This window comes from Haemaphysalis longicornis, unplaced genomic scaffold (assembly GCF_048455015.1).
Source record: "Haemaphysalis longicornis isolate Haplotype H1 unplaced genomic scaffold, Haemaphysalis longicornis Haplotype H1 scaffold_1, whole genome shotgun sequence".
Taxonomy (NCBI): Eukaryota; Metazoa; Arthropoda; class Arachnida; order Ixodida; family Ixodidae; genus Haemaphysalis; species Haemaphysalis longicornis.
In genome coordinates, this window is record NW_027526203.1 from 143,739,629 (window position 1) to 143,811,717 (window position 72,089).

Genomic DNA, 72,089 nt, shown 5'->3' on the forward strand with positions numbered 1-72,089 from the left:
CACGTTCTTGGGGAAAACACGCTACGGCACGTGAGGAAAATAAGCCCACCAGCTTCTGGGTCACTGACACTCGCAAAGGGGAACGCCGATTCTGGGGGAATCATGGCGGAAAGTGAAGACGACTGTGTTTACATTTTAGCACTGAATCAAAATTGGTCAGGCATATGCTTGCTTTGACATCTAATGATTTCAGTGTTTCGCCCCCCCCCCCTCCTACACTTCCCCACCTTACTCGCACAACACTACCCTCCCTCTCTCATCATCTCTGTCCCCTCTACTTCTAGCTTCCCTCTATCCGATCCTCTCTATTCTCCACCACCCCTTCTTGTCATGTCTTTCTCCACCTCAAACCTTCCCCTTGTGCGAACTTTCACATCCTCTCTACCCCCTATTCTATTTCCATTCCTTTTCCCCCTCCTCACCTCCCCTTCTGCTTCCCCTCTTTTCCCTCATATCTACCCTCTTTTTACATCCCCTCCTTTCTTGAAATCTCGCCATCACTCATTTGCCTTCCTCTTCCTCCTCCATTCTTCCACCGCCCATCACATATTCTGTTAACTCATCCCGTTTGTCCAACACCATTTCACCATTCCCCTACCCTACCCAACCTCTTCTGCTGCATCTTCTCCCTCCTCTCTTCGTCCACTCCACCCTCTCCCCTTTCACCCTCCACCACACTCCTCTTCCTCCCTCGCCTCTCTTCTCAAATTCTGTCCGAATCAAATGACACAGCTGGGATGGCTGTAGGACACATGGCAAAAGGAGGGCAGTGAGAAGATCAAAAGGGGTCAGTAATGCCCTACCGTGGAGGCATTATGCACAAAGATCCACAATGAGATTGGAGTTTCTTTTACGCGGCCCTTAAAGGAGCCATGAAGACAGAATACAAGTTTGTTTTATTCGAAAGATCTCGCGTTTTATAGCACCCCCAGTGCTTGCCCGACTGCAAATGATGCGCTATTCACTGAGAAATTGATCAATTTAGGTTAAAATTTTGATTCTCGCGCCAAATCGTAGGTTTCGTAGTCACAAATGACGTCAGGACCGCGTGTATTCAAGCGAACTTCCACAGCGTCATTCGGGTTTGCGGCCTTGCTGTCCGTCAGCCCTCCCAGATGGCGCTGCTATAGTCATAACACGCGAGATATCGGCTACCCGGACACATGTGGCCAATAGAAGAGCGACAGATAAAGAATTTAATATCGAATTTTTGGACTGGAAAAAGGCAGAACACAGTGTTCCCAAAAGTACGGCAACAGGACCGGATGGTATCCCAATAGAGATTATCAACCATTTGGGACCAGCGGGAAAGACGCACTTGTATAGAGCCATCGAGCGCGCTATAAAATCCGAGAGGATTCCCACGCAATGGCGCGAAAGCAGAATGAGTTTGATTTATAAAGGCAAGGGAGAGAAGGACAAGGCGAGCTCTTACAGGCCGATTACAGTCACGTCAGTGCTCTATAGATTAGCTATACAAGCCATCAAAGTCGAGTTGTTGAAGTGGGTAGAAAGTAACGGTATTTTAGGGGAACTGCAAAATGGATTTAGGGCGGGTCGACGCTTAGAAGACAATATTTTCATAATAACCCAGACCATCGAAATTTCGGCAGCACAGGGCAGACCAACATGGCTACTGTTTCTGGACATAAAGGGAGCCTATGACAACGTAGATAGGGGATTGCTGTGGCATATACTGGAAGAAGAGGGGATTGGGTCAGATTTTGTGGGGCTGCTAAGGGCAATATATGAGGATAACAAGGCGCATATTACATGGGAAGGGCGTACAGGCACAGAGCCCGTATACATTAGAAGAGGTTTAAAGCAGGGGTGCCCCCTTTCGCCATTGCTGTTCACACTGTACATTAGAGGAATGGAAAGACGATTAGAGGAGAGTGGATTAGGCTTTGACTTGTCGTACCGAAGCAATGGAGAGTTGGTGGAGCAACGGATTCCGGGATTGATGTACGCGGACGATATAGTGTTGCTAGCAGATAATGCGGAAGACCTTCAAAAACTGGCCGACATTTGTGGTGATGAGGCAACGTACCTAGACCTACATTTTAACCCACAGAAATCTGCAGTCATGGTGTTCAACGAGGAAGATCATACAGCACCAATAAGAATTCAACAGGAGGCCATACCATTAGTAAATAAGTACAAATACTTGGGGATCTGGCTTAATGACGGAAAAAGCTACCTGAATGCCCATGAAGAACACCTCAAACTGAAAGGGAGACGAAATGCAGCAGTAATGAAACATAGAGCACTTTGGGGTTACAATAAGTACGAGGTAGTGCGAGGCATCTGGAAAGGGGTAATGGTGCCGGCGCTCACGTTCTCTAATGCCGTATTATGCCTAAAGTCCGATATCCTGTCGGGACTGGAGGTTAACCAAAAGGCAGTCGGCAGATTAGCACTGGGAGCTCACAGTAAGACTACAAATGAGGCGGTACAAGGCGATATGGGTTGGGCTTCATTTGAGGCGAGGGAAGCGCAAAGTAAGATACGTTTTGAGGAGCGGCTGAGACATTTAGATGAGAAGAACTGGGCAGCCAGAGTGCACAGGTACGTGTACCTTAAAAATGTGGACACCCAATGGCGGAAAAGGACGCGAAAGCTGGCGACTAAATATACCTTGACCGCGGCAAATAAACAAGGGGGGGGGGCAGTTAAAAAGCAAGTGAAGGAAACAGAGACGCTCATGTGGAAAGAGAGGATGGAAAAGAAGGGATCGCTGGGAATCTACAAAGCAAGCAAAAAAGAGATCCGGAAAGAGAACTTTTATGACAACAATAAAGGTAGTGCGTTGCTCTTTGAGGCGCGGGCTGGCTGCTTGAGAACTCGAACTTACATGAGCAAATATTCGTCCCAGGATGAGACATGTGTTGTATGTGGCAGGGATAAAGAAACAATCGACCACATAGTAATAGGATGCCAAAAGATTCAGCCGGATAGCATTGGGGGAAAAGTCCTACTTCCTGAGGCACTGGGCTTCGCAATAGATGGAAACATTAACTGGTCAGCAGTGGGTATTACTAAGCAGCGGCTAGAGTATTGGTGGAAAAAAAGCAGGGAAGTCGATAAAATAACATCGCAGCCAGGGGTAGCGGCAGGGCAGAAGTAAAAAGAAATCCGAGTTGAGGGACTAAATTTCAATTCAAACTACTAAGATAGGCTAGATGGCGCACGCCATCACCCCAATTCAAAGGGGAGGCCTTTAATCATCATCATCATCATCATCACGAACCGTTGTCCGCCGTTGCTTTGTTTTTGAGCGCATTTGCACCTGGCTTGTTTTTGTTACTGTAAAAAGTGATCGTCTCATGAAACCTGGGGTATCCTCGACAAACAGGGTCACGTAAGACAACGCCGCTTACGCCAATCGGCCAGTGCCCTGTAAAACAACTTTAAAGCGGCGGAGTGCTGTGCAGCTCAAACAAGCATAGTGCGCCCAGTACCAACAGCAGTGCGCATCGGTACTTCTATGCTTACGTGCGTTTTCGCAACTTTCATTGTTTACCGCACCATTCTTACTGCTGTAAAATGAATATGCATTACACTTAAGCGCAAATAGTTCGTTCGGAAAGCATGTAAGCCGTGCCTAATTTGCGTTTACTTTTTCCGTCCTCGGCCAATCGCACAGCTGAGCTCATGTGACATCATAGGTTCTGTTGCGGGAAATGAGCTAGTGGGTCGCATGGCCATTCCGTTGTTTCCTAGTTATGTAGCTTATTTGAGCGAAGTGTGCGTTAACGGTGGTGTCAGTAGGTTTCTATCGAGGCAATCTTTCAAATGAACTGAACTTGTGTTTTCTCTTCGTGGCTTCTTTAAGACAGATCCAGTCCTCGTGACTAACAAAACCCAGCCCCTGTGAGTCTTCCCTGGTTCCACACCACAGGTTCAATGCTGGGTGTCAGCGTCCGCATGTGTACCAGAAATGGATTGGCGTGGCTTGCCTCCACCTGGCAATGGTGTCGTCTGCTAAAGTGTATCCAAAGTGTGCTTGATTACTTAACACTTGAGCTGTGCAGGGGGGGTGACCAGGAGGCACGAGATCTGGCTTAACCAGCACCATCGTTGATAGGTCTTGATGAGGTCCCTGCTTGTGGCAACAGCGTTCAACTTTGGGATCAAGCAAGAACTTTTCTGTAACCTAGCCATCAAGAGGGGGCAGAAATTTCGGCAGGCTTCCCTCGACAACTCAGAAGTACACTCGTTACGGAGGTGTTCTGCGAGCTTCAAACAGTGATGATGGGGCAGTAGACAGCTGCAGTGTGGCACAGAGCTTTTGATGTGACGAGCCGCTCAGCTGTCTGCTTGGTCCGATGGAGACCCCTAATGGCTACTGTGTTATTAGTGAATGCGTGGTATCTGTGGCTGGCCAGCTGGACACCCTGCTCAATGGCGCACAGCTCAAGCTCTGGAGTGGTGGGAAGAGTGATCACCTGAAAGGTCCTGGCACAGTGACCACCTTCTACGTGAGTAGCTGCCTCCCGGGATCGCATCCATAAATCGGGTCACCACAACACATTAACAAGAATGTGAACAACTGTGGGGTCTTCGCCATCTGGAGCACTTGCAATGGTCCGAAAACGGGTTCGACGCTGAGGCGATGGTTCTGGTGCGAACCTCGACCAGGTGCTGGCTGCTGCTCAATCTTTTGTTTGAGTTGTTTGAGAATGTTTGAGTTGCAAGGGGGTTGCCTTCTTGCTCCTGCTTTTCACTGTTACCCAACACAATGTAAACGATGCAGGGAGAAAGGAGCACCAGTGAAACGAAGCCAGACGGTCTGCCAAAGCAAAGCAGTGCTCATCATTTATTGACCCAGCGTGCTTTGGCAACTGTTGGTGCGTGGATGTTCTATTTACAAGGAGCGGCCCAGTTCTGAAGGGTGACCCCAGCCAGCCCGGTATCTCACTTGTCGATGAGGGTGTCCCGGACCAGCTTCTTCTTGGCGTCTTGGTCCCCTAGGGCGGCCTGGAAAACAGACAGTGAGTGGCCGAAAAAGGAGCGCAAAGGGGACACCGCCTCCACGCAGACATTGCCATTCTTAAGGGAAACTTCCCTGCCCTTCAGATTCCACACACCTGCCAGTCAATGGATTGCAGTGGGTATTGTGGCCAAGGTGGTCCTGGCAGTAACACAAGAACTCCTCCCAAAGCTCACTCCCACTGGAGGGGAGGTGCAGATCGGAATTGCTCCCCCCCCCCTCTCCTCCCCCAAATTTTCAAGGTCCATCCCAATGCCAAAAATGGGCAGGACTTTCGTGTTTCAACAGGGCAGCTCTACGTGCAACATGAAGGTCCCAGCTGACAAATACTTTGTTCAGAGAGCTACAGTCTATTGTTACCCTCTCACACATATCTGTAATTCTGACACTGGGAGCAAGGTAGCCACAAAGATTGAAAGAAGGAACAAGAGACACCAACTATCCATACGTGGGGAAAGGGGTGTGAATTGATCTGAGGATTTAATCGAAGCTACCTAGCGTGCCAAATAGCATGTACTACACCCTGCCGAGATACAAAGTCAGCAGTCTGCTACACTGACACGCTGTTCTGCTTGTTCCACATAGGTGCTAAGGCTCTCAAGGCAGTTAGATGGTCTCTATAAACCTTTTTTTATTGCTTTAAAACTTTCAAAATAGATGTTATAAGTGAATGCAGCAAAAAAAAAAGCCACGAAGGGAGAAATGTCGTGGGAAAGTATTCACAGGTATGACCGATTCACTACCTTCAGTAGATCTTGCTGCTTCGAAAAAAATGTTGCTTTCACTGAGGCTTAAAATTTTGAGGATAGACTGCTTCAGTTGACACAACAACAACTTTCCCACTCAAGGTGCACCACGGAGCAGGCCACAGGACGCACCATCCCAAGAACTTCATCAAGTAGCTGCACACACGCATGCATCTCCAGAGCAAACACCCAAGCCAGCAAATAGGCCAGCTACTGGAAGGCACTGTGTATGCAAAGTGCCGGCATCCTCGATGGCATGGTGTATGGCGCAGATTTTTGGGGCACCTCCTGCTTGACTGAAGCAGCCGGCAGGTCGTTTCAGGGCCACAATAAACAACAACAACAACAAAAAGAAGAATCAGCCATGTCATGTCGCATGCACTCCCTTCTTCCCCATAACTTGGCCATGGAAAAGAAAAAAAAGAATTCCCTGGGGCCCTTAAGTCCGCTTACACGGCTTGAGTGAGAAAGCATGGAGGCTCTCCTTGGCAATACATATCCAAGACTTGTGAATGCGTGATGCGACGTCAGTTGGGTGACAATTCTTGTGAAGCAGCAGCCCCAGCTCTTGGTGTTCCACTCTCTTTTCCGCATTCTTTCTCCCCTCTGCCTCAGCCTTGCAGGAGCGCTTGTGCTGACAACCGTGCTCTAGCCCATGCAGAAACTGGCGGCCCAACCGACGCAGAAGCTCCTCTTATCACGAGTACCCTTGGCACGTCAAGCCCACACAGCTCCCGCCATAGCTTTTTTTTCTTTTCTGGTTAGGGGCAAGTGGAACTTCATGGCCATCCACTGCTCACAAAGTCAGTTTTTCTCTCCATGAGGCACAATTTTTTCGCATTAGTAAGGCACCCTTTCGTCCACGCATCACTGTTGGCCGTACGAGTCGAGCGATGCCACAACCGCCATTTCACTTGACACACCTCTGCAGATAGCGAGCTGTCGTGCCGCGAGTTGTTTCTTCCAGAACACTGTGCCACTAAGGAACCGCCTTCAGAAATACAAGCAAACAGGGTGGCATTAAGAACGGCTTGCATTTTGATCCTGCTTCACCAGTGGCATCGGGACAACCTTTTTTATTGTGGCATGCGTTCTTCCAAACACCGGGAGACAACAAGCGCTCTCCCAAAAGAGGTATGCAAAAGTCAAAACTGCAAATGCTTCGTGAATAGTGTTTACCATTCAATTCAATTCGCAGTGCATTTTTAGTATTCAAGTTTTTGAAAATTTGAAATTTACGAATAATACACAATAAAATCTGGCCCTGCCGCACGACATGCCCCTTTGGGTTGGCTCTTTTGTGCGACCTGAAGCTGTGCAAAAAGGCACAGCGCATGTAAGCCTTACACGAAACAATTTAGCTCAAGTGGAACGCTACTTGTGTACCGGAAAAAAAAATTCCTGTCAATATACAGTGTGGACCGCTTATAACGTATGTTGTGGGAGCTGCTGAAATCCGTACCATAAGCGATACTGCACTAAACAAAATGTGCGTGAATCCAACCACATTGAAACCTATCTTTCAGACATTCTTTTGTTTATCATAACTCAAACAAATGCCACTTAAAACAGAGGCACAGCCTTTATATTATCTTTGTTCCACACCAGATGCTGGTGCACGTTCTTATAAACCGGCGAGCCAGACTTTAACTTACTTTGTGTATGTGTTGCAAGGCAGCACGGCACGGCTGTGTTTCTTAGCGTATAGAAGAAAGGATGCCGCAAGAAGGGAAAAAGCTGTTTTATGTTGACGAGAAGTGATAAGAATTAACGCAAGTCGGGACTTTTTTTTTCTATCTGCACCTTGCGTTCACGATGCAGCAGGCGGTTGCTTATCAGCACAACATACAGGTAATGAAAATGTAGGGCATCGCAGCTTGCTACCTCCAGAGGTACAAACGGGGAAAGGGCAGTTGCTTATCTGCACAATGTTCTAATAGAAACAACTAACTGCGCTCGTGCGGAGCTAGCTATTGTCAGCCGTGCGCCAAGAGTAAGGACAGTTTATCAGACGAGCGCAAATGAAACACTCGAACGAAATGTTGCATTTTTTTCTCTCTCTCTCATTCTCTCTTCTTCGAGTCGAAGTTAGAGGAGAGCAGGGAGCACGTGCCATGTCTGATGGCTCAATCCATCTTTTTCTTCTTCTTTGCGACCATAAAAACCACACAACCCATGGTATTGTGCTTCGGGCAACCACATTTTAAGCCGTATGCTTATGCGTTGTGTTTCTATAGGAGGCAAACAAGTGGTCAGAAAAACCCACGTTATATCCGATCCTGCACTATAAGCAGTCACGTTATACAGTGGAGACTCGTTACAACAGATCTGCTTACAACAGATATTTGGATACAACATACTGATTTGCAATGCTTGGTTGGTCTTCCTATCTGTGCCATTGATTAAACTCCCTTTACTGCACATTCTGTTACAACATACATTCGGATATAACAGACCAGTTTGAAAGGTTAGCAAGTCCACCTTTGCATCTCTACAGCAGACTTTTCAAGTGCAGGCAACCATTCATGTGTTACGTATGTTTTCAGTTTTTGTGTTGCTACCTCACAGTTGTGATCAAATGAAAGGAATTTGAAACAATTAAAAATAATTGTGAATTAGTAGAAGTGAAGCTTCTTGCATCCACTTGCAGTATGCATAGGTGTGATGTCCTGGGAATCAAGTAATAGGATTTAGAATTTACGTGCTATAGTGCAACAGATAAGATCAGTATATGAAAGTTACCTTCATTAAAACAAAAAAACGTTTGCCCTCATACATTATAGATGGCTAAATCTCCAAGCTTAGCAATGAGATCTTTACTTGCATTTCATTTATATTCATGTGAAGACAATAGAAATGCAAGTGTAGGTTGAAGACGTGAAAGAGAGAAATAATAGTATGAGTGAATCAAAAGTTTGACGGGGTGCCATACAACAGGAGCCCAGCAAATGTAAGAGTCATGCACGCCATTTTGTGACGTGCTTCATAGTGTCACAAGAGGATGAAACTGCTGAAAAACCCAATTCGTCCTGAAGGTTTGTTGGCCTAAAATACCAACCTGTTTAATTTGTAACTGAATCACGAGAAATGACCAGCTTAGTTTTTTTATTTGTTTTTAACAGTTGAAAAGTCAGACTTTATCCATGATTCTGTAAAAGTCTGTAGTAACAGTATTTGGATTGTTCATACTTCTTTTATAGCAGACTGAAATCATGATCACTATCATGGTCTGTTGTAACGAGGTTGTACTGTAAATGGTATACACTGCATGGCCTCAGTGGGGAATCGGGAGTTACTATATGTTGGCAATGCTTACAGTAGCCCACGGGTCACACCTACTGCCTTTTTCAATTACTGTGTGGACTGCAGCCAATCAAATATACTTTCCATATCCCATGATAGCAACCATTTCAGAAGTTTTTTTCTTTTTTTCTTTTTAAATGAGTCAAATCCACATAAACAGAATCTGAGAAAAAAGTGAAAGTTCGTTTTAGGGCCTACATGCAACGCTGTCAAAGCTATTATATGATATTTTACATGTCAGCTAGAGAAAGTTTACGGCCACAAGTAATTAAAATTATGCGGCAGATTTGACCAATATTAAGGTAACTTTGGATATGGCTCGTATTGAATTGAAACCCTCATTTTGATGTGGCATTCTTATGAAAACTTTATCGGAATTGCCTTCCAAGAATGGTACAATGGAGTTTTAGCAGAAAAGCCATGAAACGTGTGCGACAGAGCTTCAAGAACACTATAACAGTACATAAGGAGCAGGTGAGTCTTCTTGGCAGCATAAGCAGTTCTTCTTGGGCATGCCGCCTCAAGACACCCACGAAGTAAGCAAGCTCATCATTGCCTTGCCTGAAATTTCTAAAACTATTCACAAGAAAACTGTCACATTTTCTTCTTCTTAACCTTAATGAAGTAGCTTGTAACCACAAAGGGGAATTGGCGAGGGCTTTTAAGCGGCGGCTATTTAGTTAGGTATGAAATGGTAAATATAGGTGTAAATATCCGGAATACATTCTGTGTACACCTTTGCCGGGCATTAGTTAACTTATTTCATTGCAACCTCTTTTCTAGGGGAAAGTTCCCGAGTATTTCTTGTCACTACCATTTTATCTGACTTAGTTTCAGTTTGTAGATCTGACTCATTTAAAAAAAATCTCATAATTTGTTCAACTGCTCAAGTCTGACAAAGGGCAACCAGTGCCAAAAAATTAACCATTGGATAAAAGTAGTGTGCAGTGCAACTGGTCCAATTGAAACTGAATGCGTGAATGTGAGATGATTTAACTGCATGGTAACCAGTGTACAGGACCAGATTGTGTTATGTGTGATATGAAATGAGATGTAAAAATTTGATCTCCGCCAAACACTTAAAAACGCGCCTAAGAGAAAACAATGGGCTCGTCAGCTAAGAAGTGAGATGGGCACAGAGGAGCATCGTATCTGCACAGTTATGGGAGGTGTTCATGTTCACTTGTGCCTGGTGTGTTATATTTAAAGATTGATTGATTGTAGGGTTTAACGCGCCGACGCAATGCAGGCGATGAGGCGCACCATATATAGTGGAAGGCTCCAGACTAAATTTGACCAACTGGGGATCTTTCACGTACGTGCTGAAATCTTGGGCGTTTCTGCTTTTCGCCTCCATCAGAAAAGCGGCCGCCGCGGCCGGGAATTGAACCCGCGACCTCGTGCTCAGCAGCCCAACGCCTTAGCCACTGAGCCACTCGTACATTTAAAGGCCAACTGCACTCAAATCTCACCTCGGCCAGATTTACTTTGAATGCTCAGTACGTACCACCAAACCAACTGGGACGTGATTGGTAGCCCCGTTCCATAAGTTGTCAAGGTTTGAAATAGCTCCGTCGCATACAATGCTGCACCTGCCGGAGCATCGCACCAACAGCCATGCAGCGGAAATGGCATGCCAGCGAACGTTTTCAATGTGTTCGTTGTCCTCGCAATGGTCCAGCGGGAAGAACGGCATTGCGTACCCCTCTACGTGTTGGACGTTGTGCCGACCTACCTGGAGTTCGAGTTCAGGAGACTGTTTCGCCTGTCGTGGCGTACAGTGGCAGCCCTGGTCACGGAATTTCAACACTCCGACTTCTACCCCAAAGGCCTGCGAGGACGCCCCTAAATGCCTGCCCAGAAGACAGTTCTGATTGCCCTGTCGTACATCGGTACACAGTGTACCATGTACATTATCGCGAATTGGACATGAAACATTCTGGCCCGACTGAGCAGTATTGGAGCTAAACAAGCGGGCGTTCCACACTCGTTCGTCGAGGAAGCAGAGGACTGCCGGACATGATCGGCGCGATTTATGGGTGCCACATTTCTAGACCCTCGGAGTCCGAAGGGAGTAACTACAATTGCAAGAAGTTTTACTCCATCGTACTCCAGGGGATCTACAATGCGGACATGGTGTTCATCGACGTGTTCGCCGGCTTTCCTGGCAGCGCCGACTACGCAGAGTGCTGCGGGAGAGGTTTTTTCATTTCCGAAGGAATAAAAAAACTTTCATTCATGACGCGCGGACAACCAATGTACTTGCTTAAAACCCCTTATATAGGGTAACAGGTTTTACTTGCTGCACTCGCTTAAAACCCCTTACCCCCTTACCCCTTAAAACCCCTTATAAACACAGACATGCCTTCATCTAGAATTGCGATGCCGTCCTCGCCCACGAGCTGAAATAGGCCCTCCATGTCTGCCAGAAGACGCACCGCAAATGACCGTTTAGGGGCGAATCATATCAACGTTACTAGAATACGTTGAATCATATGACATCGCACTTCTCGTTAAAAAAAAGGGTTTTGCAATAAGAAAAATCAACTGAAATGTGCGCAAAAGTGATTTTTCAGACCACATAAATAAACTCCAAACAATCAAACCAAAAATAAAGAAAAATATTCGCAGTTTCAATTTGAAACTGGCCTTGCCGCTCTCCTTTTGTCATCTGCTAGCAGTGTCGTCTACTATCAGCCAGATCGGTGCCCGCTCGCCACCAGACCACGAACGCCCGGGCGGCAATGGCAGCTTGCGTGGAGCCAGAAGTGGCCGACCCAGAAGAAGACGTTCTGGTGCCGCCAGAAGTGACGTTTCGGACTGCCTGAGAAAAACGAATGACCGGCTCTCCCCTCTGGCAGCCCGCGGGAAGCCCCAGGCAGCCAGAAGTGGAAAATCGAACAGGCCCAGTGGGGCCCTTCAATTTACAGTCTCAGACTACCCGCGGGCTTCCCGAGAAGCAGTCCGACGTTCGATTTTCCCATCTATCCCTATGGCTTCGGGGAATCCTCAGACTACCCGCGGACTATCCGCGGTGAGTCCGAGAAGAACCCCAATGCACACGGCGCACGCGGTTGCGTCGCCTTCCTCCCCCCCCCTCCTCTCCTCTGTTCGTATCGCCGACGTCGCTGCATATATGTGTGTGCGCCGGTTTTGGCAGTCTTCAACCTTATCTTTTATCGTACTGCCCGTGTGATTCGAACAACGCGAGTGCGAAAGGCGGGGAGCGAAAGCGAAAGACTATCGCGCTTGAACAGAAGATGGCTATGATAAAAGCCGTCGCATCGGGCGCGAAGGAAGGAAAGGTGCACTCCGTGGTAAGGTGGCAAGAGACTTTGACGTGTGGACGAGTCCCCTGTCCACCGTGAGCAACCGAGAGTCCATCGTTAGCGCTGTTGCACATGGCGTGAAAGGAAGCACTAAGGACGGCGTCGGAAGCACTAGATGCGGTGGACGTGCTGCGCCGCTACTTCGGGGCGCACGAGGGCGGCGAAGATGGCGTGAACATAGCGGTCACAGCTGAGGGAGCCATCGCTCGCATGAGGAAGGTGCATCAACGTCCAATTACGGACTTCTTCGTAGCCAAGTCTGTTTGAAATACGAGTTTTGAGCTGCAATAAAGTAGGTTCGTGACTTTTCCTTTTTACCTCCGGAATGTGTTTTACTGACTACCGCCGTGCAGCGAGATGCTATTTCGCCCGCTTTTTGTTTTTGGGTAACTACAATGCATAATATTTGCAGTAAATGTCGGCTACGGCTATAACGAAATATTGGCTATAACTAGCAAATCGCGGCGCCCCTTCAATAACGAGGTTTAACTGTAGTTTGCGTTTGGTGAGGTAGAGTTTGTAACGTGCAACACAGCCATGTGCTGGCACGGACAAGTACCGCCATCCCACGGAGCCCGACGTAACCAGTCACGGCGCACTCACATCGTTGCCTGCATGCGCGCCTCGCCAGCGAATGCAAGCAATACCTTCCAGGATGTTATGATTGACCACGAGGCCCTGGACACTCACGTTTCAGAGAGCTGGAATTTCTTGGGGCCCTAGACAAAGCAAGTACTGCAGCCCATTAGACCCGAGGGAAGCCAGTGCCTGTCCGTGGGTCCAAATAGGTCCGGCTGGCTTACAGTCAGCCCCCAGCTAACAAACCCTCAGTTGTACAGCCCTGCATGGTGAACCCAATCGTGGTCCCTGGCTCCATGTCCGGATACCAGGACTGCAGGACCGCTGTCAACCAAACCGAAGCCATGAACCAGAAACCGAGAAGCTCCAGGATTTTTGACCAGTGCTCAGTCACAGCACTTGAAAAAGGCTACCCCCGGAACACAACAAAACTGCAGCACTGATTAAGTGATCAACCTTCTACTTGGAAAGGAATGCTGCATCATTGGTGTCGCGGTTCTCTGCGCTGGGACGTGCCCCGTTCCATCATCTGCTCTTTTCACTGCTGTGGCTGTCATCACAAAAAGAAGCCCCGTCTAACCTGCATTGTTCTTTCGACCAACACCAGCAAAGATGGTCTGTGTGCCTCGTCTTCCTGCTGCATTCCTCTAGTCAAAAACACAACATGACTTTTTGATAGGAATCCTGAGATCATTCAGTTTGATGTTAGGGTACAGGCAGATCCTGCGCCTTTGTGCAAATAAAATGCCAGTATTTTGGAGGGGATTAAGTTTAAAACAACAAGCTGGACTAGACTTTCATTCACAAATCGACAGGTTACACGATTTAAAAGACATTTCAGTGCTGACATTTCAATCCTGTTGAGGTACAAAGAATAAGAAATTCACCATATGGCAATGCCTTGCCAAGTGCATTCATCCAAACAATAAATACTGTGCACCTTAAAACTCCACCTTGAGAAACACCATTTTCCTGCAAATGCACCTTCGACAGTGCCGAAAAAGCACGAAATGTACGCTTGGGCAGATAGCTTCGGAGTGTGTGCACTACATTTCCGGACCAACCAAAAGATTTCAGTTTGCTCGAGTGCCATAGCAACAAGCAGTGTCATAAGCCTCTCCAGATAAAGAAAATACTTGGCTTAGCTTAGTTACTTGGCTAGGGGAAAGTGATGGTAGGCAGTGAAAAAAGAAAGAAGAAAGTGTACGGCGGGTAACACTCTCTAGCAAAGCTAGCCGGGGTCCTCTGTTGTCCTGTACGTTAGCCCACAGTGTGCACAAGTGCAGGTTACCTGCCCAGTGTTGTAAACAAAGAACGCTATGAAACGCCTTCCCTCACATTTGTGATGTGCTACACATTGTTGTCGTTTCTCAACTTCACAGTAATCTGAGTAAGTGCAACCCAACTGCAAGGTACTTCTTTTTTTATGAAGTCATTACAGGCTGAATGATGCGAAGGCTACCTTCTTTTTGTTTCTCACTGCCAGGTGCAACTTCGTGGTGGTGGCTATATGTAGCGGCTGATCACACGCACGAAAGTAACGTATTCCTCCCTCCCTGCTTCTGCTCCCGAGGGAAGGGAAAGTTTCTTTTCTAGTTTCCTTCCCACCATGCATTGTGCTGCAGGTGTGAAAGCAAAACACCGAAGGAAACAGAAGCGCAGGGCGTGGACACCCTTGCTTGCTTTCCCTCTTCCTCTCACGAGCTACTCCTCCCTTACACCGCCGGAGTTGGAGGGGATAAGAGCACTTTTGCAGCAAGAGGGTGAGGCGATACGTGATTTCCCCAATACACACCCAGCCCCCCCGTGGCCTGCCTGGAGTGCGACAGCCAGAGCTCTGGGGCTGTTCCATTTTGAGAGCTGCACTGAACAGTGTGTGCCCTGTTGCTGCCAGTTGGAGCGCACTGCAGAAGTAAGGGTTACTGCACCTCGTAGCGCAGCTTCTTCTGAGGGGAACCCTCTGCAGCCCCGTACTCCTGTGGTGAAGAAAACTCCCCCTTTAACTTAGGGATAACGCACATATACAGTGCTGCAGGTGGCACTGGCACCTGTGTCTTCAAGATAGCCCAGTTTGCGGCGGTGATGGCCAGAGCTCGCCACGTGTGCGTTTATTTGGACACTCTCACACTCTTCCATTCGCACTGCTGTTTACACTCGGTAGCTGGCAATGAGTGTAAAGAATAAACTAGCCCCTTCTTTCACACCCTGGCCTGTTTGTTTTCATTCATGCAGGGGTGACTGCAATGTACACACTGATATACTTGCTTTTCTATCTGCTGCAACGATTACTTGAGTTAAAATAACACCACGGATATATATTTACCAATACTCAAGCATGGAGTGTCCGTAATTTTGTGGTACTTGCCCTTTCGGTACAAAATATATTTGTTTGCAGGACATGAAAAATTTCCCTGAGCTCAAAACATTTTGTCTTGATACTGCATCGTTTCTCGAATTTTCTTCTTATGAGCAGGTAGTTGCCACAGGTTTTCCAGTGTTTTATTATTCATTGCTGATAAGCCAACGAAAGCAATACAACGTATTCATGCCATCTTTCTAGCGTCAGGTTTTTTTTTATCTTAAAGTACATATTTTCTCACCTGAGCCCTAAGAAGGCGAATTATTCTAGGTACATGTGTGAAAAACACCGATTTTCAAGAAGAAAAAAATTGTGGGGCTTTAGCAACGTGCTGCAGCTACACATGGACTATGAGGCATGCCGTAGCGGAGGGCTCCGGATTAATTCAGACCACCTGGGGGCCTTTAATGTTTTCCCCTCCATCTGAAAAGCAGCCGCCGCGGCCACGAATCAGACCCCCGTCCTTGGTCTCAGCAGGACAACGCCTTAGCCACTGAGCCACCACGGGGGGTCACTGTGCGACCATCATAGGTTTGTTACTGAGATGTGGGGGAGGGTGCCAGTCATCTATATTGACATCCACAATATCACAGTGGCACAGGAGTGCAACGGTTGCATTTCCCAGAAGACTGGGAACTGCACAAAAGACACTCTTTTTCACGTGGTTCCACGGGCCACTGTGCACGATCTCTTATTCGGTTCCCCTACACGTGCCACTGACTACAAAGTCACAGCCCTCTTAGCGACTACTACAGCAAGCGGTCGGATTCAGAAACATGGGATAGTCAGCTGTTGGTCAGGCATCAGAGAGGGGTTGTGGACAACGCCACGAGTGTTGATGTATTCCCTAAAAATTCTGGTACATCAGACTAAAATTAGTTCCTAAAAACATGTACATATATACCTGAGAGGTTTTACGTGCTGCAGCTACACATGGACTATGAGGCATGCCGTAGCGGAGGGCTCCGGATTAATTCAGACCACCCGCGGACCTATAAAGCATGCCGAAATCTTAACACACGCGCGTTTTCATAGTTCAAGTTGTGGGGACCCTTCTTTCCCTACGCCTCGCCTGCACATGTTTTCGCGAGCTGGGGGCCGCCATTTTGGGTAGCCGGCGCGTCACGTAGGTCGTGTCCTCTTCATGACCCCGCGCGGCGCGCCGAACCGGCTCGCCGCGAACGTGTGCGCGAGGGCGCGAAGGAAGGAGGACCAGTTTGTCACCTTCCTTTGCGCCACCCTCTCCCCGACCTGGGGAAGACCTCCTCTCCCCTCCGAGCTGACCTGCGGGACGAACGAGCGCTCTGCCGGGGAGTGGACTGGGCGATTTTGGTCGGAGTCGGTTGGCTCGGCAGTGCCTACGCCGAATGCCCCGATGACGGTGAACCCAGTTGGCTCCACGGACTCGGCCGAGAGATTCTGCCATGATCGGTCGCCACGGGATGCCTCCCCTGCTCCCGCGGCTTGAGCGAGCGACAGGAGCCACTGTCTCCCCGCGAGCGATAGTCGTGTTGTCTGGTATATGCTCTGTGTCTACCAGGCAATAAAGCCTCACTTTGGAACTTTGGATTGCCGGAGCCTGTCTACCGCATGGGAGTAACCGAACCCGTGCGTGAGTCTTCGGATTCCGCAGGGCTAGTGTACGGCGCGTAGCGTTCTCTAGCGAATCTAGCCGGGGACCTCTGCTATCCCATACGTTAGCCCACAAAGTCTAACAGAAAATAGCCGCTGCAGCACAAAACCTTAGCCACTGAGCCACCACAGTGGATGAAAACGAGTTTTGGGCTCGACCACTGTGGATGTCAACCTGTTTTAACACTGAAAAAGTGATGTAACCATCCAATGGCATGGCAAATGTATGCAGTGACTAAAATACACTCGCTTGCAGTATATCGCCCGAATGCCCTTTCCGTCTTTTGCAATGCTGTGATGCATATCGCACACTGCTGCCTTTTTCTTTGTTGAAGGCAACAGTTACCCCCTCGATCCTCGACAGCAGTTAGTGCCTGTTAATGCCAAATCACCGCAATGCTCAATGTGTGAGCTTCACTGACCTTTGCAACACAGATTTCTGCCACAGGCAAGGGAGCATGCGCAAACATCACCGTAAAAGCCCACACTTTGTAAAATTAAAACTATTTTACAACCTTCCCCTCAAATCAACTATTTGTTCTGCCACTGCAACAGCAGTTATGCCCACTGCTGGTTCAGCTAGAAGTTGTGTTCCTAATTAAAATTTGATGAGAGGAAAGAAAACATACGTCTAAATTGCCGAAAATCTTTCCTGCCTCGCAAATATTTGCTCCCTTTATGAGGTTGTAGGTTCGTTTGCCATTAATTGTTGGTGTTTTTTTTTTGTTTTTCCTTCTTTTCTCAATAGATATATGCAGACTGGCTGATTCATGATTTTTTTTTCAGTAAATCATCAAAGCACAGCACAAGAAAAGTAAGCTAGTAGATAAATAAATAAATAAACATGAATAATAATGATGGTGACAATGCATCAGAACCAGGAAGTGTCTGCAAATGGAAGAGGAACAGCATATTCATGAAAAGGGGCTCAGACCACATTCAACCCAGAGAAAAAAATCCAGCCTCACTGGTGTTATAAGGATGCTGCTTCATCCCATATGTACTTTGGTGCTAGCGCAGTCAATATGTACGTCTGAATGTGTATCACTCCCACAACAGGTAAGCGTGCCCACCTTACCACCTGACAACTGAACCTTCCCCCTTGAATGCAAACAGCACAGTGGCACCTAGCCCCATCTGATAAACCGCTCATTGCACACGTCTCCACTTGGGCGCCAGAGGCTACAACGACATTCGGCCACGGACAAGTCAGCAGAGACGCATAGTGCCCCTGTACAAATGCAGGGTGGGGAGAGAGACGATGTTGAACACTCTCCTTGCCCCTGACAAGCTGCGCACAAGGATGGGTGGCGTTTACTGAGCAGACGTATTGAATAGACTGGCCTGTTGCACTCCACAGTCACCCTCTAGATGCATTGCTCTCAGTCCTTGTTTAAGGGCTCCAAGTGCTTGGATAGGTGGAAAGAGTGGTGGAGAGAGTCGGAGATGAACACTGCTCACTTGGAATCAAAACGTGTTCTTGTCACCGAGTGAAGAAACATGTTTTGCCCTGTGTGCACTATCAGATATGTGCTGCTGCTTCTGGGAGTGCCACGTTTGCCTTCCCAGCGCCATATAGCGAAGCCGGTTTGTTCTCACATTGTACTGCCCCTTTTAATCCTAGAAGACACCACTGCTATTGCACACGCAATTTTGGTGGTGACCCCAAACTCTGGCCTGAAACACACTCTTCACAGGCTACCACGAGAACAGGAAAGAATTTCGCCGGGAATGAAGTTAACGCTAGGCACCATTTTCCAGCCCCATCCCAATGCAATAAAACTAGAACCAACAATCGAAAGCTGTCTTGTCCAAAATAGAAACACTGCAGTGGGGCACTGCAAGAGTCACTACTTCCAACACTAAAAAATTAACATTCACCGTTTGCACTGTTAGTGTTGTCCATATCAAAGAGTGCCTCGCAAGGTGGCGAGAGGGTGAAGGAAAAGAAAGAAAAAGGAACCATGCATGTAAACTGCCACTGTCTCTGCGAGGCGCAGCACATGGGCATTCAGTTCCTCCTCTCCCCCCATTTAAGACTCACCGCTTCAATTTCTTCCTCCTTTCGTCAATGGCTGAGACTGTGACCGAGCTGAACTTGCCCATGTTCTTGGTGTGCTTGGTAACCATATCTGCAAGACAAGTGCCACAAGAGTTCTCTTACACTACATCCAAATGACAAGGAAAGCCACACATACCAGCTCCTACGCATGTGGAAAATGCATTGCTGCAACGCCTCAAGACACAACCCATCACCACTGACTGGAGATCAGCCACCTTTGGCAACTATGAAGTACACAAAAAGAAAGACACCCCTGCGTGATGCCCTCCTAAATGTCTGGCTGTTTACCTATATATCACGTGAAAATGCTTATGCACACAAGGTTACCGCAATGTTAAAGGAGTAGTGACACGAAATTTTAGAGCTGAGATAACTATGTAAAATGCTTCCTTTTTATCAGGAGATATCTCCCAGAAAGTTTCAACAGTAACCGTTCACTGTGACATATTTTAAATCCATTTTAATCTTCGCCCGCACGAGAAAGCCCAGAGCGGGCCAGCATGACATCATCTGCTACTTGCCCCAAACTGCCGACGTCGGGACTCCCGTGATGTAGCTGACGCGCCGGCTGCGGTTGGTGCGCGTGCTACCTCTTGTCATGGCGGCCGCTCGGCATTCGTTTTGTCGAAACCGAGACCGACTCGAATAAACGACGCCGTAAATGATTGTTTACGCTGCAATCGACCACCTAATGTGCCATTCTATGGTTAGTGGGCTGGGCACCCATAGCAGCGAAAAAAATGCAACACAAAAGTTTCGTGTCAGTGTTAAAGGAGCCATGAAGAGAAAACACAAGTTTGGTTCATTCAAAAGATTGTCTCGTTAGAATCATACTGACACCACTTTTAACGTAAACTTCGCTCAAATAGGCTACATAATTAGGAAAAACGGGAATGGTCATGCGACCCACCAGCTCATTTCCCGCAACAGAACCTGTGATGTCACATGGGCTAAGCTCTGCGATTGGCGGAGGCTGGCAGAAGCAGACGCAAATTAGGTAGAGCTTACAAACTAGACGAACGAGCGATTTGCGCTTAAATTTAGGGCACATTCTTTACAAAGCAATAGGAATGATGGGACAAACAGTAGAAGTTACGAAAGCACATGTAAACATAGAAGTACTGATGCGTTCTGCTGTTCGTACTGCGCACAGCATGCTTTGGTTTAGCTGCACAGCACTATGGGCTATGGGGCTTGGGGTTGTCTCAGAATCTCTATGGTCTCAGACTCCATGGTCTCAGACGACACTGGCCGATTGACGCAAGCAACGGTGTCTTACGTGACCCCATTTGTCGAGCGAGCACTGTTTCATGGAACGAATATTTTCTCCCAGAACAAAAACAAGCCAGGTTTAAATGCGGGCAAAAACAAACCAAACGCTTGCCACGGTATGGTGGCGCCATCTAGGTTACGGAACGTAAAGAAACGCGGGAACAAACCAACACCGCTACAGGGTGGAGACAACCTTTGAACGGTCCCGTGCCGCCGCAATTGGGCCAACGGGCTCAACGCGTTATTCTTTTCGTTTCCCACGAGACCTAGCAACGCGAAACAGACAATATGATTCAAACTTCTTCAGTAAACCGCGTTGCGGCGATAATTTTAGCGCGGTTTTGACACAATGACTTGCTTCGGCGGCGAGCGAGCAACCGAACATGGCGGCGCCAGCGTTACGTGTCTCTACCCTGTACGGCGAATGCGTGAATGAAGGTATTCTAGGCTGCAGACATGGAGGAAAGAAAAGTTTAGGAGGGAGCGTCACGTGACAATCGTTTAGCCTAGTCATAAAAAATAAAAAGGAAAGACTGATGGGAGGTGTTCTATTCACGTGACAGGCAAGCGGTAGTTCTTTGCGCCTCATGTGGCCCTTCGCCGACGCTGCGTGCGTGCGTCTATCCGTTTGGTTGCCGGGCCGTCCGCGTATTCGAGTTTCGGCGACGAGTCGTTGCGCGCAGCTCTGCCTGCAACCCGAAACGCGCAGCGGCCTGATCGTGCGGGCAAAGTGGTCGGACGGGAGAGGCAGAAAACATCTTTGTTTACTGAGCTTTCGGACCCGTCGAAGTTCACGCCGCAGTCGGAGAGTTGTGTGCCGCCGCCGCGTGCAGAAGTGGAAATGATCTTTTCAACTTTGCCGCTCAGGCAAAGTTGAAAAGATCAACCATTTCAACCGTTTCTTTAACGATTTATTGGCAAGGCGCAGTCAGTCCACAATTTAGCAAGGTCCCTCCCAGGCGTAATCTAGCATTCGTTTTTTTTTTTTCATATACGTATCGCACCGATCAAGCGGTCCTCAGCGGACAAACAGCCGGAGTACTGCTTGCGACGCGAGGTGGTCACACCCAACATAAGGGTTCTGAGCCCTTTGTTTTCCAGTGCACTGAAGTAGATAAATACGTACCATCACGCCGGAGCACCGGAAAGGCGAACGTATGCAAAAGCGCGCGCGAAACCAAAGCTAGTCTCACCACCTCCCCGCCAACACGACACTCGTTACGCGCGATAACTCAGCAGAATGCCAAACGCAATCGTCACAGCACACCTGGCAAACACCGCGCAGCTGTAGGCCGCTCCATGCTTGTGAATGTTTACGGCGGCGCGTTCGAGCGATCCAACGTCAGAAGTGAAATTCGGCTTGCAGCTCGTGAGGGTGCTTCGTAAGAAGGCGATCGAAGTCTCGCCTTGCTTTGAACAGCGACAGCGGCAGTACTTCCACGATACGAAGCTTGGAGCGCAACGCTGGCGAACAATCGCGTACGGCGCCTTCGGCGACGGCGCTCGCCTCCATCTCCACCGGCGGCCAGCCGGAGCCACTAAATGCTACCGCGGGCCTGAGAGTGGTGCTTTTTCCATAATGCATTGCGCGGGAGGAGCCCGAGGAGAGGAGAATGCGGCGTCAGAGGAGGTTGGCTTGCCAAGGCTGTGCCGCCTGACGTCATGCTCCCTCCTAACATTTTCTTCCTCCATGGCTGCAGAGCGGTCGGTTCCCGTGATGTCACTTGGGACCACGAAAACGCACGATTGAGCGGGAAAATCAAAATTTTAACCTAAATTGTTTAATTTCTCAGTGAATAAAGCATCGTTTGTATCCGGACAAGCGCTGGGGGCACTATAAAACACGAAATCTTTCGAATAAAACCAACTTGCATTTTCTCTTCATGGCTCCTGTAAAGCAGGGCAGCCGACACCCTCGCAATACCTGTGCAAAGTTACCTGCATAACAGCAAAGTGGAATTTCCTGCTAGGGTAGTTGGTGGGTGGTTCCCATGCTTTGAAGTGCAACGGAAAACATTGGAAGCAAACACAAGGTAGATAGCCCAGGTGCTAACTCCCAACTAATTTTACTGCCCTTGACACAAGCTGAACATTCCCGATGATCCGGTGGAAATTTGATCACTGGGAATAGTCAGCTCACGTCAAGAGCAATAAAATTATAGTTGAAAGTTAGCACCTGTGCTGTCTACCTTGTGTTCGCTGCCCGTGTTTTCTGTTGCACTTCAAAGCATGGGAACAACAGCAAAGCTTGTGCCTCGTTGCACACGAGTTAGATGGGGTGCACAATGCGTGAAAGCGTTATACGGGAGGAGCACAATTCCTGTGATCCGATTTACAAACACTCACAGTCGGCAGTGTCACTGGCTGCCCAAGGGGAAAAGGGAAGGGCAGTACAATGATGAACATTGCGGTTAAGAGTAGTGTGAACGTCGGATGCATGTGTGCGAGGTTGCAGTCATTGTGTGGAAGCAGGCATCAAGCGAGAGTGCGACTACGCGTCACTTCAACCCGGGCTGCCAGTGTCGCCACTGAATGCGGCTCGCAGTACTCATTGAAGCGCTGCTACAACAACACTGCGGACCCAGTAAGCACTGGGACATTAAGCACAGCGACCATGCAGCAAACAAAGAACTGTTCGACACATCAGCCACATGCTTCACCAAGACAGCAGGCATGCCGCTCCTCCTGTTTCATTTTATAACGACATATATAGGCAACAGGAGGGGACCGATGAATCGGAATATTAAAGGGGTACTGACACAAAATTTTGAAGGCGAGATAACTTCGGAGATAGATTGGTGTGAACACATATACATCATCTGCAAAACATCAGCGGCGATTACAGCCTAGAACATATTTAAAACCAATTTTAAAATGTGCGAAACGCAAACGAGCAGCCAGCAGAGAACCATGCACAATCGACATCCCGTGTGTAAAGAAGCAACATCCAAACACGTCACGAGTTTGTGCCGGCGTTTTTCGCCCGCTCGCCCAGCTCGCCGCTCCAATCGGAGGGCCGGAGGGCGGAGCTTCTGCTCTCGAGAACAAACGACCCAATCGTTGGCGGCGGAGGCGCCGTGATTTCGTCGGCTCATCGCGCAGCTGGCCGCGACCAAAGTTCTACAGCGATTCCAGGCACTCTGTTTCTATTACTTGTTATTTACATTGGATGCGAAAACGCGCCGGAGACACGAAAAGTCCACTGAGCGAGCCGCACGGTCGCTGTGCAGGCGGCGGCCACGGCCGCGAAGTGGCTCAGGCCGGCGCAGGTAGCTCGAGTGATAGCTTGTTGCCGCTGCCAAGTCCCAACCATGGCAGCTTATATGAGAAAGGAGTTAGTGATGCGATGGCGGGTTGCATTAAAAATTGTCATCTGCACCACTTACGAGAGCGGCAATCGAATATCCGCCGCAGTGCTAATTGCCGAACACATCTGTAGGCGGATTTGTAGGCAGACCGGCTGGCTGCTCCCAGCGTGCGTCTTGCCACCCACTGTCTCAAGCGTTGCGCGTCATTCTTTAGCCGCGGTAGCATTTGCACGTACTCGCAGCGCCTGCGTCACGTCCATGGTCGCTTTTTAATGAAGCGGCTCACGAGATCAGTACGTGGCGACATTCGCAGAAACTGCCGGCGATGCGGATTCGACAGCATTTCGACAGTGCTACGGCAGCTCTGCTCTGTGATATCCCTCCGACGGTCATGTGGTCAGCTTTGTTCACACAAAATCCATCGTTTCGCGGCACCCGCTGAAACCGAAACTGCGACTGGTAGCTTTGAAAACGCCTCTAATTAAACAACCGTCGCACGCTGAAGCAAATGAGGTTTCTAGAGGTTATAAGTGGGTCACTAGCTACTTATCGCAACAAAAAAAAAACAAGATGCAAAATTTTTGTGGCAGTGCCCCTTTAACGTACACGTATTAGCCAATTTGGTCCGCAAGTTCACCTTACCTAATCCGAAGAACTGTGCTGCACATTTCTTCTGTTTTGGCAACCACAAGGTCAAACTTTTCTATAAAAATGTGCCACCTCTGTCGACCCAGAGGGTCTAAAATACCAATGCTTTTACTCCCATCATGGGGTGAAAAAGGTGCCCCAGAAGAGAACTCCTCACTTCAAGCACCCCCTCAACTCTCCCAGCCCAGCTACCTTATTCCTTCACCTACGTGGAGGGCAAACCTGCTGATGCCAAGGTCAAGCAGAAAACAGGGGCACTGGGCGGGCCTTTTTCCCCCCGCCCAATGGTTCTTACAAACCCTTGCCCCATGTGCACCACCCACGCTTTCCCCTGCACAGCACATGAGCAACACTGAGCCTTCAGGGGGGCAAACAATGATAAAACTAATAGGCAGACAGGCAGCAGGTGGCATTTACAGTCGCCTAAGTGACCCACGTGTCTGGGGAAGGCAGAAAGCGTCAATGCGGCACTTTGCCAGCAGATCATTCTTAATTTTTTTCAAACTTTTCCCACAATACCAATGCTGAAAGCATAAAAAAGCGTGCGAGTCAATTATCTTTCTGCTGTGGGGCAAAAGCATGGCAGCTGCTCCCCAACTTACCCCTGGCCCCTCCAACCAGATAGCTTCATGCCTGCTATGTGCACGTGCACATATGAATTGTGTTCAGCAAAATGCGAGACCTCGCTGGCAGTAACTCAACTTTTGCTGCAAAGTACGAGTACCCAGTTTCTTTTTTGTGCAGCATGCATGTTTACAATGGCTTCCCTGCACAACACCGCTGCTGTGCAGAAAAGTCAAAAAGGTACACAAACTTTGCACAAGACGAGTGTGCCACCAACGCTCGAGTGCCAGAAACAGGTAATTTTGTTGAGCACATGCTAGGGGTGCACGAGGTCAAATTTTCAGGTTTTGAATTCAAACAGCATAGCCATTACCAAATTATTCAATTTAACTTCCCAATTCCTAGTGTTTGTATTTATGACTGATTCAACACAATGGACATCAGAAACACTGGCAATATTGCGACACGTTCAACTAGGCCTTTGGCTGACATCCCAATACAAAAGCCCACACAGCGCTCACCTTAAACAAGCTAATCTTTTTACTTCCACCGCTAATGGACATATTCTTGGGACATGCTGAAAGCACGCACAGTTTTTCTGCACCTGTCAGTCCTGGTACACGATGGCAAGCTTTCATTTCTGCAGGTTTCGCAAGCATGCAAAAAATACAGAGGAAATTGGACAAGTGGAGGCGATGCCACCCAAGCAGGAAGAACTGAGCCACAACATTTGTTTCCCACCTTAACATTACAATCTTACGAGAAAGCATACACAGAAATAAAGTGCACTACAATCTTGGGTATCACCCCTTCAATTCTGTCACCGTGGCTGTCGACACTTTGCAGCCTTCAATACACTAAAACCTCGATATAACAAACATCAACACAACGTAATCCTCCAATTTAATTGTAAAGAAAGGGATGGGCGAAGAGAAGACAGACCGCAGGCCGCCGTTCCGAGATTCTACTTCTTCTTTCTCCCTTTATTCATCTTCATCTTCTTCTACAATAGTGAAGCTACAAGGTATGAGAAAGTTTCATTCCTCATGGAGATCACGTATGTTTCATCTCGATATAACGAAGTGGTGGTGTATTTTCATTACAACAAAGTCTCTGGACTTCAACTGCCCTGGAAGGACAACACAACGTCACTGTGACAGTAATGACCAAAAGGAAATAACTTCCAGTGCAAGCATTCCGGGTATCCTGCATGGATGGGCCCCCTGAGGTGTATGGCACTTCCTCAGCCGACAGCAAGAGATCAGAAGCTGTGGGCCCCTCACCCTTTTTTTTGGAGGGTGACACTGCATCCACTCTTCCCCCCCATGCGTCTTAGTTGCAGCCTAAACCGGCCTCCCTCTTTCCTGAGTCAGCTATAACGTAGGCCCACGCATCAGCATACATGCCCAGCAAGTGAGCCTGAAGCCAGGTCATGCTGAGCAACCTCTACCTCTGCATGAGAACTCGTAATCCCCCCAAGGCAGTTATTCACTTACTGCGACTGGTGCCCAAGGACACACGCAGGTGCTTTTCAGTGTGCAACTTATACTCCTTGTTTCATTGAATTCCATATAAGAGCTCTGGTATTCCGAGTTCCACACTGCCGGCCACAGTCCCCACACCCTCACTATGCATATGTCCCAGGGCTCATGGTGTCTGCCGCCAAGCAGAGCTGGGAAATAGCGGCAGAGCCCACCCCGCTCCCAACCAAGCCCCCTTGTTCCCCATCCCTATGCTCCCCTGTAAGCACCTGGGGCCCCCTGCGAGGGTGCCCCACACATGCTGCAGCATGCTCATCACAGGAAGGCCTTCTTGACACTCGGGGATGTGCCAAGCCCCTGTGCTGTCCTGTGCAGTGTCTGTTCACTCCACCGCCCCCTTAGGCGAGTTTGACAAACCTGGCCGCTTAGACGCGCCCCCACTAGCGCCATCTACTGGCTGGCTTTGGAACACTCCTTAAATTCTCATAAGCAACTGCTAATATGCCTTTCCTGTTTGGCCTCTGTGAGCTGGGGTAGCATCGTGTGTTGCCGCAAGAACAGCCAAAATGCTTCCAATTTTTTTTACAAGACCCAACCATTTCTTTACTTCCTTTCTTAAAGGGACACTGAAGTGATTTATAAACAATGCGGGATTACGAGCGCAAATTGTAGTCCGGAGTCCCTTTGTATAGTAGAAAAATCAATTCGAAAATGCTGTCCTCCTCTCTGCACTCTCGCCCATTTTCTTTGGCGTTTTCGTGTGACGTCAGCAGGAGAGGAGCTGGCAATTGGCTGCGCTACTGCATGGCTCGCCGACCTTCCGCGACCGAATCAGTCCGCCGGCCGCCGAAGGGTCATGGCAATTCGCTCGATCAATTGAAACTAAGCCACAACACGTTTGTGAATGGAAGAATGCAGCACGCGTGCAGCGAAAAAAGCACGTGCCAAAGCGGGAGCAGCCGCCGCGTACTCCCGCAGAGGGGAGAGTGCAGCGCTGCCCTCGCCCAGCAAACTTTAGCTTCGCCTCCTTATATATCTACGCCCACTGCAGGGCAAAGGCCTCTCCCATTAATCTCCAATTATCCCGGTCCTGTGCTAACTCGCCAAGCTTTATTAAAATGCAGATAGTAAAGCGTGAACCGCATGGCGCGTTCTTACACATGATTCGTGCGCGTCGGCGTTGCGAGCGCAATATTTTCACGGCAGCATCGACGATACCGCGCCCAACGTTCTACCTTCTACCCTCGGTTAGAAACTGACACGCGACGCGCGCAACAGTGGGAGCAGCTTGCCGACTTGCCCCAATGGGGAGGCGCGCGCCTCATGGCGGAAGTTTCGAAGCGCTCCAGACAGCCAGCTGGCTGAGAGAGATGTTTAGGCTTACTACCCCGGCAGATATTGCATGGTCGCTTTCACTAGCGGCGCAGATGATGGTTTATAGTACCGTTTTCACCCCCATTATAAGCTCCTTTACTGCACACACAACTTCGTGTGTGCCTTGAGCAGCATTTTTGAGAGCTGTTACACGCAGTCGATCGAGTTCCCCACACCACTTCGCCGCCGAAGCCGCCGCCATGTTGCCACCGCCGGCCGCACTGCGCGCAGCGTGCGGGTGTTCCGCGGCAGCGTCAGCGCACCTGTGGCGTGCGCGGCGCGTTTTCGCGAGTAGAAAACACTCCAAGACTCCCTCCTCTTCAACGCTCGTGGCATAAAAAGCACGCCACATTGAGGAAGCCCGGCGAAACGAAGCTTCGGCGCATGATTGGCGCAGATTGCTTGAAATCAGAGCCTTTGTAGCAGGATGTAGCAGGATTTACCTCTCGGTGCAGTTAGGTGCAATTGGCGCAGCTATCACATCACTGTGCATTGCCTCTCTGCACCGGATCATGTGGCACGATGCCGCACCTGCGCTCCGGCAGCTCAAGGTTATTGCGCCGCGATGAATGACGTCGCAAGACATGCCTTTCGCTCTAAAAATGCACTTTTGCAGAGATTGCAGCTGTGTGCAGATCTCTATCCATGAGAGATTGCTCAGGCTTGTATAATTCAGCTGCTACCAAGTTTGGCTCATTTGAACACGGCGTGTGGGAGTACTTTCTGAGAATGGGTGATTTTTATAGAACTGTAGTGGTAGTAGTGCATGTGTTTTACTGGCGCAAGGGCATCTGAGGCCAAAGAGTGCCGAAAAGATGTTGCACGGTCCTTCAGTGTTACGACTGTTGGCAAAATATCGACAGAATGAATGTGAAACACACAAAAACAATTAATACGCAGGTGTGACACATGCAGATGGCTGCAATGAGAGATGATAAGGATGATGATGAGGCACGGTGCCAGGAGCCTCAGAACCGAACTGGGTACTGGCCCAAACGAGTGAACTCCCAGAACCGCCCTCCCCCCTCCCTTCCTGTTTTCAAAAATACAATCACAGGTTGAAAGGCACTGACTTGTGATGATGGGTTCATCAGCTAAAAACAACGAAGGATGCAAAGGTAATGTGTTTGTGTAAAGCTCGGGGCACTGTTGGCTTCTAGCATTGTTGCAAGCGCCAACCATTTAAACATGAAGAACCGAAAACTGTTGTCCATACCAGTCATATCGATCTCTTATTAGTAGACACAAAGTTCACCTAAATAGATTGATTGATTGTAGGGTTTAACACGCCGACGCAACGCAGGCGATGAGGCGCGCCGTAGTGGAGGGCTCCGGATTAATTTTGACCACCTGGGGATCTTTAACGTGCGCCGAAATCTCGTACACACGGGCGTTTTTGCTTTTCGCCTCCATCGGAAAAGCGGCCGCCGCGGCCGGGAATCGAACCCGCGACCTTGTGCTCAGCAGCGCAACTCCTTAGCCACTGAGCCCCGCGGCGGGTAGTTCACCTAAATATATATGCTGCCATTAGAAACACAGGGACCGGATGGTCTGCTCTTCAATCCAAATGCTGCCCTCCTTGGGACTGCTTAGTGGAGTCAAGGGACACCAGTTGAGTGCACTTTAAATAGGCCATGAACACAAAATACAGGTTCGGACCGTTCGGTTCTTAAAAAGACTGCTTTTTCCAGATAATGACACCAATTTTATCGAAAACTTCAAACAAACAATCTAGGTATGTATTAAGGAAAATAGATGGCAACTCCTCCGCCACTTTCTGCCGACTTCTCTATGACATCATAATAGAATCTTGTTCGTGCAATGGGCAGCCACTGATGTAAGCCCCCATCAAGCAACATTACCGGGCGAATGTAGTAGGAACTCTAGTTCCGCTTAATCGTACGACTTGATCATATAACGCATGACTGCATATTGCTTGATCATATAACCTGCAGTTAAGACACTAATAACTATGTTCCAGTGCTGGCCCATATTATGGCACTCCTGCCCATATTACATCACTGTAGCATAAACTTTGTGCTTTGCAATAGTTTCTTGCATTTTTTTGGTTTAAAAAAATATCTTTCTCGGCTTTAATGAAGCTGAGTGAGCTGCCAAAGTCTACTTCTTTCAAAGCTGTATTTTGTCTTCATGGCCCCTTTCAGTGTGTGCCATCACAGCTCGACATTTCTATTACTTACAATGCAACGCTTTGCAAAAGCAGTGTTCATTGGGACTAGTTGCCATAAATCCATATCAGATTTTAAGTAACAATAAGTATTCTGCTCATCATACCCCTAAGCATTCCACTGTTGCACCTGAATATTTTTCTTCGGGAATGTGGTGAGGCACCCCGTATGCACGCACGCAGTGGCTCCGCTGTAAGTGGAACTCCAGAGGACCGCTAGGACTCCCCTTCAACGAGAGTTCTAACATGCGCATGTGCACGCACACACACACACATCCCTGTGCACCAAGAAGCATGAGCACGTATGAGAGACAGAGTGAACTGAGTGGAGAGAGAGGTCACATCGCCACTCAACTGACGCTGGGATACATGCAGTCCCATCCGTGTCGGTAGGCCCCAGCTCAAAGGAGCTGAAACACGCAGCAAGTGTAACAACGCACTGTGCCAACAGTAAGAGCAATCGAACTGCTGCAAGTTGAATAACAGAACTCCCCTTGGGCTCTTACTTTCTGCACTTCATTCGGTGTTGCCTCTCGACTCTCTGCCCTGCAAAAATGAAGAAAAAATGTGAGAGCGTTTCTTTTTGTTATACCACCACCCAATAATAGTCCGAGCCAACTAGCCACAGCGTGCACTCAAACGGCAGAAGAAATATAAAGAGAGCATTTTACGGTATCAGAAACAATCAAAGAGAGAAAGGTGGAGTTTGTACTGACCAAAATGGAAGTTGAGCAGTGCGCACTGCTGCCTTGGGGAGGAAGCTACCGGTACCCTACCCCCACACCTCCACGACACAACCACGAAAGGCTGAAATGAAAGGTACTTCCACATAACATTTGTGAAGTGTTTTTAGGCTTAATCAAAATAACAAGACCACAGCATGAAAATCTCCCTTTGTGTTCAGGCGTCGAGCCCTTACGCTGTCGGTAAAAGACAGCCTAGCACCCCATAGTGGTCCTTCTTTATAGTCACTGCTTGTAAGTGTCTGCAAGAGGTAAAGCAGGCCCAAATAATGTTATCCAACAGCTTCGCCCACTATGCTTGCATTTTGGACAAGGTTACACACTATTTTTATTCCTCATTCGCACTCTGCACAACACACACAAAAAAAGAAAAAGAAGATTGAAGGAGAGAAAAAAAGGTGGTGCAGTCTTTATTAAGCACCTACCACATCAGCCACATGAATACAATAATATAAAATCATTACCATTTTGTTTATTTAACAAGACCTGTTCAAGGATTATATTTTAAATATCAGAAATGGCTATTTATCTTGGGAAATGTCAGCTGCTAGTACTACGGTGTGTATTTACAAGCCCCAAAACAATGTGCAAGCTACATTTTTCTACTGAAACGTAGAGCACTGGCAACTAATTCTCACAATTTCGCTTCTGAAACATTGTTATGGACTTCAAATAAAGGTGCGTGCAAAATGAAAAATACTGAAGTTGAACTTGGTGTATTCGCAGTCCCCCATACCTCGCCATTCCTCAAGGTAAGTTTGCCTGACCTCTTCAGCCTCTGGCCCTCGAATCTCCCACTTTGTGGCGGGTGCTTCCTAGTCATGATAATCATCAGCAGCCTATGTAGTGCCCACTGCGGGACGAAGACCTCTCCCACATACTTCAACTGCTCCTACCCTGCACCATCCAAGTTCATCCTTTGCCCCAAATCTTCTCCATTCATCCCTCCATTGAGTTAACAGTCTTCCCTGCTTCTGATCCTGTTTTTCAGAAGCCACTTTGATACCCTGGTGGCCCATAATTTGCCACTTCTCCTCATTACATGCCAAAACCACTTTCTCTTAATAACTGAAAATAGGATGTCTTGCACCCGAGTTTTCTCTGTCATCTGAAGCGCTCTTTTCCTATTCCCCAAATGTTACTTGTATCATCATTCTTTCCACCGTTAGTTGGGCAGACCTTGACTTCCTTCCACGGTTCTTAGTAAGTCCCCGGAGTATTTTCCCATAAGCCCTCATTGGCAGTACACACTGGCTCCATGCCAATCTTTTTAGTGACAAAGACAACCGATCACTCGACATTTCTTGCCAAACACACCCCACAGCACACCAATTCTACACCAAATTTACTCATGGTTGGGATCAGCACCCACATTTTGCCCCAGGTAGCTATATTCACTGACCTTTCAGTTTGTATTTTAATCAGTGGCGCATCCAGAGGGGGGGTTTGGGGGGTTCAAAACCCCCCACCGAAATTTTCACTGCACCCCCCTCCTTAGTGGCGTAGCCAGGGGGGCCTGGCAGAGAACTTTCAGATATCCTACACGAAGAGAATCTCACCCTTATTAATGACCCATTCACGCCTACTAGGATCGGCACAAGCACAACGAGAGATACCTGCCCGGATCTCACGTTAACAGCAAGCCTCTCCAATGTCAGTTGGAGGAGCCATGAAGAAAATTTGGGCAGTGATCATATGATCATCGAGACCAAAGTGTATGGGCCGTACTACAGAAGAAAAATAGGAGAAGCGAAATTAACAGACTGGGATGCGATCAGGAAAAGGAGAAATCAGGCGCAGAGCAACACGATAGAAGACATACGCGCATGGACCGAAGAATTATGCAACGACATTATGAACCATACAAAGAAAATTCAAATGTCTAATCAAACACCGGCGGTAGACAATCACTTGCTTCATCTCTGGGAAGCCCGGCGCAGCCTACTCCGGAGATGGAGAAAGCAAAGGCATAACAGGAAGCTTCGCTTAAGAATCGCCAAACTAAACAAGGAAGCGGCCCAGTACGCGGCGGACCCCAGCCGCCAGAATTGGCTAAACATGTGTGAGAGCTTCAACGGAAGACTCACCACTTCCAAGACCTGGAACATTCTTAGATGCCTTATAGATCCCACCAAGAGCAGGGGAGAAAGTAAAAAGACGATGCGGACTATCATACATCAATACCCAGGCTCTGAAAAAGACCTCATGTGTACACTGAAGGATAAATATTTCCCAGCCACCCCCAAGGATCCTGCACCGCCATACACTGGATCTCCAAACTCCACTCTTGATCAGCCAATAACAACGGCTGAGGTGCGGGCGGCCCTGGCTAAGATCCGGCGGAACACCTCACCGGGTATGGACAAAATAACGAACAAGACTCTGGCAAACCTAGACGACGCTTCCATCGGTGCTCTAACCTCCTACATGAATGAGTGCTGGACTGCCAGCATCCTCCCGACTGCATGGAAGGAGGCAGAGGTGAGATTTCTACCAAAACCGGGCAAGACGCCATGCGTCGACAACCTCCGCCCGATCTCCCTCACCTCCTGCGTCGAGAAGGTTATGGAGCATGTTGTTCTAGACAGGCTGCAAAGGTATTTAGAAAGAACTGAACAAATGCCACATACGATGTTCGGGTTTCGTCCTCACCTATCAACACAAGACATCCTACTGCAACTGAAAACCAACATCTTCGAATCGGCCAGTAAGACCACGCCCAAGGCTATCCTGACGTTAGACATCAAGGGGGCCTTCGACAACATTGCTCATGCCGCCATCCTAACGAACCTCAGCTACCTCGGCTGCAGCGAAAAAATGTACGGATACGTCCGCGACTTTCTTACGGGCCGGCAAGCTGTCATCAAGGTGGGCGACCTGCGATCCGGCCCCTTGATATGCGGAAGTAGGGGTACGCCGCAAGGCGCTGTCCTGTCTCCAATACTTTTCAATATAGCCCTGATAAACCTACCAGAAGAGTTGAACAAAATCCCGGACATTAAGCATGGCATTTACGCCGATGATATCACTATCGGGGTAAGCAAAGGGTCCGCAGGAACCATGCAGGACCGCCTCCAACAGGCTGCAGACGTGGTGATTGCCTACGCCAAAGGGTGTGGTCTCACCTGCGCGCCTGAGAAATCGGAATTTGTCATGGTGCAAAAACGCCGCCTAGATACAACCACGGACATCTATATCACAATGGATGGGACCAAAATCCTTCCCACCCCAACCATCAAAATACTCGGCATGGCATATCAGGCAGATTGCAAAAACACCCAACTAATAAAAAAACTGGACTCGTCCACCACCCAAATTGTCAGGATGCTTCGCCGCATTGCCAACCAACATCATGGCATGAAGGAACAGGACATGCTGCGTCTGGTCCAAGCCTTCATATTATCGAGAATAACGTATGTCGCTCCCTATGCCACCCTTCTGGCAACAGAACGCCGGAAGATTGACACCATCATACGCAAGGCCTACAAACAAGCCCTCGCACTTCCTACCAGCACTTCTACCGCTCGCCTGATGGCTCTGGGAGTACATAACACCCTAGACGAACTTACGGAAGCGCACCTGAATGCCCAAAAAGCGCGACTAAGTACTACGCCCACAGGACGCCAAGTACTCTCGAACGTGGGGCTCATGTCGCCAACGGAAGCAGATACTGCGGTAGACATACCCTGGGATATAAGATCCAAGCTACACGTTCCCCCACTTCCAAGAAACATGAGCCCCCAGCATCACGAAGGCAGAAGAACGGCCAGGGCGCTGGCCCTCGAAAGACAATACGCCGACTCGAGTACGACAGTCTTCACCGACGCAGCGGACTACGCGCGTGCAAACACTAAAACAGCGGTCGTCGCCACCCCCACTTCTCTCATTACAAGTGTCACCCTTCGTAAGTCCAGCATCCTCGAAGCAGAAGAAGTGGCACTTGCACTAGCCATAACGCAGACTCAAGCCACGACCATCATTACGGACTCACAAGCGGCGTGCCGAACGTACACGGCTGGAAGAATTTCTAAGGTAGCCGCACGAATTATAACCCAGAACCCCCCCAAGAGAACAGTCAAGATTATCTGGACACCTGCTCACTCGTCTCTTTACGGTAATCAAGCGGCGCACGCTTACGCCCGAGAACTTGCTCGCCGGGCACCGCAAGAGGATGATGAGAGGACCCGTCACTCACTCATCACATACAGCGACATCACCAAACACTACATGCTCACACGACGCACCTTATCGCCGCCGGCCGACCAGCTAACAAAAGAACAAGTCACCCTTCGACGGCTTCAAACCAACACATTTCCACACCCCACGCGGCTACACACCATCCACCCCACTTTATACTACCCCCTGTGCAAATACTGTGGCAGCCAAGCTACGCTATACCATATGGTTTGGACCTGCCAGTCAAACCCAGACCTTGATCCAATCCCTGATGCAACTCACGAGCAGTGGGAGAGTGAGCTTGCCAGCTCAGACCTGAGTAAGCAGCTTTGGCTCGCTGAAAGGGCGAAGACGGCAGGCCGCACCAACGGAGTCCTGGAATGAGGACCCCGACCACGATCCCGCTCGACTTCACTGTTAATAAAGTTTGTTCCTCTTCCTGACCGGGCTTCACCCCCCCCCCCTCTTCCACGAAATTTTTCGGGCTGGCGCCGTGCTGCCTGTTTTGCCTGGTACCTCGCCTGTGAACAAAGGCGCATATCTTACCCAAGTGCGGCTATTAGAAACATGTATGACTAATAGCCTGCCCTACGCATTCTTGCTTACACAAAACGAAGTGCCTGAGTCAGGATAATTGCGGAGGGGTGCAGCTACAAAACCGATCGCGCCTTTGTGTAAGTTCAGCGCACGGGAGCGTTGTGTCCCTTTGTGCGTGACATGTCGCCACACGGAGAATTGGCCGGCTGAGTCGTGCTCAGCAAAGGAGATTGACTCGTCACGGTATGGACGAGGAAGCAAGGAGTGGTCCGCCCAAACTCGCGACGGAAAAGAAGAGGGATCGCCGGCTATTGACGGGCGAAGACTGGTACGATGAAGGGCCTAAAGGGGACAGACGATCATTGTACGTTAAGCAGAAGAACATGCAAGCGGTGGTGGCAGGCCACGGACGCTCTATCTCCTAAAAAGGGGGAGATCGAGCTGCCGTGGGCAGACATTCAATACTTGTGCAAGGTAATTAAAGAATGCAATGCAGGGGCTGTGTATTGGGCGAAATGTGGGGTTTAGCTGCATGAATTTCGTGTGTGGGCAGAGGGTCTTTGTGAGTGAGGGCAGGGCGCACAGCAAAGTATGTCCCTCTTCCGCGCGTCACCCTTTCATTCTTCCTTTTTCACGTTTCTGTCGAGCCCGCGAGGGTGTGGTCTCAGATTGCGCGCACTGCGTGTCCCCTTCTGAAAGTGGTGTTGTGACAGTCATTTTCAGCTCCGCGATTAGGCAGATTTGTTCGGCGGTATTTTTCCTAACCTAGGAAATTGGAGAACAGCGGGTCAACAAAAATGGCGCGCTGCGGCTCACCGAGACTTTATCCTAAACGTGAGGGCACGGCGGTCACTAGCCCTGCGACAGGCAGACGGCAGTCGCAACAGTAACAAAGAACCGATGGCCATCTTGAACTTCGGTCACAACTACAGCGCCTCCATTGCGTCCACGGCCGCTGTTTACCTGGGCGGCCGCTGCCCGGAGCAGTTACATTCAGGGGCTTAATTGAGACACAGCAACAGCTATGTGCTGCAAGGACAGAAGCGCCCATGCCTTTGAGAAGCTCATGTTCCAAGTGTCAACACACAAAAGAGGCCTCAAATTGTAAGTCATTTTCTTCCATTGATTTTTCCTTGCATGATCACTGATGTCTTTTGACGATGGAGGTTGCTGTTCCTTAAGCTGTGCGGTGTAGATCAATTTATCACTTCCTAAATTTAAACGACGTTGCAGTACCTTTGTTTCTGCGAGATAAAAAAATGTCTGTCTCGTTTTATTTCGAATGCAATACTTGCATTTGAATTGGCCCTTGAAAGAAGTGCTTACGGTGAAGCGTACGTAGGTGACTTTTAATGAACGAAAACGTAAATTCAACTCGTATAAACGCCTAAACATTTTATTATGCACAATATTGGGGAGAGATGCTCAGAGTGTATTGGTACAGCATTAGTATCGGTTCATGAAGAGTTAAAAATATATTAGTTCTCGCTGCAGTTTTAGTAGCTTGCTTTTACAGGGACACAACTCCATGTGAAGTAGCCGCTGTCGCATGGTATGCCCGTTATCAAGATTTTTGTCACCGCGTTTCATACCAACGCGTGCATCCACTGCTGCACCCAATTTTAAAATCGTCATGCAGCGTACGCAAGTGAAGGACATTCGTAATCGTGGCGCAGAAACATACGTGCTGTTGTTCTGTTAGCGCTTCCTGGCCTTCAAAGTTCTGTGTGCATAGACGTATCGTTCTTTCAATGCTCAATCGGTCTGCCATGACTACAGAATTTCGTAATTAAACCAACAGTCTACAGACCACGGTCCCTATTAAGAGCACCAGTAAGCACCAGCACACCTCCGCCGCCCTCCCCCATACGGGTGCGCGCCACTGATGCGCGCTAATGTGCTTCTTTCTGCCTGGATGGGCAACTGCTACGTAAGCATTCTAAAACGTCGAATGAAGGTAATTTTGAGCAATCGTCAGTATTGCTTAATAACCAACATGCCCGAGGAATTATCTCTGTAAAAAACACAATTTTTAGCAAATCTATCATGTCGTAGCCTGAAAGGTGAACATCACGGCCACTGTCACCGAAGGCAATACTGTAAATGTGCCATTATTGTCTGCTTCACTCTGAAAAACGGCAGTCTGTAGCATTTATGAATGCACGGCCATGCCATTACGCATGTTCCCTTGGTGGACTCCGGGAAACAAAAGCATCGCACCACCCGCGAAGGTGATGCTGGCTCTGTACAACTGCCCAATGCTCCATTCTCTGGTGGACCTAAAAGCTTCCCAACATAATTTCCATTTCCCGACTCTCTAACGAAGACTACAAAATTCCTGTACGCCCTATAGATTCCAGATCCGCCCATGCTCGTACACTGCACATGCTGTTTTATCGTTTAGCTTAAAACACGCCGTGTGTACTCGGCTGAACAATGGCAGCGCACGAGTCAGCTAAGAAGTATGTCCTTTCATTAAAGTTTGAAATCAAATTTGGTAGGACCTCATTATAACTCCTTCCTCAGATCTCACGGCAAAATTCCGAGCACAGCAATATTTTGCTCAACTTGTACAGAACATGCCTAAAGCCCAGTCTACATGGTGCGTTTTTCGCCTGCGAATCCGGTGGAAAGAACATTAATTCGCTCTTGCGAATTCGCAATGCCTGGAAATGTCGTCTACCTGGGGCCTGCGAACGTCGCGATTTTCGCACTTCAGAAACACATTGTTTGCAGACCGAATTAGGTCTGCCACAAGCAAGGCTTGTTGTGCTGTTAAAAAATAACTTTTGTTGCAAAACAACAATCTACCGTTGTTTTGCAGTAGATATGAGTTTATTATCGGTTTCATTTAACAATTGGCAATTATTTTTTGATATATGCACACATACCAGAGAAGACATACACAAGCAACCCTGGGTTCGCTTGTTGTGCATGCCTAGCTCATTTTGGTGTACCTCGGACGGGACTTCTTCGGTTCTTATGTACTTCTTCCGAACTGCTGTGATGACCGCGACATGAGCGGACACCGATTTTAAGCATTCGTTGGAAACGACGCGCGACAATGTGTTGTGATTCTTGTGAACACACATACGTTTGTGTTGGTGCGCCCGCGCTTACGCCACTCGTATGCAAACACAACGCCATCTGGTTGCTAAGCGTGAAAATGGTGATGCCGTGACGTGGCCTTGACGTTCACCTAGTTGTGTTCCTATTGGCCACAAGTTCCGGCCCCTCTAGCGCCTCCACGCCGCAAGAGCGGCGTTTTTTGGACGATTTTGAACGATTTTAAATGCGACTATTTGGATGACATTAGCAGCACTGACTACAAGGGCAACTTTTCATCATCAGATTTCAGCACCGAAAGCGACAGTGAGCCAAACTGGTCCAGCCCCTGATACGCCCGTTCAACAAGAGCCCCAGAAAATGCAAAAGTATCAAAACTGCGAATAGCGCTACGAACAAAAAAGAGTGGAGCAGAAAACTAATATTTTCTGCGATGCATGTGTGGCCAACCTATGTTTCGAGGAACTGCTTTGCACAGTGGCATGAAACCCACTGGTACCAACATTTGTGTTTTGTAGGTTAAGAAATTTTACAATTAGGCATTTGATATTTAAAGCAGTTTTGCACTGGTAGTATATGTACAAAATGCATATATCTTAAATTTTTTGAGTATTTTTTTTCTGAGGAGCAACACCGGCACTTTTTCTTATTTTTTTGTTTGCCCCAAAACTTCTCTGTACAGCTTTTTTGCTTTTTTTTACATAAAAAAATTGTTTGAAACAATCCCCTCTGCAAAGAAAATTTACTCTTTTACAATTCGATACTATACACTTATACGTTGCATATTTTTTGTGAACGGAAAAAATTGTTTGCAAGATCACTGCTTTTCCCAAGGCAGGAAAGTGCTAAGGGGCTCATCTGTGCCTCTTCAGCTCCCTTGGTCTCACAATGCTTCTATTATTGCAGTGCGTAGTGCAGAGCATTTCACAGAACTTTCCTCCTCCATCAATGTCCCAAACAAGAAACCCCTCCGTCACAGTGTTGAGTCAATGCAGCACTACGTTCACTGTCCCATGCCTGGGCAGAAAAGAATTCACCACAACAAAGAAAATCAGCCATGCCAGGATCGCAGCGCAGGACCATTCACAAAACACCAATGCCAGGAAATGCCAAGAACTGGAAATGTATAGCCCTGAAACACCGCCACCGTGATGGGAGTGCTCGAGGGTGGTCACCTCTTGATGTGCACGACTTCGTCAGGGCTGTAGGACAGCTTGTGGGCGTGCTTGGCACCATCGATCACTCAGGCTCCGTCCCAGGGACGCAGGGGCAGCTTTTCAATGGCGCAGTCTGCGGTCAGTGCAGAGGGGATGCGTCAAACAAGAGACCTCCAAACACAGGAGGCACACTGTGTTTTTTTTTGTTGTTTAAAGTGCCCCCGAACACATCAATTCAACCTGCACAACCTAAAGATTGAGCAGGTCCATTTGCCAAGCACCCCCTAAAATGAGCAAGTTACAAACGCAACACTACACTTGATTCTTAAAAGGAGCCATGAAGACAAAACACAAGTTTGGTTCATTAAAAAAGACTGCCCCGTTAGAATCATACAGACACCACTTTTAATGTAAACTTCGCTCAAATAAGCTGTACAATTAGGAAAAAAGGGAAAGGCCATGCCACCCACTCGCTCATTTCCCCCAACAGAACCTATGATGTCATACCAGCCAGCTCTGCGATTGGCAGAGGCCGGCAAAAGCAAACGCAAATTAGGCAGAGTATAAGCTTGCCGAACGAGCTATTTGCGCTTAAATTTAGGCCACATTCTTTTTAAAGCAGTAAGAATGGTGGGACCGACGGTGGAAGTTACGAAAGCACACATAAACATAGAAGTACCGATGCATACTGCTGTTGGTACTGCGTGAACTATGCTTCGTTTAGCTGCACAGGACTGCAGGGCTTTGGGGTAGTTTTAGATGACACTGGCCGATTGATGCAAGCAACGGTGTCTTATGTGACCATATTTGTCGAGCGAGCACTCTGTTTCCCAAAACGGTTATTTTCTCCCTGAACAAAAACAAGCCAGCTTCAAATATGGTCAAAAACAAACCAGAGGCAGAAAACGGCTTGCCACTGTATGGTGGCTCCATCTAGATTCACTAACAGTAAACAAGGCTTTCTAATCGGCTGCAGAGCGGTCGGTTCCTGTGATGTCATTGCAGACCACGAAAACACAAGATTTAGCAGGAAAATCAAAATTTAACATAAATTTATTAATTTCTCAGTGAATAAAACATCGCTTGCATCTGGACAAGCGCTGAGATTTTCTCTTTTCTGTTCCTCCCAGAATCAAGCACCCTTTCTGCAAATTACTTGGGGAACTTCCACAATTAAAACTGAGTCACGTGAAAGTAACCAGTTAGACAACGGCAATACTACAGCGATTTCTTATGCTTGCAAGAGCTGAAAGCCAGGAAAACTAAACTGTTATCCTCTGGAAGTAAAACGACATAAGAGTCATGCGCATATAGAGACCTACTTCGTGTTCAAATGGAGAAGTGCTTACTGGTGCGAGACACTTAGTGTGTTGTCCGTTTACTGGCTGGTTTCCAGCTTATTTTAAAGTGAAAAGTGCATTAGAAAGTATTGTCTCCCTTGCACCATGCTCCCCACCGATTTTGCAGACGTGGGCTACGACGACAGTTGACACGGCTAAATTCAGAGGACTTCTAGCCTGCTCCTTACAACCCATGCGTTAAACAAAATATTGGTAGTTAGCATAAAATTGGTGAAAATAAAAATTCTGTAGGTTAAGGTAGCATGAGAACACCGAGAGCTCAGTGGGCATGCCAGCTGGCGTTGCGACAACATGCTGAAACGAGTCCTTTCTTTCGTGCAGCTTCTCGTCATCGACACAGCAGCCCGGACAAGCAAAACACAAGATAATCCCATCATTTTGGAGCGTGTCATCCATGGAGACTGCGCACAAACGTGTCTGCCTCAGATACGCCACTGGATGTCGTCTCACCCGGCATCGTCAACGTCAACAGAGCCAGCTATAAGAAGCCAGCGACCGTCCAACCTCTTCAGTGGGCATGCCAGCTGGCGTTGCGGCAACATGCTGAAACGAGTCCTTTTTTTCGTGCAGGTCAGTAACGCAACATCTACTGTTAAAACAAGTGATCCATTTTTTGTGCAGCTGGTGTGCCCACGAAAAATGTATATTGGTTTCTTGACTGTGCGAAAGTTGTTTTTGTCTTTGCTGATGCTCTGCTGGGACGTGGAATCAAATCCTGGACCCACAGAAGAGCTTCTGAGGCAGATCCTTGAGGGCCAGAAAGCTATTCTTGCAGACTAGACAATATTGAGTTGCAGCTCAAGGCAGTAGAAGTGTCAGCAAAGGCTATTGGTGAAGTTAACACCAAGGTGTCCACTCTTGAAGAATGCGTAAGGAACTTGGAAGATAAGCTTGTTAGTTTAGAAGACCGCTGTAGGCGTAACAATATCGTCGTGTTTGGTATTCCGGAGGATCCCGATGAAAAAGTGGAAAATTTGACAACAAAAGTGGTTCAAGATGTCTTTGCCAAAGAAATGGGTGTTACCATCGGAACAACTGAAAGAATCCACAGAATTGGTCGCATACAACAGGGGAAAGCGCGTCCAGTGATTATAAAGTTGATTGATTACCGCGAGAAAACTGAGCTCCTAAAAAGCGCCTTTCAACTCAAAGACACGGATGTTTCGATATCCGAGGATTTTTCGGCAGTTACTCGCCAAAAGAGGAAAAAACTCTGGGACCACACGAAGGATTTCCGAGAGCGAGGTAGCAAAGTTACGTTGGTTTTTATGACAAGATTAAAATCGACAAAGAGTTGTTTGCATGGGATACCAGCCGCAACGAAATGGTTCCTGTGGGTCGACAGCGCGATAAAGAACCCCGTCCGCAATGAACCGACAACAATACAAAAAAGCCTTTCCTGTGCTTGAATGTGAACGCCCGAAGCATCCTAAATAAATCTGATGACCTCGAAAGTATCACAATAGCATACAACCTGATATTGTGATCCTAACAGAAACATGGCTAACCAGTAGCATTGGTGATGACGAAATAGTACCGCCGGGGTATGCTCTCTGTCGCAAAGACCGAGACTCTCGCGGTGGGGGCGTTGCGATCCTGTTTCGTGAAAACCTGCATGTCTTCAGGCTCCCCGACATAGTGGGTGTCGCATGCGTTATTATCAAGGTAGCCTTAAACGAATTCAGCTTGGTCGTGGGAGGATTCTATCGCCCCCCGAACACAGATAACACTTTTTTCGAAAAACTGAATGAATTTTTGTGCTCTTCTAAGGCCATCTCTCGAAACATCCTAATAGGTGGTGACTTCAACACCCCGGCCATCAACTGGTCCACTGAAGTCCCCGAACCCCGAACCCCGAACAGCCTTTAGTAGACATCGTATTTTCGCACACTCTCACGCAGATAGTCACGTTACCCACGCGAATCCAAAAAGGTGCGGCGTCCATTATAGACCTTTTCCTTATCAGTGACAGCTTAGTGCATCGGGATTATGAAGTAGAAATTATTGACGGTATATCTGACCACAAAATAGTGTGCTTAACAATGCAGTTGAATTATTCCCCAAAACGGAGCTACAAGGAAACAGTGGTGCCCCTCTTTTGTCGTGCCAACGATATCGACATACTTGACATGCTAGACACGTTTTTCGATTTCATCTCTTTGTCGAACTCGAACGCATGCTCCGTCGATGATTTATGGTACTTCTTTAAAAACCTTGTTTTGACATGCGTAGAAAAATTTGTGCCGACCACGCGTGAAAAGGGTGCAAACCAAGAATCCCTGGTTATCGAGAGAAGTAGTGCGACTTAGTCGAAAGACCAACAAAATTAGAAAACAATACCGGGATCTTTCCTTCCGCAACACGCATGTGCAAATTGACCGACTTACGCCTGCAACTTAAAAGACAGCATAAAAAAAAGCAAAAGACTACTACTACAAAACTTCCAAGAAAACATTCCTTCCTTCATCCCCGGCAAAGTTTTGGCGCCACTTTTCTCCGCGAAAGAAGCCACTTCAAAATCTATTGATAAATGGGGAACCTGTGTCAGACAAACTGACAATCGCGGAGTCATTTAACAACTTTTTTTGCTCTGTTTTCACAAACGACAATGGCAAAAGACCAAACTTTGATGCTTTCGAGAGTCTCCCTCCGATCAGCTCAATTTCAATATCAGAAGAAGGTGTGCTCTCACTTCTCTTAAATATCGACCCGAAAAAATCTCCAGGAATCGATGGGATACCAAACGCATTTCTTAAAAGGTATGCCGAGTGGTCTTCGAAGTACCTCACCGTTATATACAAAAAATCCCTTTTGAAATCACAGGTCCCAAAAGATTGGAAAAGCGGAAAGATCACCCCAATTTCTAAAACTGACAAGAAATTATTGCTTTCGTCGTATCGGCCAATTTCAATATTGTGCTCTTCAGCGAAAAGCCTTGAACACGTAATTTGTAAACATTTATCCCTTTTTCTTGAAGAGCACAACCTTATAGATTCACGGCAACATGGTTTTCGACGGGGACTTTCCACGACTACGCAACTCCTGGAAACGATCCACGACTTTACGGCAGTTCTAGATCAACAGGGTCATATCGCTGTTGTTTTTTTAGATTTTGAAAAGGCCTTTGATCGCGTTTCCCACCCTAAATTATTACTAAAATTGCGGCCTACCCTAAAAAAACGATTCATTACTTCGATGGCTACATTCCTATCTGTCTTCTCGATGCCAAAGTGTGACAATCGACGATGTTTGCTCAAGTCCACGATCCGTACTATCAGGCATCCCTCAAGGATCTGTGCTAGGACGACTGCTTTTTCTCGTTTTCATAAATGATATCGCGCAGCAAATACCGATAAAAATGAAGCTATTTGCAGATGACTGCATTCTGTACCACGAAATTCATAGCCCCAATGACCAAGCGGTCCTCAATTCTTCCCTTGGTAAAATCCAAACATGGTGCGAGACGTGGCAAAGGCGCATCAACCTCAAGAAGACAGTGGCAATGACGATAACTCGAAAACGGCAACCCTTAAATTTTTCATATTCTATTACTGGTCATTCCTTATCATCTGTGCAGAGCTACAAGTACTTGGGCGTTCATCTCACTTCGGATCTTAAATGTAATGAGCACGTATCTTTCCTTCAGCAGAGGGCAACTCGATTGATTGATTGTAGGGTTTAACGCGCCAATGCAACGCAGGCGATGTGGCGCGCCGTAGTGGAAAGCTCCAGATTAATTTTGACCACCTGGGAATCTTTAACGTGCGCCGAAATCTCGTACACACGGGCGTTTTTGCTTTTCGCCTCCATCAGAAAAGCGGCCGCCGCGGCCGGTAACCGAACCTGCGACTTCGTGCTCAGCCAGAGGGCAACTCGGAAGCCTATGTATCTTAAAAGGTCATTGTCAAAAGCGACCCCACAAATTAAACTATTAGCCTATAAAACCTTCATCCTTCCGATACTCGAATATGCGTCAGTTGTTTGGGACCCTTATACGCAAATTAACATTAACAAACTAGAGAGCGTGCAGCGTAAGGCCATTAGATTCGTCTACAACTCGTATAGTTGGCATACATCACCCAGTGCTCTTTTTAGAAGTGCCCAATTAGAAAGCTTGCAGTTGAGACGGTACAGGGACAGGCTCAAATTTATGTACTTACTTTACCACGATAAATTTGGACTTAACAAGCTTAATTACATACAACCAGTAACATTACGTCCGAGACGGTCAAATCACACTAAGATACTGATCAACTTTTCGTGCAGAACAGATGCGTTTAAAAACTCGTTTTTCCCACGAACTGTTCGAGAATGGAACATGCTTTGCCCCGATGTCATGGAATGTTTGACGGTAGATGCATTTATGTCATCTCTGAAAAAAGAAGCGTTTTTTGTAGGTGTGCAAAATTGCTATGCCTTTGTTCTTTATACTTTCTTCATTGTAGGGCATTGTTTATCTTTGCTAATTGAGCCTTTTTCTTTCTTTGTTACTTTTCCCTGGGTTTCTTTTCTGATATATTCATAACAAGACTGTTCACCGCCTGTGTCGTCATTATCAGGATGAGGCCCCGCCTCTTGTGCAAACTATGTGTGTGCGCAGAAGACTGCGCACCTATTTCTTTGTATCTGTCTACTCCGTCATATCGTTCTTTTCTTGCGTGGATGATACTGCGCGCGTGAGAAACAAACATGCTGTTACGTTTCTTCTTTAGTTTTGCATTCCTGCACTGTTTTTGCTTGCAATCCCCTGGTCATTCTGCAGCTTGTGCCTAACTTGCCTTACTTATCATGTTTCAACTGTATAGATTTTTCCTTTTTGTACGTGTTACAATGTACACCCACTCCTGCCGAGGGCCTTTTGTAAGGCTCGCAGTATTCCTGAAATAAATTTGAACCCGTGTGACATCATCACGGTAGTTGCCGTGATGGCCACATGGAACCTTCTACTCTGCTCTGCTCACAGATAACGGGGCTGTAGACTTCCGCTAAAAGTTTAACTCTAAAGTACATGGGTTAAACTTCCCCATGCAGCCACAAACAAGACACTTGGACTAATTCTCTTCTGTGCCCTTTTGAGAGGACCATTCTGTCAGCCTGAATGCATAATATCACAGATCAAAAGGTGGACATTCATTAAGCTGACGAAGGAAAGTTCTGAATTTATGGGGGCCCATGTTTGCCCTAAAAAGGTTCACTGGCTGAGAGAATGTCAAGAGACAAGATAGCTGCATTGCTTTGGAATTTAATGGTCAAGCCAACATATCAGTAACTGCTTTGACACACAGACGTGCCCAAAGGAATGAACGCGGGCTCACTGCAACAGGAGAACCAGTGCTGCAGAAAGTAAGGAAGAACATGCAGTGAAAGCCTGCTACCAGCAAGGATGACAACAGTCATAACCTTCTGCATGTTGTTCTTCACTACAGCAATTTTTTTTTCCAGACCATCCAAAAGCCTCCCCTACAAACATTCATGAAATAGGAACCCCAAGTCAGGAAGCCGACTGCCCGAGATTAACAGATTGTGCTGAGAATGCCACCTAGGCACTGCAGGCGCCTCAGATGGGAGAGACCGCCACGTGTGTTAAAAGTAAATGCAACCTTCTCAAACGCGACTGCAATGGGCAATACAGTGGCACCCCAATGCCTTGCGATGCTTGCACTGTACAAGTTACTTGGGTAAAACAACAATTCGCTGCAAAAGGCGCTTTTGGAAGTGTCGGCTATTGACAGGCAAGAAAGGCAATGCATGCATCAGCACCATATCCGTGTCCCTGTGCGAAACCTAAAATACGCTCGATTGTTGACATAACAGACTGCTGAGGTAGTTGGTGCATGGTTGCAGGTTAAATGTTAGGGCTCAAAGGGGGCAAGAACCAAAGTAAAGGACACAGAAGGGGAAATAAGACAGGGTGCATTATGCGTCCAAACTTTGTGCCTGTAAGTGGCCAGTGGGTCATCGTACACAAGTAGTAACAGCCCACAAACTTTTACCTCATTATCTGCTGTGGTAGTGCACTGCACGGGCCCAGGCCGGCCCGAAAGCCCAAGCCCGGTCTGGCCCGTGGGCTGTGCTCGGGCCGGATAGCGCACATTTTCTCGGACATGGGCCGGGCTCGGGCTTGAACTAAAATTTTTCCAGGCCTTGCGGCCTGAGCCGGCAGTATCTGAGGCCTGGCAGTCCCATGCCGGAAATTCTAAATTGTTGGCAACAAAACATTTTCATTGATCTTTCAGGTTAAGTAAAAAAAAAAAGAAAGCGAAGTGCAGTCACTACGGCGACGTTAAAAGATATGATAAAAAGACGATTTCACTAAGAAAGCCTTCATATCAGTAAAAAAAACTCTGGCTCCCATCATAATACTGGGAGAGAGCGGGCCAGAAAACTAGAGCACTCGAGCCACTGGGTACAGCATGATTGTCTTTTCTTTTTGCTTTTCAAACTAAAACAAACAGAACAAAGCTGGATCTGGTCCTTGCACTGGGTGCAAAGTTGGAAGGACCAATTTTCGAAGCAGAGCCCATGATTTTTTCGGGCAGGAATTTTTTTTTAAACAATGATTAAAGGCAAGAAAGAAAATACGCGCAGATAACATAATGCTGCCAACATAACTAGAGGGAAATACAAAAATGAAATGGCGCAACAGGGCGTGTGGTCTGCTCAAATTTCAGCAAGGAATGGAACAGCAAGAGGCGCAATATCTGTTCGAGAGTTGCAATAATAAAAAAATTATCCACTTTTCCCCGAATCATTTAAGGTATCTGCCATGTGCCTTGATTTTGAAGACTGTGGCAAATGAACACGGTCAAATGGCAAAGGCTAGAGCCAAGTTTAAAGGAAATTTATATCTAAAGTAGTCGTATCCGCTTTGTGCTTATGCTTTTTAGGTAATTAGGAAACTTCGAGTTCATGTTTACAGCCTGTCGGACTGGGGAGGACATTTAACAAGTCTGGTGGACTCGGGATTATTTTATGGAATTCTGCTGGACTCAGGCTCATATTTTACAAGTTTGTTGGGCTCGGGCTCAGATTTTAAAAAAATTTTCGTGCTCGAGCTCACATTTTATCGTGTCTCTATCAAGCCGGGTTGGGCCGGGCCTAGAAATTGCGGCCCGTGCAGTGCTCTATGCTGTGGCCCTTCCCGAATCAACTTTTGCCCCTTTTGTTTGTTTTACAATAATGCTGTGACTGCTACTTCGGCAACAGTCTTCCACATACTTCGGCAAAATCTCTGGAAAAATAAAAGCAGGGTTAACTGAGCTGCAGACACACCCATTCTCAACCTTCTGAGAGGCTCGCGGCATGGCAGTGCCTTTCTTGAGAAGGAAAGTTGCGACTCCCCCCGTCAAGGGAGTCTACAGCAGTGCCATTCTATTCTGCTCATCCACCATGACATCGCACAAGCAGTGGAGTCACACTCCCACCTCCCACCCCTCGTCCCCTGCCGACGTTGATGAGAAATGGTGTGGTTGCCACTGAACTGCCGTGACTCTAAATCAAATGATGGTCAACTTATTGTATCGTCATTAGATCAGAGATGAATACACACCGGTGTTTGTGTGAGGTGAACTTAGCACGTATGTGCAAGTGCCATGAAATAAAAATTTCGCTGCTAGTCAGAGACATGAATATCCTTCCCTCTGTTGAGGAAGCTTTCCGTTCAAGCTGGCATAATTGTAATTATGTACCGGCTAGGCCACACTCAAACCACTTCGCCACTGCCCCTCTCTACTTTCTCTGGTACAACGTGTCACCGTGCAACAAACGAAGCAATACGTATTAGGAACCACTTAGTACTTTCCTTAGTGACCACTTCCCTGAGAGCTCTCAGCTCAGAACATTTGGCTGCACAACGTGAAGCACACAACTAAACAAAACGAATGCCCGTAGTTTGACCACATGAAACTTCCCATACGGAAAACCCTTGGTCAGTGGATTCAGCACGCGTGCGGCGCAGCGCAATTGTACGCTGAAAATGTCGGGTCCAATGGCTGGGCTGTCACTTTTCGCCCGCAACCGCCGATTTTTCATCTACACAGCCTAATTCACGCCGAATAGACCGAAAGACGCAGTTCTAACAACATCGGAATTTTAGATCGGTTGGCAGCACGCTTTGTGACGATAGCATACTAGCAAACGCTGGACAGATAACTTACTGCCCTCGCATGCCCCAACAAAGGAGTTAACATGATGTTCACTCGCTTTTTTTACTTCCATGCGGAGCCCTCACTGGAGCAGTAGTAGATGCTTGTGCTGCACTTCTGGCGGGGAAGCGCCCGAAAAACTTTATAACGCTCAATAAACGTTTTCCAATCCAAACAAACCACACGGTCGCAACGGGTAATTACTCATCTGTCCGCACATTTGCTGTCATCCTTGGGAAACACCAAGGCGAGCTGTTTAAGTGAAGTAAATTCTGTTGGCGCAATTTAATCTTCACACATGGTTTGAAAAGGTGGTCGGCGGTTTGTTGAGGTATACGAACTGAAAGAAATACCGATATGATCGTTACGATCGTATTCATTCAAAACTAGCAGATTATAGCGTTCCTTCGATACCCGGCCTGTTTCCCTTAGTATATATGATTGATTGATTGTGGAGTTCAACGCGCCGACGCAACGCAGGCGATGAGGCGCGCCGTAGTGGAGGGCTCCGGATTAATTTTGACCACCTGGGGATCTTTATCGTGCGCCGAAATCTCGTACACACGGGCGTTTTTGCTTTTCGCCTCCATCAGAAAAGCGGCCGCCGCGGCCGGGAATCGAACCCGCGACCTTGTGCTCAGCAGCGCAACGCCTTAGCCACTGAGCCACCGCGGCGGGTCCCTTAGTATATATGAACGGTTCTACTCTAACACGCCAAGCTCAGGTCACAGCTGATCTCTATAAAGACAAGATCTCAACAGTGGGACGTACCGAGAATCATGGCCATGCTACCGCAGATGCAGTAATAAACATTAAGCGGCTTTTCTTCACTGTATTCCTCTTGATTCTTTGTGTCGGAACAAACAATACTTCTGGACACAACCTTCGGCATTGTGAATGACTAAAACATGACGCACATAGGAAACAAAAACAATGAAAGGTTGTGTTGCTCCACTGCTACAGTAAACTAGAATAGTGGAAAAAGCGGCCAACTCCGAGCACGGCCTCCGTGATCGGCTGACCAACTATGAAACATATGGCACATATGGCATGGTATCATATGGCACCGGCGGCAGCTTGAACGCTTGAACGCAGCTTGATGAATGTCACAAATTCAGGCGAGAATAACTTCTCCAAAGGTAATCGGTTTCTTTTTTCTTATGAACACAAAACTTCTCTTACTATTACAAACCACCAGCGCCGAAACTTTTACAAGTAGTTTTTAAAGAAGTCCGCGTCCTGCTGTAGTTGGCAAAAGATGGCAAACCTGCTCCGGTTAAGTCTCCTGCCACACGCGTGGCACGAGCCACTCTCCCCCCCCCCCCCCCCCCCGCAACGGCTGCTGCCACGCAGAAGTGACGTCAAGCTAAAGTAACCACGTAACTCTCTGTGACGTCACAAAACAAACGTCATATTTACGTCATTTGATCATGCCGCATGGCCCGTGTTTCGAGTGGCCTCCCCAGGCCTCCCTGTTCTGTGGAGTGGCAGGCCTGACGCATCGTTACCTCCCTGTTCTGTGTCGTTACGTCCTTATCTCCCTGTACAGCGGCTGCCTCTCGGCGCTTTTTTTCTTGTTGGGAGGTGTGGTTGTAATTATATAGATTGGGTATTTTTTGTGAAGTTGCTGTTGCACGTCTTGGTAAGCCTAACGCATTGTTTTCTGCACGCTGCTTCGCCCCGCTTTTTACATGCTCCTAGAACTGTAGTGTTGTCGTTTAATATTTTGTAAGCTTCACGTTGTTTTGCAGTTCGCGTGTTATCGGCTTTACGCGCCTGCATTTGTTGTCTACTTGTGCCTCGCTTCTTCCATGTTAAGCCTTGTGTTCTAATTCTGGAGTGGTGGCTTAATTATAAAACGTGGGGATCAGTATTTTCCACCGCGTCGCGCCGTGGCGAGCGACGTAGTGTCAGCGTGTGCACGAATCGAGTGTCGTCAGGTAGCGCACGGCATCATCGAACGCAATCCGACCTCGCATGTAGCTTCTGCAATTTTTCCCCCGGCGCAGTAGTACTGTCGCCGAGAAATGTATCTTGACTATTCCGCAGAAACGATCTGTGCACGTGGCGCTGCAGAATCCGTGCAGGGAGCGCAGTTTCACTTCTGTGGGTGGAGCCCAACTGCCCGTCCAAAGATATATCTATTCAAGATACCACTGAAACCATTCGCTGACTGGCTGGCTCTTGTGCAAGGAGGCTCAAGCTCCAACTGTGCAAGCATGGGAGAAGTGCAGCCGATAAGATCGCCGTGTGAGCCAAGTTTGGAACTTCTGCTAATAGTCCTTTAAAAGTCTGGTGTGCATAAGGTTAACAAGTGACAGTTGAGTTATTGTTCATCTATGCTCAGATTTGTTGCTTAGAGTACCATTGTGCTTTCAACTTAGGAAGTCTTAATGAAATGATAGGCAAGGCTTAAAATTACTGCTTGGCTTTTATTTCCCTTTCCTTCGCTCCAGTACTTTTCGCCTCCTCTAACCTGGTTAGGCAACAGAACTTCCTCCTGCATCTGCTTTGAGTATGTATTTTGATAGGCTCGTTCCTTCTTTACTCTTGTGTTTGGCTGGGTTGGAATTGAACATAACCAGCCACAATACTTCCATTCACTCTCAGCGGGATGGGCTAATGATGATGAGAGCTTATCTCGGAGGCTTGCAGTCTATGCACAAATTCCAAGTGGCTGTGACATCTATATGCCCATCCCAAGCACTCTGCGGAGTTCAACTTGACACTAATGCTTGTATTCGCAACTGGTGAAGCGTGCTTAAGCGTCTACTGTCCAAGCCTTTGGGGTAGTGAACAGGAAGTTTCCAATTGTGAGGGGACGTTTCACATTCTATTGCGTTTTAACTCTGCACTGTGTAAACTGTTTTGGAAAATTGTTCAAGAGAATTTACTTAATGGTAAGGGGCATTATAAAATGTCCCACATTTCGTTCACAATGATGCAAGTCTTGTCAGAAGCCAGCTGCTAGAAAACACATTCATGGGTTGTGTGTTGTGTGCCCATTAGCTGTTTCTTTTTCTTCCACAAAACTCGTTACAAGCCACCAAAGAAAGTGAGCATTTGTTTATCGACCACTGTTTTGTGGCCACGAAAAGTTTCGTTCATTGAAAAGACTAAAAAATGACATCAATTTTATTACAAACTTCAAACAAATAACTGGTATTACAGAAAATGTGTAAAGCAGCTGGAGCTCCATAGCCACTTTCCAGCTATTTCTCCATGCCATCAGAGAATCTTGTTTGTGCGACTAACAGATACCGACCTATTCAACTGCAAAGAAACATAACTGGGCGATTGTAGTGGGGCCTCTAGTTCCGTTTGATCATATCACTTGAGTGTTTACGTACAGTTAACATACTGATGACTGTGTTTATAGTGCATGCAAATATAACATCAATGTAGTTTGAAATTGGGATCTTTTTCACCATTTCTTTTTGTTAAATTCGCCCCATGATAGCCTTGACGTTTGCCTATCAATTACATTTGCAGCATGCTCGCTGCTTATACCTGTTTACACAAACAATCCGTAGATGCTTTCACGTTCCAGGCACACATTAAGATTCTCTTTGACGTTGCTTATTGAGCCTGTGCAGAACCCATAGGTTTTCATATGCTGGAGTGCATGTAGGTGTATAAGACATGATGGCCGGCCAAGCGTACACCCTTCCTATTACCGTCTGTACAGCCTCTTCTCTGACCCTATCGTCTGGGTGTCTTGAATTAACTTCCTTTGCATGAGGCACTCAGTCAAGTCTGGCCAACATAGCGTACACCACGGTACAGTGAGACGTGAAAGTTATACCAGTGCAGTGGCTATGAGATGAAGCGTCTAGCTAGTCTACCTTTTGAAGGTCGCAGGTCCTAAACTGTCGTAGAATCATGTATTCTGTTGTGTGAAAATAAATAAACGATTTTTGCATATGGGGAAATGGCGGCCGATTTGGATGTGCGAGCCAGCACAAGTTGATCGTGGAATGACAGCGCCACCTGGGGTATGCAGAACGAAACGGACGTTTGGTATTCACGGTAGGAAGGAGCCAAATGGTGTAGCAGACGATCAGAAAATCTCTTTCGTCTCTAGTTTAAGATGATCACAAATACTTGCATAACAGCTGATGTAAATCATAATAAAATATTCCCACGGTTCATTGTTGCCAATAAACGTTGCATTTGTTTCTTCACCTGCTTTCACAATTTATGATTGTCTGCTACCTCATTTGGCTCCTTCCTACAGTGGAAGGAGCCAAATTAGGTAGCAGACGATCAGAAAAACCGCTTTCACGTTTTCTGATCGTCTGCTACCCAAGTCGGCTTCTTTTTGCCGTGGAAGGAGCGTGAATACTCAACGTCCGTTTTGTTCTGCATATCAGTCGGTCATTTGCAAAGGTGGTTAATGAAAGTAGAGCGAACAGGCGGCCGGGGGCACTGCTTGCACAGCTGTCAGTTTCGTGACGAAGCAGACGGTCATCACCCAGTAGGGGTAATCTTTGTTATTCATTTAGCGAATGCTAGTGCAATTAGCTCTTAGTATTTAAATAATTTGGCCATACAAACAATTCTGCATTTTCGTTTTTTTGTTATTGCTGAGAACATGTGTTGTCTGCATTAGCGAGGAAGCACATACAATGGTATATCCCTCGCAGACGACAAGCTCATGGCTGTATTGCGCTGAAGCACAATACATGCAAACGTTACGGCGTAAGCCCTCATTCGCACAGCCGTTTTTCACCCCGTCACGTCGCTGTCTTCCGTCATGGGCGACGGTTTCTTGGGCGGTTTCTCACCGAAAACGATGAAACAGTGACGGAAGGCCGAGCTCTACATTTCCGTTCCGTCAACGCGACGGGGCCATGTCCCCATGGTAAACCAGCCAATCAGAAAACAGATTTTTACAGCTAAATTTTGCTAAAAGTGAGCACACAAAAAATCTAAGCCATTTTCTTTACTTTTTAGATTAAGCACGCTCAATTCTAGGCTAAGCTGTTCACTAGGAAGATGACCCTGTAAACTGGCGGAGAGCTCCAGTACGAACGCTGCTCCGTTGATGTCTCCGTCGCGGTTTCTTGATGTGACGGTGCCATGAAGGAGAAGGTGACGGCTGTGTGAATGAGGGCTAACAACATGTTCCATTTAATTTAATCATATCATTTACCTCAAAATATTTCACACAGAGATTTATTTAGAGCAATGATGAACGATTACCAGAATTTAGTGTTCATTTCTTAGTTGCAGTTTTTCTCGCGTTGAATGTAGCTGCAGATATTGCTTGGATCTCTGGAAATTGAAGCCTTTTAGTCGTGGTGATAACACTTTATTGGCATGCCCTAATCTTTTCCTTCATATTGCCTGTCTTAGTTGTTGTTTTTTTCGCTTTATAGCAATTACTAAGAAGCAATGCATAGCATATGGCTGCGCCGTGGTTCCCTGAAATATGTGTGTCCGGTTATGTACAGCCGGTAAAAGGCTTGTCTATAACACAGCGTTCGTACTCTAAGCCCTATCCTGCCCCGCCGGAGCGGGATATGAATAAAACTACTGCGGAATTCTGAAGTCTTAGCCCTTCGCTTTTGCCTCCGACACGTTTGGAACGAGTATGTTTCGGCAGTTTTCGGATGTAGCTGGTTGAAGTTGAAATCGCTGTTATAGACAAGCGTTTTACCGGCTATACGTGTCTGCAGTAGGCAGGAAAGCTGCAGAAGTAATTCCAGCCAGTTCATGGCCGATGTGTTAGTATGCGGCCTTGTTTCTGTTCGAGCTGTAGCTATTTTTAAAGTGTATAATGTGTTGGTCGTTTTAAATGACCGCCCCCTCTACTAACAACCACACAACACAAACCAACTCAATAATTTAGTGCACAGCAACAGTATACGGTGCAGTTTAGGTGCTTTTGTATGCATAATGAGGTATTATGTAAAAAAAAGATAGGACGGCTCTGTCGGAATTGGAATTCCGGTCTTTTGCGTAGGAGTCCAGTACTGTACCCGCTGCGCAACGATGGAGTGGTAACATTTGCAGCGACCCTAAGCAGTTCGACCCCTTTTTTTGCCTCGCATTTTGGGGCCAGTTTGAACCACTCTATACTTCTGTAAGGGCGAAGTCGCGGCCCGCGGAACCACACCAAGCAGGAAAGGAGTTCGGAGTACGTTTTGAGTTTAGTGTACTAAACAATAGTTTCGGGCTTTGTTAGCATGCCACATCGTTTGAAGGTTTGTTTTGTGTTCAGCAGGTGGCGCTCCGCAAGTGCGCAATTTTTGAATTGTGAGCCATGGGGCATTCGCGCTCACGTCTCCGGTTACTGCTGCGATTTATTTGTGTTAGAATGTTTTTTAGCGTTTCTGCGTGTATTGTGGCGTGATATCAAGTTACTGCGATCGTCTACGGCATCGGGATTGATTGATTGTGGGGTTTAACACGCCGACGCTACACAGGCGATGAGGCGTGCTGAGTGGAGGGCTCCGGATTAATTTTGACCGCCTAGGGATCGTTAACATGTGCTGAAATCTCTAACACACAGTCGGTTTCGCTTTTTTACGGCATCAGGAACGATGCCGAGACAAAAACAATTCCTGCTGCATTTTTTATGCAAGGTGACAAAGTAAATACTCAAGAAGAAAAGTGGGGAGGGGGTTCATTACGCGAGTAAATATGGTAATGCTTACCAGTGTTATCACATCACTAGGCCCGAAGAGTGAGCCAGAGTTGTAGTCATGTCTAGGAAAATAAACATCAGCTAGTGTATTCGTGCACGCTAAAACAGGCACCCCCAAATATAAAAATAAAACAAGCACCCCCAAAGCAACTGGCAAATAGATGATGCTTACATGATAGAGAACGTGACAGCTACTCAAAGTAGCACCTTTCAAGCCACCTGGCCATCCACAGCTGGGACAGTGAGGGCATCTAAAGGAAGTTTGCATTGCTGCAGCCAGGGAAGGGCTGAACCGAGTTGGGCTGAGAAATAATGGAGGCTGTAGGTATTGGATGTATAAGTGGAGTTTGCGCAAACGAACTGTTGATGTCATCATCTGAAATTAAACATCTCGGAAGAGGGCGCAGCCAATAGAGTCTGCCAATAAACTATTTCAGGAAGTCATCATTTCTACAAGCCTCTTCTTTGCTTAGTGTGCTCCACAGAGTCGGCTAGCCCTAGTGCTGCCCTTCCCATTTTTCCACGTCCCATGCTGCTTGTCATGCTGCCATTTCAATGGGGTGCGGGCAGATTATCCCACTCTCCGTGTACTCGGAATGTTGCGCCAGTGTCCAGGTAGGCATGCTTGTTGGCTGGGTTGTTCATTCACGTTGCCTTCACTGTCACTGTCCTTGTTTGTGTGTGATGTGCAGCGTTGCGTTCAACCGGTGCAAGGCCATGTTCTACCTGGTGTTTGACTTGTGCGAGCATGACCTGGCGGGCCCATCAACGTCAAGTTCTCCCTGGGCAAGATCAAGAAGGTCATGCAGCATCTGCTCAACGGACTTTACTTCATACACAGCAATTAAGTGCGTGCGGGCCCCGCACAGGGCACCTTGAGCAATCTTGGTGACGGTACTGGCGATACCACGGACCCCGAGCCCCCAAACATAAGCTGGATCCTACCGTGGCGATGTGTTTATATGTGGAGGGTTAGAAACCACGAACGGTGGCTGTCGGAGCCCAGGTCAAGCTCCGGCAGATGGGCTCCCTGTCTGTTTACCAGGCAGGGAGCTCCGGGACCTCTCTCGGCATCAGGGTAAACCGAGCGAAGAAAGTACCCCCGTCCCCTGCTTTTTCTTATGCTATATGGATAGTTCAAAACCCCCCCAAAAACGTGATCGGCCCCCGAAAAGGGGCCGCACCGAAGTCTCCTTTCCTCTCTTGCCAGAGTTGACATTTCCAAAACCTGACAATTTCGCCCGCTTTCTAATAATGGAATCTCTTGACAAGTCAAAGCCCGTCACTGCACAGTCTGTTTTTCTCATCTCCAAGTTCCTTGAGGGCATTGTAGGGAAATCCTACAAAGCCAAGAAACTCAGAACAGGGGAAATCCTGATCGAGATTAACAACAGGCAGCAATCTATCAACCTCCTCAAACAAACCCACATGGTAGATACAGACATAAAGATCACACCCCACCGCACGCTGAACAGTTCCCAGGGCGTCATCTCCGATCCTGACCTGGTGAACGAAACAGAGACAGATCTGCTGAATGGCCTTCGAGATCAGGGTGTGACGGCAGTGCGAAGGATAATCATGCGTCGAAATGACACCGAAATCCGTACAAAACACGTGATCTTGACATTTGACTGCTCAACGCTCCCCGAGTCGGTCAATGCAGGCTTCATACGGTATCCAGTCCGACCGTACATACCAAACCCGCGCCGCTGCTTCAAATGCCAGCAGTTCGGGCACGGTACGAACTCTTGTTGCGGCAAAACGACCTGTGCCAAATGCGCCGCACAGGACCACCCGACAGATAACTGCAACTCCAACACCTTCACTTGTGTTAACTGCGGGGGATCGCACGCGGTGTACTCCCGCAAATGTGAGAAATTCCAACAAGAAAAGAAAATAATCAATGTCAAAGTAACTGAGAACATCACCTTCCCAGAGGCGTGGAAGAGGTTCGCCTCTTTCCCCCTGGGGAGGTACGCCGACGCAGCTCGCCGAGGGGCGGAGGGCGTCTGGCCTCGGCAGGGACCCAATATCGCGAGTCGGACTTGGTCCCGCTCCCGCCGCCCCCCCCCCCCCCCCTGAGTTGCCTCTGGCAGCCCAACCAGCCCTGCACCGCTCGCTCACCCAGCAGCAGTTGGGGTGGCAACCTCTTCCGTCGGGACCGGTGCCGCTCCCGTCCCTGCCTCCCCATCCTCCAGTGCGTTGGAGGGTGCCACGGACACCACGAGCCCCGCACCGGCTCCCACCGCCACCGCACCGCCCGTGCCACTTCTGGTGCCTCCGATACCTGCGGCGGTGGCGGGTCAAACGAAGGGCCCCCGAAGGCGGGCCAAGTCCGGGGGGCCCGGTTCGACGGGCACACCCAGGACATCGGACGACGAGATGGACGTCGTGCCATTCTTGCCTGCAACGCTGCGCAAGGATCGGCCTCCGACGTCCAAGCCTACAGATAGGCCCAAAAAGCCCAATCCAAGAGTCACAGCCCCGAAAGATGACACATAAACATATACACTCCAGTAGCTATCACACTAAATAATGGGAAGAGAAAATATTGTTCAATGGAACTGCAGAGGCCTTCTGAATAATCTTGACGACGTGTATGAGATTCTCCATACCAATCAGCCAAATGTAATGTGTGTTCAGGAAACACATTTGAATTCTAAACATACAAATTTCTTGAATAGTTACCTGGTTTACAGGAAAGACAGGGATGGCTGCACACACTCTTCTGGCGGTGTGGCCATAATCGTCCGGAAATCCTTAGCATGCCACCCTGTCACTTAAACACTATCCTTGAGGCTGTAGCAATACGCCTAATAATATTTAATAGGTTGATAACGGTATGCTCCATATACATTCCTCCTGATGTTACACTTTTGAGCTCTGACATCGAGGCGCTAGTTGACCAGCTGCCCGAACCATACATTCTAACAGGGGACCTTAATGCTCACAATTTTCTTTGGGGCTCTTCTCGTACGGATGCCCGGGGTCGCCTTATAGAGAGGTTTCTTGCATCCTCTGGAGTATGCCTTGGAACACACGCAAGGTATGGACATGTATACGCAAACTCAAAGGACAACAGACACACAGCCTGCCCCTGGTCAGTGCAACAGGGGACACACTGGAAGACCAGGCTGACACACTCGCACAACACTTCCAACACGTGTCCAGTTCAGCACACTACACGAACACTTTCCTGAAACATAAAGCCTCTTGTGAAAAGAAGTCCCTACACGACAACAACAAATCACAGACTTCTTACAACTCCCTGTTTTCACTACATGATCTGAGGGCTGCTCTGAGCACATGTAAACCCTCAGCTCCAGCCCCAGACAACATTACATACACAATGATACAACACCTACTCGCAGACACACTTGAAGCACTTCTACATCTATATAATAAAATATGGCTTCTGGGGCACATTCCACACTCTTGGAGGGAGGTCATTGTAGTGGCTTTCTTGAAGGAGGGAAAGGACCCGTCGTCCCCCTCAAGTTACCGTCCAATAGCCCTGACGAGCTGCCTGTGCAAGCTCTTCGAGAAGATGATCAATCGCAGGCTCGTGTACTTCCTCGAGTACAATGGTCTTCTCGAGAGCTGCCAGGCAGGCTTTAGGGTGGGGCGATCGACGAACGATCAACTGGTTGCACTTGACTCATACATCAAGGATGCCTTCGTGCATAAGCAGTACTGTTTAACTGTCTTTTTTGATCTCTAGAAGGCCTACGACACCGCTTGGCGTTATGGGATCCTTAGTTACCTCAGGTCATTCGGTGTTTCGGGTAATATGTTGAACACCCTTGTAAGCTATTTGTCGGAGAGAACGTTCAGAGTAAGAGTTGGTTGTGCACTTTCAAAGGTTCACGTCCAAGAAAATGGCGTGCCGCAAGGTGGCGTGTTGAGTTGCACTCTCTTTATAGTAAAGATGAACTCTCTTGGAAAGGCACTGCCACCAACAATCTCTTATTCTATGTATGTAGACGACGTGCAAATATCTTTTAAATCATGTAATATGTCAATGTGCGTTTGTCAAGTCCAGCTTGGTGTCAAGAAACTTGCCGGCTGGGCAGACAAGAATGGGTTTAAATTGAATCCTGCAAAAAGCTCCTCCATTGTGTTCTCCAGGAAGCGCGGGGTCCATCCAGACCCAGACATTACTCTTAATGGCATCTCGCTTCCTGTGAACAAGGAGCACAAGTTCTTAGGTGTTGTGTTTGACCAGAAACTCACATTCATTCCACACATCAAGGAACTTAAACATAAATGTCTAAAAACAATGAATATACTTAAGGTTCTTTCCCACCAATCGTATGGTTCCGACAAAGAACTCCTACTACAGCTCTATACTGCTTTGGTTGGGTCTCGTTTAGACTATGGCAGTGTGGTATATGGGTCGGCGACTAAAACAGCGTTGCGAATGCTTGACCCAGTGCTACACTTGGGGCTACGTCTTGCGTCGGGTGCTTTTCGCACTAGCCCTGTCGAGAGTCTGTATGCCGAGTGTAATAAGTGGACCCTTGAGAACCAACGGACGTACATGGACTTACTTTATGCTTTTAAAATTTCATCGCTGTATAACGATCCTTTTTATCCTGTCTTTAACGACACATCCACATCTGTGCTTTTTGTAAATCGCCCATTCCGCTGCCCTTTTCACTTAGAGTGAGAGAGCGAGCCTCAGATCTGAGCGCGTCGTTTTTAGATGTGTACAGGTCATCCTTTTCTAACAGTTTACCGCCTTGGCAAGTTCGCCCTGTGTCGTGCGACCTTTCTTTTATGAGACTTGACAAAAATCGTGTACCACGAGCTGCAATACTGCTGAGCCAAGTGTAATGTGTATAATGTGTGTAATGTGTGAGGCAAGTGTAATGTGTCTTTGCAGTTTAAATACACATGAGCAGAATTTTATAGTGACGCTTCTAACCTCCACTATGGTGTCGTGCGCTGCTCATGGTACAAATTTCATTGCAGCCAGAACCATGAGCGTGCACACAACAATTTTGTCAGAAGAAGCGTACGGAATTTTACTGATTGTACGACACATCCTTGAAAATCAAATTCCCGATTCCGTCATCTATACAGATTCTTTCAGTGTTGTTCGCGCACTGTCATCGCACAGGCCCCCCAAAAACCACATAGTTAATCTTGTATTCAACACTATCATGTCCGTGTACGCACAAAAGCATGAGCTGGTCCTCTGCTGGGTCCCAGGACACGCTGGGATCGCTGGTAACGAGTTGGCAGGCGAGAGGGCCGCTGCTGCTGCACTCAGGAACACTGTAGACATTATAACGTTACCCTACACAGACCTCAAGCCACACATAAGACAACACCTGCGCAGAACATGGCAAACACACTGGGACGAACAGACAGACAACAAACTACATGTAATAAAGCCACACTTGGGACGGTACACAGCTGACGCACACAACAGACCCACGGAAGTCGCCTTGGGTAGGCTGCGGATAGGGCACACCCATGCGACGCACTCGTATCTGCTGACGGGATCTTCTAGACCCCAGTGCAGCAGGTGCGGAGAGGCCCTATCCGTGGTGCACATACTAATCACATGCAAGGCACTTCACACAGCACGACACAAACACTTCAGAGAACTCTACAGACAACATATCCCACTACATTCATCGCTGTTTATAGGTGACGATGCCATTGTTTCTGTGAAACGTGTGTTTGAGTATTTGTCAGACGTTAAGTTTTTAAACTTCATTTCCTATCACGCATAATCAAATCGTGCCCTATATATACACCAGCCATCACCATTATCTTTAACTGATTTTCTATGTTCGGCTGACACGTTGTTTTTTTACCTACCTTTTTGTGGTAACCACTTCACTTCATCAAATAAACTTTTATCTGGCGCTCTTTGCCCTTAGTCGGCCTTGCGCCATAAAAACCCAACCATCATCAGGTGCGTGCGGGGATGCAGCCTGGCTTTGATTGGGGTGGTCTGTTTACAGAGAGACGGAACGTAGAGATCGTTGTTGGCCCTGGACCCATACCTGCCAGGTTTCCCAAATCGTCCGGGAGACTCCCGAATTTTGGTGGTTTTATACGACTGTGTGACCGAAACAAAAATCTCCTGAATATGCACCCATGTTTGGCCAAACCTTTTTCCCAGTCTGGCCACAGTGTGCCAGAGCTACCTGACAATTCACTCCAATGCTACACCAATTGACTTTGGCAACTATGCTCAAGAAGCATAAAACTGCCATGTGCGCTAGTTGAACTGGTGAGGCAGTTCAGCATAGTAAAGAAAAATTGCACCCAGTTTTGAGCATTCATGTTTGACACAACCATCAGTTCCGTCCTTTTGGCCAAATATCACAGGAGTGATCATTGTTTTGCTGGGCAGGATTCCCAGGACTTCCTGAAAAGGGTGGCATCAGCCACGTCGAAGATTTGGCAACTGCCCAGTGGTGTAGCTTGTTATTACGTAGTTTGGATGACACAGTTCAGTTCCTGCTCTGTTGTAATTAAATTAGAAATGCATGTAAATTATTCCATTCTGTTGCTTCTAATTTTTGTATCCCTCACCCCTCCACTGTCCCCCCCCCCCGGTCAGATCTCCATAATGCCATCCCGGCGAACCTGGCAGGCATGCTAGTCCTGTCTTCTTCTAACTACAACTTCCTCTCACAAATTTTGATATTGAGCCAAGGGTACCCCTGCTTGCTACCCTTTGACCTCGTGGTGTGAAAAATGCACGCTTGAGAATGCTAGTGCAAATATCCATAACATTAGACCCGCACATTTCATTGCCGCATGTAGTAGAGTGTGACCTCACTGCTGCTGTCTTCATTTGCTGTGAAAAGTTTCAGCGTTGAAACACGGGGCTTTCGCAGGCTCCCCTCCCTGTATTTCAGAGTTCTGCTAAGATTTCTCAAAGTGTGTCCCTTCGTTGGCTCCTACTTTTTCTTGAGCTGTGGTTCTATCACTTAGGAGAGAGTGCCATGTTTTGCATGCGCAAAACTGCCAGAACTGCTGAGCGCAAAAAAATGCTTTGCAACTGCTGAGTGCAGCGAACCTGGCCAGGTACACTGCACCCCCACGTGGCGCCTGCAAGCGAAGGAAAAGTGGAATCCAGATAGCTGCCGAGCGGCTGTTTTTCAGGCATTGAAAGTTATAGAGGAGGCACTGATACCACTTGCAGCAGCAATAGTTGCTTATGAACACAGCAAATGCCAAAAGTAGGGGTGTGCAAATATTTTTTTTTTTATTTCGAAGCACATTCACATTGCAAAAACAAAGTTCAAATCAAATTGAATATTTCTGGATATGAATACTTTTTTTTTATTTTACAGTTTTCACCATCTGGAAAACCTGCAACTTTAATGCTCTACAAATAGCCAACAAACGGGACGGTATAAGGACTGCACTCATTTAAATGTTATTATGGAGAAAGGTTAGCTGCTCGGCATGTTCAGGCAGCAGTGACAACCTCCTGCTTGTCACGACTCCACCAGATATTGAAAACAGCCGCTCACTTGAGACACTAGTGGTTGGTATCGGCAGGTATCTCATGGCAAGCAGAGTCAACAGTGGGTAGCTCCGATTACCGTACCTACACCACCACTCACATGGGTCTTGTTTTCATCCCAAGATTTTATCGTGTGCATATCTCTCAATTTGTGGACGTGGCAGTGAAGGCTGCTGCTGATTGATGAGATTGTCAAAGTCTTTCCACAATGTTGATGTTCATGTAGAAGGAGTCACTTCTTGAAATGCAGTTTTGTGGGTGTTTCTGGGTTCCTTATTGAAATTTTCCTAGCTTCTTCCAAAGCCAGGTTTTTAACCCAATTTGTCATTGAATCGTCCTGGTGGTACATAAACACTTTAAAACGAGGGTAACACTTTATTTCCTTCATGACAGATGTAGATTGACATAGAACCACTCTGACGATGGTTCAGAAAGTTTGCGTTTGCAGCGGAGCGACGCGTGCAAACAGAGCTGCAGGACTGGCTCCATGTGCACACCGAACCTTCTGGGCAAGCTTGTACAAGTTTTGCATCAAATATCCGAGACCATCTTGCCTAAAAAAATTAGTTGGTAATTTATAATGACTGTATAGTCTGTATGAGCACATGTGACCGCTTTGAATATGCTAAAGAGAACGGACTACCTACTTATTGACATGCAGAAGCCAACACTTCCATGAGCGTGCTCGTTCGGCTTTGCCGCAAAGCGTTGGCACGTGATTGCCTGATGTGTCAGGGTGCCGCGCACTTGGCTTAGTATTCTATTCCTAAACCACAGCAGCTAGGCATATTATTCTATTGAGCAGCGGAGGTGGCCATGCTTAGGCAAGTGGCTGTGAGCGGCCTGGGTCTTATTTGATAGATAGTATGACTGACAAGGTGATCAACGCTACCATTGTAAGCATGACCTTTGTCTATAAGGCAAACATCGGAAGAGTAACGGCTGCAGGCTCGTTTTGGTTTGCTATCGTGGTATAAACTTAGACTCACTACTTGGAAGAGCAAGCGTTCGATCGGCGGGGTGTTCGTCATGGCGTTATTAATGTAGAACCGTAGAATATTTGTTTCTAGGAGACTTCTTTTTCTTTTCTTACGTACAGCAATCCCTCGCTATAACGAAATCGCTTTACTCGAAATATTCCTTTATTCCAAATTTCTTCTGGTCCCAACCCAAACCCATGCATGCCGCATTAATCGAAGCCCACGTAGGGCTGGGCCCGCTTAGAGCGAAGTGGCGAGCAAAGGCGTCGCCGAGCGGCTGCGACTAGAGCCGCTAAATAAGCTACGACCCAGCGGCGAGTCAGGCGGTCAACATGGCATGTTAACAAGCTGGTGTTTCCCCGGCGATTTTCTAGAGCCGGTAATGCTCAATTCGTGCCATCTTACTTTAGACAAATGGTCCAAATGTGCGGTAGGGTGATTCAATTTTGTTCTCAGACATTTTTTATAGGCATTAGTCAATGGCGTGGACGCGACGGTGCATGAACACTGACCCTCGAAGCACAGAATTAGCAGTGTCATCGACAGCGGGGCGCCCAAGAACTCTTGTTTTGCAAACTCCACGGCTGCATACTTCGGGAAAAAAATTGCCCAAAACCGGTCAGTTTTCTAGTAAAACCACAACTGGGACGCTACACAACTGTATCACACAGCAGATACACTGAAGTCGCCCTGGCCAGGCTGCGGATAGGCCACACACATGTAACGCACTCCCACCTGCTCACTGGATCTTCGCGACCCACGTGTAGCAGGTGTGGAAGGGATCTCTCTGTACATACTAATCAATGCAAGGCACTTGGCAAACACGACACGAACATTTCCCTGAATTATACAGACGACACATTCCAATGCACCATCACATTTTTTGCCGACGAACGAATGTTTTCTAGGCAACGTGTTCTTAAGTTTTTTGCTGAGGCAAAGTTTCTGCAGCTCTTGTCATATCACATGTAATCATCCTGGCCCTATACACCAGCCATCTCCATTGTGTTTTGTATTGCGTCACTTTTACTTCTAATCACAGGTTTTAGTATTTAGTTTCATCAATCATTAAATAACTTCTTCTCTGGTGCTCTTTGCCCTTAGTCAGCCTTGCGCCATAGAAACCCAACGATCATCATCACCGGTCAGTTTTCATGATTGCGCTGCGTACCCACAATGAGCGGTTAATCACTTTTTGAACTCAACAAAAATAACGTCTGACTCGAGCCATGGTATTTGCGACGCTTGCCAGCAAAAAACTCTCGTAGCGTTCCGTGACGCCCGCAACAACCCCCGTCCCTCCCCTATAAAAGTGGCCTCAGTCTTCTCCTCTTCATTCTCTCTGCAGTCTGTGAGGCATTCGGACGCCAGTCACTGCTTGGTCAGATTGGAGAAGGGGTTGTTCACACCCTGCAGGAACATAAAACAGCCAAAGCTCACTGCTTTTGTTGCACCTGAATAATGTTTTGCTTCACTGAATGCATCTTGTTTTGATTCCTCGTAGTTGTGGCGCAATTAAAGTTCAACAACTTTAGCTTTTCTCGAGTGGTCGCTTGTATCAAAATACCGCTTATAACGGAATTTTTCGCCGTTCCGCTGACTTCGCTATAACAAGGGATCACTGTATTCCTTTTTCATTTCGCGGTGTCAGGGTCACTTAGCACATGGCCACCTGTTAATTTCGTTTTTTTTTCTCCCCTTCTTCACCAGGATAATTTCAGCATTGCGTGAATGGACTGAGCAGTGACATGGTCTGCCCTTACTCGTAGCAACATTTCCCATTTTTTAACTTCTGCTGTTCCTCAAAGCGCAGTCACACCATCTGCCATTGGCTGCCCACACCGATTAGTGCCATGAAACGATGCTGCGTGTCAATCCTCTGCACTCATGCAGCACCAGCAGGAATTTTGTCCAGTGAAACAGTGCTGGGAAAGGGGGGGGGGATTTTTGTGCTGCGAAATATTGCCATGTTTTAATGAAGTGCAGCACAGCATTAAAAGACGCTGATTGTATAACCTGCTCAGGCGACAGGCAATAAATGTTTTGACGAGCGATCCATGATAGCCGCCTACACCGCCAGATCGAACACGACAAGTTTGATCGTATGGGGAGTGGAAGTTGAAGACATGCGTGCTTGTAAGTGCAATAAATTTATAGCTTGATCAACTATATTGTGCCTTGAGGCCACAGCAAAACAGATGCTTGCCGTGCCCCATTTAGCATTGTGCCTTCGCCGCAAGATGGGCCGCTCACACGTCTGTGTTGCTGTACACTAGGGGTGTGCGAATATTCGAGACTTCGAATATTCGATTCGAATTTTTTTGGTATTCGATTTGATTCGATTCGAATGACACTTTTATGGTTCGAAATATTCGAACCACCCAAAACTAAAAAAAAAAGAAAATTGGAGCGTGTCTCAGCAGCAAGGTACGTGCGTTCGCAGCAGCGTTGCCAGATGGTGAAATACGGCACCGGATTGTGAAAATCTGGTGAAATTCGGGGGCTACTGGTGTTGAGGCACCAATACGGCTACACCAGACAATATCTGGTGAAAACTGGTGAAAAAAGCGTGTTGTTTCTCTGAACTAGACTGTTTTATTTCTTGAATGAAAGCTTTTTCAGCATATAAACACCAAAAGCCGCTGGACTGTCTGAACATGCGTGTTGTAATGTGCTTGATAAGTATATTGGGTGCATTTTGTATTTCAAATACACCACAATGAACCACAACCTCCGAATTTTTTAACGGAGGGCGTGTACCCAAAAGCGTCCTGAGGTTCCCTCTCTAAATGGTTATAGCTACATAAGTTTTGTATGGCATGTTTATTATAAAACAATAGTGCAATGTTAAATCCTCACATACTAACTAAAGAGAAATTTACGTTGTACCAGGTCTTGTGTTTCAATATAGGTGAAAAAGCATAGCGACAACTGAATTGGATGCGCAGTAACCTGCTCTGCGAGCGTGCCCATAGAACATGGAATACGGGTTCCTTAGACAGGTACTGCGATGTATATGAATGATGATGATAAATTATTTTATTAGGAAGGGGAGGACCGAAGGTCGCTGGAGGGGGAATAGGGAGGGAGGTAGACGCTGTTGGGAAATTCCACCGCTGCCACCACTATTGGGAAGCCAGGGGCTGACTCACTGTTGGGAATTTCACCGCTGACTCCACTGTTGCGAACCATGGTAGCGTGGTCGATGTGGGCCGAGGTTGGTGAAATGCCGGGGCAGTCATGACGGGCAAGTTGACGAAGAAGAAAACTTTATATACAAGTATTTACATCTTGGTATGAGAGCGGGCAGTGCGCTCCTGCACGCGAGAGATTAAATAGGCACGTTGGGTCCCTTCCCCTTCACCCTTTTTCTCCGGCTGACGTCAGGAGGCACCAATCACGGAGGTCATGGCACTGATAGGAGCGCCACCACGCAAAACACACGCGCACACGCACGAGAGGCCCCTCCTCTCCGGGGCAGGTGAGCGCCAGGTTGCTCCCGCCGTGGCAATCCGCCGTGGTCAGAGCCTTCTTTTGTCCTGGCGATGTTGCACCACCACGAAGACGCTTTGCATCCCTCGGTGGAAATATTCTTCGAGTGGCTTATTGAAGACAACACGCCACAAGAGGGCATGACAATGAGGCGCGGGCACGCCGCCGAGGCTTGTTGTGCAGAGCGCCCAGCATTGCTTTTGTTAGCACCGCCGCTGGCCGGTTGGCGCTCTGAGAAGCCACGAGGTCGCTGAAAGGCGCATAGTTCAAGTAGGCGCAAAGTTCGCCACTGTGAATACGCCGGTTCGTGGCAAGTCGATGACGGAGGGTCAACGGCAGGTTTTCGGGGAATCAGCGTCGCAACAGCACCCCCGCCGCCAGACAATGCATCAGGATGACGAGTGGCTCATCGCGGCTCGGCTGAATTGATGCGGATGGTCAGCAGGTCCATCCCGGGCTTGAGGCGCAGTTCTCCGAACTGCTGCTTTCTTCTGGTCTCCTCCGTGAACCCACAGAAGGCACGAACACAAGGCTCCTGCAGAAATGACTAACTCGGCAGGACAACCATTGTCGAACCACACTCGATGCGGAAAGCGCCCTCTGAACACCACTCGAAATGCCAGACCATGATAACAAAACAAAACCAACCTGACTGCTAAAACATTACACCCCTTGAAACGATTCGAAGTGCTTATCTCGTGGCACAAGTTCAGAATCAGACCTCAATTTTGGGTGTTGTTAAAACAACAACTACAACAGTACCAAAGAATCATGAATGGGCTATAGGAGCTCTACGAGGCAGATGACGCAAACGAGCGAAGAAGCCAACAGGAGCTCAAAAGGCATTCTCCTTTTTGCCCATGACCATTTGTCAAAACTACTCAGCTACAACTACCGTACTTGGAGGCAATTGAGGCAACGCATGCCTTTCGCCACCGTCTACAGCACAAAAGTCAAAACTACGAGACCGATACGACGGTACAGCAAAACAAACTATGACTTTACATGACTCTTTGAAGAACATAACATTTCGCTACACTCACGAAAATGAAACTTGTAATAACATGAAAACTTACAGGTACATGAACACTTATCTGAAAGATAACCTACAGATAGCTAGCTCACAGAGCTCGGCTACGTCAATCCACAGTAATCTGTAGCTTCCTTCTTTATACTGAACCATAAAATTGCGTTGGGCTCACCATTACGCAAGAGAACCAAACTGGCACATACAAATGCCTCAATATTCAAAACTGACCATAAACACGTAGTACTAAACGCAACTACTTCTGGTGTTTATATACAACAATTTCGTACACTCCATCAGGGTGAGACGAAATGAACACTGACACGCAGATTCCGCCTACCTTACGTGGCGTTAAATCGAAAACACTAACCACTTCTCCAATCAACAACACAAAATTTACTCTTACCTCACGCTATATTCGACCTCGAACAATAACTGCTCCCATAACGCCTAACAAAAGGTCTTAACTTCGCGATGTTAGATCACGCACATGAACCACTTCTCCAACAAAACACTGACATAACGCTTAGTTCAAGCGGAGTTCGATCACGAACAATAACTACTTCTGTAACGCCAAGCAAAAGAATACTACGCGGCGTTAAAGCATGACGATCGACACACTGCTAACCAAAAGAAACAGAAGCTTAACTACCTCTGTCTTACGAAAACTCAATAAACACTTGACTGGCAATACAGAATCAGTAAAGTACGCAGTTTATGCACGCGCACGCGGATTCGTCTGAATCCTTGAAAACATCCTAGGCCCTCGTCAAAACAAACATTTCCGGGTGTGGCCTGCCGAAACGGTGCTGCCACTTAGGCCGACCGCCTGTGCTCATCTTTTGCAAAGTACACCTCACAGTGTACGGGGGAGGTCTTTGACACTGAGGGGGAAAATAGGCGCAACGCGTGCGGAGAGTACGGAAGTGAAGGGAACCCAGAGAAGAATGGGACGCCCGACCATAACGAACGCGTCGGCGGGGGACGCACTCTCCCCGAAACGTCCTCCCCCCAGCTCTCCGAGAATTCCCGCGGAACCCAGTCACCCCCTTCTGCCCTTTCTGGCATAGTGCCCCTCGGCCTTTGTCACGGCTAGGGAGCGGCCTCTTTGTTTCCCTCGGACGTCTGAGTTTCCGCTTAGCTCGGCTGCTTCTGGCCATCTTAGCCTTGAACGCTGCAAAGTGAAAAGGCTCGCCTACTTTTTTTGCCTTTTTACGCTGACTGTTTTTCGGCCGCCTCCTTTTTCTTCTTTTGGGTATCGCGGCGCATTCTAGCGGCAATGCCCCGATCCCAGGCGACTTGCAGTCAAACGTGTGTGGCATGTTCTGGCTGCCCGGGCCCACCTGCGCGGCTACTGGTTCGGCTCGCGCTCGGCGATCCGCCGACGCAGTGGACTCGTTACTTCTCTGCGCGCCTACGGACTTAGGTCGCGCTTCGCGATCTGCCGACGCGGCCGACTCGCTACTTTCTGGCGCGGCTACGCAGTTAGCGCGCGCTTCGCGATCTGTCGACGCGGCCGACTCGCTACTTCTCTGCGCGGCTACGAAGTTAGCTCGCGCTTCGCGATCTGCCGACGCGGCCGACTCGCTACTTTCTGGCGCGGCTACGCAGTTAGCGCGCGCTTCGCGATCTGTCGACGCGGCCGACTCGCTTCTAGTCTGAGCGACTACGGGCTCAAGCCGCTCTTCACGATCTCCCAACGCGATCAGACCGCTTCTATCTCGAGCGGGAACGCATACGGCTGGGGCATCGCGATCTGCCGACCCAATCAGCTCGCTACTAGTCTGAGCGACTACGGGCTCAAGCCGCTCTTCACGATCTCCCAACGCGATCAGACCGCTTCTATCTCGAGCGGCATCGCATACAGCTGGGGCATCGCGATCTTCCGACCCAATCGGCTCGCTACTATCCTGCGCGGCTACCGGTTCAGCTCGCGCTTCGCGATCTGCCGAGACGGTCGACTCACTACGTTGTTGAGCGGATACGGGGTTAGCTCGCTCGCTACTTCGGTGCGGGGCTACGGATCTAGCTCGCGTTTCGCGATCTGCCGTTGCGGTCGACTCGCTACTTTCTTGCGCGGGTGCGGGTTTAGCTCGCGCTGCGGGGTCTGCCGACAGGCGGTACCCACTCCGCAGGAGAGCTGCTTTGACCCTTTCATACACCTTGGCATCCTTTTTGCTCAACCACCCGATTACATTGGCGACACAAGACGACAGTAGCGCCAAAAGTTTTTGGGGCCAAACGTCGGAAGAGAAACCTGCCTTCTCGCAAGCGCACTCAAAATCCACCAGAAAACCACCGATGTCCTCGCCAACCGTGAACGGCTGCAGAAGGTCTTGGTTTCTTAGGCTCGCGGACTCCTGTAAGGATGGAGCAGAGTGTTCGGCGGACATCCGAAACTCCAACTCCTTCATCTTGAGTTCCTGCGCTCTCTCGGCAACTCTCTCCCTGGCCTCAATTTCCTCCTGCCCTTTCCGCGCCTGGCTTTCAGCCCGCCGCTGAATCTCCTCATGAGCTTCCTGGGCCTCCTCTAGAGTTACCTCATCTGCCTCCATGAGCTCGAGGATCTGTTTTTTTCGCTTTGCGGGGCCAACAGAAAGACCCAACTCCTCGCAAATTTCGAGGAGGTCCCGCACTCTGAACTTGTCCATCGTGATACTGCACCCCGAATAGTTTACCCTCGCCTACTCGCTACAACAAAGTAGAAAGCAAAGTCAAAACCTAGAACGCACGGCGCTGCGCTAGCAAGGTCTGGCAAAACGAGAGGTAAAACTTCAGGCACTCACCCCACCAAGGTGCTGACGCTGGCCGATCCCGCCGAGCTGCCATCCACTGTTGGGAAGCCAAATTCCACCGCCGACTCCACTGTTGCGAACCATGGTAGCGTGGTCGATGTGGGCCGAGGTTGGTGAAATGCCGGGGCAGTCATGACGGGCAAGTTGACGAAGAAGAAAACTTTATATACAAGTATTTACATCTTGGTATGAGAGCGGGCAGTGCGCTCCTGCACGCGAGAGATTAAATAGGCACGTTGGGTCCCTTCCCCTTCACCCTTTTTCTCCGGCTGACGTCAGGAGGCACCAATCACGGAGGTCATGGCACTGATAGGAGCGCCACCACGCAAAACACACGCGCACACGCACGAGAGGCCCCTCCTCTCCGGGGCAGGTGAGCGCCAGGTTGCTCCCGCCGTGGCAATCCGCCGTGGTCAGAGCCTTCTTTTGTCCTGGCGATGTTGCACCACCACGAAGACGCTTTGCATCCCTCGGTGGAAATATTCTTCGAGTGGCTTATTGAAGACAACACGCCACAAGAGGGCATGACAATGAGGCGCGGGCACGCCGCCGAGGCTTGTTGTGCAGAGCGCCCAGCATTGCTTTTGTTAGCACCGCCGCTGGCCGGTTGGCGCTCTGAGAAG

General features: G+C 48.0%; 1 pseudogene across 1 annotated transcript; it reads right to left on the bottom strand.

Moving 5' to 3' along the window:
* Window positions 1-26,422: 26,422 nt before the first annotated feature.
* LOC144154958 (STING ER exit protein-like) lies at window positions 26,423-49,976 on the bottom strand (annotated as a pseudogene). The gene is made up of 5 exons (XR_013319487.1): window positions 49,794-49,976; window positions 39,536-39,650; window positions 37,978-37,984; window positions 30,345-30,379; window positions 26,423-26,555 (listed from the first exon to the last, which is right to left on the bottom strand). The product of XR_013319487.1 is annotated as an STING ER exit protein-like (transcript).
* Between the last annotated feature and the right edge of the window lie 22,113 nt (window positions 49,977-72,089).